Source organism: Lolium rigidum, chromosome 2 (assembly GCF_022539505.1).
Source record: "Lolium rigidum isolate FL_2022 chromosome 2, APGP_CSIRO_Lrig_0.1, whole genome shotgun sequence".
In the NCBI taxonomy this organism is placed as follows: Eukaryota; Viridiplantae; Streptophyta; class Magnoliopsida; order Poales; family Poaceae; genus Lolium; species Lolium rigidum.
The window spans coordinates 65,733,440-65,805,528 of NC_061509.1; the positions used below are offsets into that span (position 1 = coordinate 65,733,440).

Consider the following 72,089-nt stretch of genomic DNA (forward strand, 5'->3'; position numbering starts at 1 on the left):
AGCGAGACCCAACTGATCAAACTGGATACATTTAGTATCCAAAATGAGTCAAAGCGTTGAAGATGGCTTAGTTCAAATTTAAACTACAATCAGAACAGAATGGAGGCCGGAGGGAGTAGTTACCAACAAAGAACTGAAGAAGAATTAGCAATATTGCTTCCAAGAAAAAAGTGAGAAAGGAGACGAACATCTTAGATCGCGCGCATGTGGTCCAACTTAATAAGAGCATCTCCAGCTGCGTCCCCAAAGCGTCCCTCAAAGGAATTTGGGGCGCGCCGGACAGAAAATGCGTTCCAGCCGTGTCCCCCAAAGCCCTTTTTTGTCCGGCGCGCTCCTATACGGTGTCCGGCGCCCCGAGCCCGTCCCCGTCCCACAGGGGACGCACCGGGGACGCCGGACACAACGAAAAGCGAGGCGGGGAGTGGCGGGGCCGACCCGTCAACGGCACAATTAATTTAAACCTAACCGTCGCCTACCTCGCGGAAGTTATTGGCGCGCAGCGACGGTGCGGTTCCGCAGAGGGCGCGGCGAGCGCGTCCCGTCGCGCCTAGCTCGCGTGCCGGCGTTAATGAGCGCCACCGCTCCTCCGCCTCCCTCCGGCCTATAAAAGGGGCGCCTCTCATCGTCCCTCTCACACACAAACCCTAGCGCCTCTCTCCCAAACCCTAGCCACCACCATCTCTCAACAAGACTCGACGCTATGTCTGGTAGAGGCGGAGGCCGACCTCGCGGCTGCGGCCGTGGTCGTGGTCGTGGCCGCGGCATAGCTGAACGCTCGCCGTCGCCTCCACGCCGCCGTCGTCTTCATCGTCGGAGATGGACGTGGAGCCGGACGTCTGTTCGAGTTCGTCCACGTCCTCAAGGGCGACCCGCGCGGCATCCGCGAGGCTGCCGGGACACCTTCGCCGAGTACGTCGGCGGCGTACGCCCGCGCACGATGCATCCGCGGGAGCATTCGTGCGGCTATCGCCGGTGGATCGTCAACACGATCTACGACGCGCGCGGCAAGATGTACCTCAACATCGGGCCGGGAGAAGTTCGCGCGCCACCACAGCCCTCGAAGCCGGCTTCATCCTCGTGTTCTCCTACTTCGGCAACGGGGACATGAGCGTCAAGGTCTTCGACGAGAGGCGCCGCCTCCGGGACTACCACGGCGACAGGGACTCCCACGACGCCGGCACCGACGAGGAGGACGGCCGAGTGTTGTTTCTTCGCAGCGAATACGTGCACGGAGGTTTACGCTCGTTCGCCTCATCGGTAGAACCAACAAGGGCACCATCCTCCCGCTGGATTTTCCGAGTTTAGGTGATCTGGGTGTGCTCTCGAGTGTTCTTTCTTAGCAGCGAACACGGAAACCTTCGATGCACGGCCTAGTTAGGTTTAGTTTCTTTGCAATATTTTATATTTGTGTCCACCATGGTTCAAACTATGTATTAGTTTGTGGAAAACCATGTTCCAAACTGTGTCTTCGTGTAAACCACGTTCCCAATTATGTATTAGTTTGTGGAAATTGAAATAAAAATGCCAAGAAAAATTATTTTAAATGTTTGGGGGCGGCGTTTGGGGGACGCGGCTGGGGAGCGACGTCCCCCAAACACGGCACGAACGAAACATGTCCCTCAAACGCTCGATCCGGCGCGGTTTGGGGGATGGTTTGGGGAACGCGACTGGAGATGCTCTAACCCGGCTCATTTAGCAAGTCACATACAGCATGCATAAACATTGTGCTAAGAGAGAGGCCGCATGCATGTGCGCTATAAATCCCAAGTGGATGGTTGCAGGTACATGTACAGTATGATGTGATCCAGCCCACGATCAAAAGCTAAGAGCGACGCTATACGGACATTAATTGGGAACAGTCAGACATGGACACAAGCTCTTGCTTGGGCAAGGAGCAGCGCGCTGTGATCTAAACCTAGATCGGATCGTCCTTGCAAGTGTTAATGTTGCCGTATTCGTCCTGACCCCAGCAGCCCATCACGCATGCATGTTAGGTCCGTACTCGTATGTTCAAACACCGCAAGCTCTCGTCTAAACTGGATCATACATGTGACCGATCATCCAGCGAATTTATTTGGTGCAACGGATGCATGTTTAATTATCTTTTTCTACTACTCCCTCTGTTCAGATAAGGAGATCTTAATTTTATCAAGATATGCATGTATCTTGATGTATTTTTAGTGTGTAGATACCTACATATTTAGATAAATTTAAGATATCCTTTTATAGATGAAAGAAGTAATAACCCCTCCATCCATAAAAGGATATCGAAGATTGTGTAGTATTTATACATTTAAACTTAAATAAATTTACAAATTTCTTTTATGAACAAAGGTAGTACTGTAAATATGATCAATAAATTTACAAAATTCTTTTATGAACAAATTAGTTCTATCGAAGGAGAACTTACCGTGTCGTTTGGTTATTTGGACACACGCAAGTTAGGTGTCGTAACTGTGAGGTGTTTAATTACGTAGTCAGTGCACCTATAGCTAGCTCGCGTGGCGTGGCCCGGCCGGCCGACAAGAACCGACGGTAAACGTACGAGAAGCGCATGCAAGCGACGTTCTCTTTTTACAGTCATGCATGCATGCGAATTGTCAGTGTGGAGCTACTGCCTGGGAGTTGGAAACTTGGGATACACTATGAAATGATGGCGCTATTTTTCTCTGTTTTGGACATGTGCTATAAACTTCTTTTGCTAATATTGCAAAAACATTATAATGCTAATAAACTGCATTATATTGCAGTTTTGGCCATATCATGCTATGTGAAATCACATTATTAATTAGTCCTTCCTTGTCATTATAACGCATTTTTGTTTTCGCTAATGTCAAACTTCTTGTTGATTTTTTTGTGAAGTTTAGACGGTTTGACTTCTAAAAAGTTTTACACGCGCTATATTTTGGCATATGTAGAGGGAGTACTTGAAGGCAAACACGTCAAAATATTTAAAGCCGTAGTTCATCAGAAAACCATGCATGGTGGTAATCTGGCATTTTCAAAAAGCTTTAGGAATATTTTTGAGAACCCAGTTATTATACTGTACTTGCCTATAGTCCTTAACATAAGAGCATCTCCAGCCGCGTCCCCCAAACCGTCCCCCAAACCGCGCCGGATTGAGCGTTTGGGGGACGTATTTCGTTCGTGCCGCGTTTGGGGGACGTCGCGTCCCCCAAACAAAATTTCGCAAATTTTAAACTTAACTAGATTCGATTAGATTCGTCCAAACTTACATAGATTCGAACGAAATTTGACTAACTTTAAAACTAAACCTAATCTAGAACCACTTGCGGCGGCCGGAGGCGTCGTAGTACTGCTTGGAAGTTGTACATCTCGTCGGTGACGACCTCCCGCTTGACGCGCTCGTCGACGGGCTCGTCCACGGGCTCGTCCTTCACCAAGCCGCTTGGTCTCGCCTCGCCGTCGTCGGTGAGGTCCACCAGCGGCTTGCCGGAGTCGCGGATGGACATGGCGATCGCCGCGTCCAGGTCGCCCCTCCAGGCGTCCTTGTCGTCCATGGACGCCAAGAACCCCGCCCGCAGCCCTGGGCAGTCCTCGGGGTCGTCGCTGCTGGCGATGAGCCGCTCACTACACCACAGCACTTGATTCCCGACTGATGTTGGTCGGTAAAAGTCGACATGGCCAACAGAACGTTGGTCGGCATAGTTTATGTCGAACTGTTGGTCGGCAATGTCTTCAGATAACGTCTGACTTTCGGTCGGCAATGTGTCAAACTTTGGTGTCCGACAGTTGGTCGGCATTTCTGCCATACACGTCGGATCGTCGGTCGGCAAAGAATCCCGACCAACTGTCAGTCGTTAAGTGGGCCGGCCCGCGGGGGGTGAAAATATTAGCGCCAACATTTGGCCCAACGGCGCGAAAACTTTCATTGCCCCCACCACACCAAAATCTCCTCCGCGGCGGCCGCTTATAATGAACCCTAAATCCCCAAATCCATCCACGAGTGCGGCTCTGAGCTCCGGCCAGCCTCTCCGCCGCAACATCTTCCTGCCGCCCCCACACGCTCAAGCTCTCCTCAAGCTCTCCTGGCCGCTCGAAGTGTTGTCTCCGCTGCGGTGGCGCACCCATCCGGCGAGCACGACCTGCCCCACGCGCTCCCATCTGGTGGCCAACCGTGAGATCTCCGTTCCCAAGCCATCGCCATTACAGCCCTCACCCAGCTGCAACCCGTGGGGATTTTCGTATTCGAGTGAGGTGACCTCCTCCCCTCTCTCTCTCTCTCTCTCTGCGTGATGTATTGATGCTGACGGCCAGCGCTCTCCCGCCCTCGCGTGGCAGTATTGAGCCGCTTTTAGCAAACAGAGAGGACCTTGCCTAGCTAGCTAGTGGCCGCAGCACAACAAATTATTTTCGCCAGATCTGTTTCTAGTCCATTTGAGAGGAATACGTATATGCACAGGTGGGTCAGAGCGGTAGGTGAAGTTTAGAGGATTAGTTAACTTCTGTGATTGACCACTTTCAGTCGGAATGCTCATACAACATTGCAGCTGCTCAAATCAGATAACTTCTAAGTAGTACTAGAGACGATTAGCTACTTCTGTGTACATGGGTTTGATGAATCCATCGATTTCTATTTTGTAGCTGTTTATTTTGCTAGTTCATTAGCTTACGAGTTATACATGGAAGGGATGAAAGCTACAGGTTGTACTAAGTTTTCTTGTATTACTGCTAGATCCAAGATTGAGACACAACATTTTTGATGTTTGAGTAGTCGGTTGTACATGTGCTAGTACTAGTAAGTTGTGCTTAATTTATCCATCGGCTCTAGCTTGACTGCAATACAACTTTTGTTTCTATTTTGCCGGGAACACTTCTTGAACAGAAAAGTGTGAGAATGAAAGTATGGTTAGGTAGTTTCTCATCTCTCTAATTTATAAGCAGCCAGTAGTCTATTGTTGGTCGTTGCTTACTAGAATATTTTTGTTTGGCACTAATTTATTAATATTACTTGAGCCTAATTTATATTGTATAATTATTTATTATTAGGATTCTTGATCCCAGCGACTCACGACTTTGTGGCGGCGGCGCAACAATCCTTCTCCCTGGCTGTCAGTGTCCCACCACAGCAGTTGGTGAGTGAACTTACTAATTCTTTGTCCGTTCTCTTCAATCTTTTTTGTTTATGGGTGTGTATCAGTTTTATTATGTGTACACTGGGTGCATGCCGTCTCTTTTATGTCGCCTGATCTGATATTATTGTATTAGGAGTTTCTGTTTATCCGGTAGTAATTAAGTGGGTCGACCTATAATTGACATTATTTTCTTTGTGTCTCTGATATTATTCTGTCAGCCTTTTCTGCTGATCCGATAATAATCAAGTGTGCAACTAATATGGATAAAAGTTGGATGAATGCACCTAGGTACGACACACATTTTTCAATTTCTTAGGCTTTAGTACTTGTTGAAATCTGATGTAACTCGCAGCATATGTACGCTTGCATGTAGGCATACAGAGGAGTACATACAAGGGCTAGCTAGATTCTTGGGCTATGCATTTGCTAAATCATTGGTCGAGAACAAAATTTTATGTCCTTGCAAAATATCAACATGAGGGGAAAGTAGTGTTGCTAAAATGTGACAGGGTCGACAATCGTGTAGAAGATAAATGGGTAAAGACTGATCAGTTTGGAATCACTTCTGTGAATTTCAAGCATATATTCAATACCGGTGAGAAGATGTTAGACGAGCCTTTCATTTTAGCATCACAGGCAACTCAAGTTTACTATGTTGAAGATCCCATTGATGCTGAGTGGTCTACTGTTGTTATACCATCATATTATGACATAAATGAAGCAGAAAATATTGAGCCTGATAATGCTTTGCGTGCAACATTGCTTGATCCATGCACTTCTATACGTGTTAGTGTTGCCGATGGAGGTATTGGTTCTAGTAGGACAGATATTGATGGACTAGTTGTTAAGAAAAAGTAAGCCATGTGTACAAATTTTCTTTTATGCTTTCTAGTTTCAGCAATGTATTCATATATTGTTCCTTTTGCAGGAAAAATGGCAAGCGGAAGAGGAAAGACTAAAGATGTGATGGTCACCAATGAACAGCTAGCACAAGTTGAGTATGAACTAGCTAGAAACAGGATGGTGGAAGAAAATGAGGAAAGGATGGCACGCCTAGGTATACACCGGGCAAGTGTTGCATTTAAAGATGCCTGCGAAGGAAGCCGACCCCCAAAACAGAAAAAAAGAAAGGTATAATTATGACATATCTATCTGAGTTCATTTTCTTGCAAATGTAGCTTATAATTGTGACATATCTATGCAGACACCCTCCTCAACACTTGAAAATACAACTGAAAGACGTGTTTTGAGGTCCAGGGGAGCAAATGAAAGTGGTAATGCAAATCCTACAGACCAACCTTCCAAAGGTATAGTAGGTTATAATTGTTTCAGACTATAGCCTATTCTAACTAGCTAGAATATCTCAGTTATCTCAGTTAATTTTCTTAATGTGCAGAGATCACTACCAAGCTTGTTGATGGTGAGAAAGGTGGGCGAACGATAACTAAAAAGGCCAACATATATGCAAGGATGAATAAGACGAAAATCAAAATTCCATTCAATGAGTATGGCCAACCAATTGGGCCAGATGCAACTGAATTTGCCAATTTCATTGGCACTCTGGTCAGGAAGCATATACCACCAAAAGCTATAGATTGGAGAGATGTTGATGAAGAAACAAAGTTGCTAGTGTGGGATCACTTACAGGTATTACATAATTTACAACTTACATGTTCTACTTAAAGCCATCTAGCTGAGTGTCTTCTGAAACATGTCATTAACACTTCACTTGAACAGGGATTTTATGAGCTGGACTCAATCGCTCTCAAATATGTCATTAACACTTCACAGAGAAAATGGAAGGAATGGAAGGCAGATTTAAAGAAGACAAAGTTTGATCCTGAATTGACTGACGAAGAGCTTATGCCTAGATGTGATGATAGAATTAGCGAAGCTGATTGGAAGGACCTTCTTAAATATTGGAGATCTCCTGAATTCGAAGTAAGTTAGCCTTCCCATTTTCTTGCAGGATCAAATATAAATGCAAATAGCCGTACATTTGAATGCAAATGCAAATCCTTGCAGGCTCGCAGTTCTACAGCCAAAGAAAATCGCGCCAAGTCAACCGTGCCTCATACAGCTGGCAGCAAGAGTCATGCCCGTGTTGCCCAAGAAATGGTAAGAATATTGACCCAGTTAGAAAAGAAGGTGACGCTGTGTTTCAAAATCTAATAAATAGTGAGAAACAAAAAATGTTTGTAGGCTGATGAACTTGGGTATGCCCCTCGGAGAGACGAAGTGTTCATCAGAACACACACGCTCAAGAAAGGACCAAACAAAGGACAACACGTGCCAGAGGCAGCTCCAGTTATTGTATGTCTCTTTTGCCTTCTATATTTTCTATCATTTAGAAAATATGTTATAGTAAATGCAATTCACTATGCAGAGTGAACTCCTACGGGCAGCTAATGTCCACCCTGACTGGAAGGAAAAGAGTTTGAAAGAAGGTGATCTGTTTGCACGAGTTGTTGGAATGAAAGAGCCAAGGGGTCGTGTTCGTGTGTTAGGTCTAGGGCCAACACCTCAAGATGTGGGCACACCGGATACACGGGGTAAAGTGAGCACAAGGGTTCTAGTTGAAATGGTAGCACGTCGAGAAGCTGAACACCGCATGAGCACTTTGGAGGAGCAGATGCAACAAATGCAGCAACAAATGATCAAAATGCAAGAAATGATGGCAGCTTCAAAAGGAGGGCATAATTTGGAGGCTCCTAGCTTGCAACATGGTTCTAGTTCTCGACAAGTAATAAACAATTTTGCACATACCTAATTTGTTCATTGCCTTAAATATTCATCATGCATGCAGTAAGTTACATATTATTTTTGGCAGAACTCAATAGATGAAATTGAGGAAGAAATTGATGGCGAAGATGGCGATGAAGAGGACGGTGAAGATGACAATGTTCAGAGAAGGAAATTTGTTGCAAATCCAAGAAACTCTTCAACCCAGCAAGATGAAAGCCTTGTAAGCTTCACATGCATCCTTACTGCATATTTAAATTTCTTTGCTTCCATGTTTTTGTAATTTTCTCATGCATCCTTGTTGCATATATATATATCATTCTTTTCAGATTGGGATGGATGTGCTTCTCTATGCATGGACTGGTCCTGAAACTCCTGTTGCTAAGGCAACAGTTCTCTCAGTCGATCCAGACACAACTGTGGGTGGGGAGCCCCTTGGACCTGGTACTTATGAGGTTATTGTGAATGTTGCCATTAAAAGGGATACTATTCTTCCATATCAGTACGAGGACTTACTATACATTAGGGATGCTGTCACAAGGTCCATTGCATGGCCATCTAGCAAGGTAATCACCATGCATGCCTGTGTGTTTTATGCACATCCTTAGTTGTTTCTGTTATGCTCACTTGTGATAGTTTTGGTAGATGAAGCCCTACAAACCAGCTGTGTCTGGCTCATCTCGCCACTGAGATTTTTCAGTTCAAAATCAGTTTCGAAGACATCAACTGAAGATGATGTGAGTAAAACTTCTATACTTGTGTTCTTTATTCTCATCCTGCCTGTAGTATTAGTTTAACAACATAGCATTTTTAAAAATGAAGATACACTGCTGAAAACTGAAGTTGCAGCCTAAGCTGCCATCACATCTAATCTATACTGGTATTACTTTATTTTTCCATTCAACCTCTACCGTCACATATAATCTATACTGGTATTACTTTATTTTTCCATTCAACCGCTGCCATTACTAATGCATGAAGAAAATTAAGTCTCTGTACCAAGTAAAAGTACTACTTGGTAAACCCAATACCTGAATCTTAAACAGATATGTACTTTGAACAAAACTAATGCACAGGTGGGTGCAATAGTATTTTCATGCTGAGCCTTTCGTTTTTTATTTTCAATTCAAAGGAAGAAGAGACGAAGATTAAAGGAAACATACTACTATCCTTTTCTTTAATGTAAGAAAACATGCGTACAGTATTTCACCTCTTTGCTTTGTAACTGCAATTTATCATGTATCAAGTAGCGATGGGACCATTGTGAGTAGATCAGCCTCCTTATTCTTTAGAGAAAGCTGAGTCTCCGTTACTCGCCAGCGATTATACCTTGTAATGGATATTGTTTGGTGGTATTGCTGTATACCTGCTGAGAATGAGTCCCTGTTTTGCGTATACCTGATGAGAATGAGTCCCTGTTTTCCCCCGTAAACAAATTTCCTGCCTCCGCCGTTGGCCGCTGGCATGTAGATGTTCTGTGATGCCGTCCATCGTCTGTCTGTTTAGTGCCTGCTAATTTTGGGTCGAACATATGGCTAAGAGTTGGGTGCCTGCTTGTATTTGTTTTTTCACTCTATCTATTTGTACTAGTTCGTCCAAACTGAGAATGTATGTAACAACGTAATCTTATATGTTTGTACTTGTTTGTGCAGGTGTCCCCTCTAAATATGAATTATCATGCTAAACATTTCCCGCGAGCCACCAAGCCACCAAGTACCTGGATGTTTCCCATCAGTAGAATGAATTGTGTAATGGAGCAAACTTGGTCATATGGTAGTCATTGGTTTCCATTTTGTAAAACCTGCTTATATGCGGTGACAACTTATCTATGTTATGTTGACTATGTTGTAATCAGATGAGAACATATGAACAATTGGTATTGTAAGAGTTTAATCCATATCAGAGTCATGTGTGCTATTATTTATTTGGTATGCATTTATGATTGTGTCGAATATAAGAATATAGTGAATTTTGCCATTCATATATCTAAATTACTGAAGTGTTGGTCGGCAAAAGAAACACCGACCAACTGTTAGAAAGAACCATTCTCTGGTACGTGCCAACGGAAAGTTGGTCGGTAAAACTTACCTCGTCCGAAGTTTGGTTGGCAAAGAAATGTTGGTCGGGAAACAATTGACGGTCGGCAAAGAAAACGTCGGTCGGGAAAGCCTTAGGAATGGTGTCGAACCGTCGGTCGGCAAACTTATGTCGGTCGGGAAAGGCCTTTGCCGACCGGACTTACGGTGACCGACAACATCGGTCGGCAAAACTAATCCCCGACCGACTTTCTGTTGGCGTAAGCTGCTTTCCCGACCAACTTAACAGTTGGGGTTCTAGTGCTGTGGTGTAGTGGCTGCTGCCGCTCGTACTCCGCCAGCAGCGCCGCCTGCGACGCTTGCTCCGGCTCCTCCTTGACCTCCGGCTTCGGGATGAGGAGGGCGCCGCCGCGCCTCCCTTGCTGCCGCCCGCTGCCGCTACCGCCACGCCTCGTGTTGACGGGCGTCGCCGGCTCCTCCTTGACCTCCCGTTTGGGGACGGTGTAGGGCGCCGACCGGTACGACGAGGACGGCGTCGATCGCGCCGGTCCCGAGGAAGAAGAGTGCGAGGAGGACGAGTACGTCGTCCTCCTCGGCTGCCATTGAGGAGACGGCGGCGGCGACGACGGCATCTCCGGCCTTGGAGCGCCCGTTGCGAGGCCGCGGATGACGTTCTCGAGGGTGCGCCCGAACGCCCCGGAACAGGCGCGGCCTTCCCTGTTCCAGCCTGTTGGGGCCGCCGACGAGGTTGTCGGTGCTGTGCATCTCGACGTCGTACTTCGCCTGGAAGTACGTCGTCCACCAGGCGTCGTTGTCGTTGACCGCCCACGTCGGATCCAACCGCTCCTCGGCGGTGAGGTGAGCCCGACGGGCCTTGATGGCGTCGCTCCATTGTTCCGTCTTCGGCTTCGGCGGCGGCGGAACGCCAATGCCGTTCACGGCCATCTTCTAGCCGCCGGCCGCTGGCGGCCCGCATGTCCGGCGGGACCGGATACGGGCGTGGTACGGCGCCCACGCCTCCGCCACGGTGAGGCCGCCGCGTCCGGGCCGTTCGCCGCGGCGATCTTGCGGGAGGACGAGCTCGACATTTTTTGAGCGGTGAGGAGAGGATCTGGGAGGGGGGAGGCGGCGGCGATGAGAAGGATTATGAGCGGCGATAACTGCAGGGCGTCTTAAAACAGCGGCGGCAGCGGGTGGTTGCACGCAATAACTCCGGCGCGGACGGCCACGCGGCCATGCACGACGAGACGCGTCCCTCGCGTCGCTCGGGAAAACAGGGACGCCATTAACGTCGCTTGACCAAAGGTAGGCGACGGGGTTTTAGCCTTCCGTGCCGCTGACGGGTCGGGCCCGCGTCGGTTCGCCTCGCTTTTCATTGTGTCCGGCGTCCCCGGAGCGTCCCCTGTGGGACGGGGACGGGCTCGGGGCGCCGGACACCGTATCGGGCCGCGCCGGACAAAAATAGGCTTTGGGGGACGCGGCTGGAACTCTTTTTTTGTCCAGCGCCCCAAATCTCTTTGGGGGACGGTTTGGGGGACGCGACTGGAGATGCTCTAAGTAGTCCACAAACAGGAAAAAGATCAACCATACTATACGCATTAACTGATACAAGTACTAGTACACCAATCATCAACATACATATATAGATCTGTACATTTTAGTCTATCCGACTACCTTACGGCATCCACAATGTATAAATCGTCAAATCTGACCAAACACACGATTTGGCATCAAAGCGATATATGGCAACACCTCTACAATATTGCCTAGTTCCAAATATCTATATAGTGGGCCCCAGTAGACACAAACAATGTAAAGGAATTGTTTTTTCTTTCCAGCTATGCTCTCTGTCACCTCAACCATCTTCTCTTTCTTCCTTAGGCTAGCCATAGTGCTAGTATCATATAGCTAGTATCATGGACATTGGTCCCATAAAAATGCTGATGTGGCAGCTAATTAAGTAGGAGAGAGGAGATTAGAGTAACATAGGTAGATACTGTATCATAGCGCAAACAACGAGAAAAGTTAATGCTAAACAAATCTTGTACACAAATTTACATTGAGATTCTAAAAAATAATAAATATAGCATAACTATGATACTACTCAATGATACTACCCACTATATCATATGCATGATACTACTACATAATACTTACCACTATGACCAGTGGCGGAGCCGAACTTAAAGTCAGTGTTGTCATTTCAAATCTGTGATGTCAAATGCATATAATTTTTGTTTATTTTAAATACTTTTTACAAGATTAATACCAAAATACAAAGAACATGGCAAAAGGCTGTGTGGTCAATTGACCACACAGCTCTCAACGTGGCTCCGCCACTGACTATGACCAGCCTTAGATACTCCCTCCGTCCACAAATAAGTGTACATGCGGGTTTTCCAAGATAAATTATCAAGTGGAATAAAAAAATGCATTGGGAAGATGCATCTATCTTCTTTAATTCTTTCACCTCCAATGATCTAAGTGCATGTAGAAAATAAACAGAACATGTGCTCAATATTATTGGGTTTGAACTCCGTGCGATGAGAGAGAAGCAATTAAAATGCATTGGAAAGATAGGAGTACGCTCTTTTGTGGATAAAGTTTAGAGCTATATGTCCACTTATTTGAGGATGGAGGGAGTATGCATTTTTTTTATTCCATCAAGAATTTGTCCACGGACTTGGCATCGGAGCAACTTGCTCCGGTTCTCACTTTTGCTTCTTTTGGAACTACTTCACAATGTAGGGAACTAATTTCAAAAGCCAAAAAAGCAAATATAGAACCACATTTGGCTACACATTGTGGGTGCCCTTAGAGCATCTCCAGCCGCGTCCCTCAAAGGCTTTTGGGTGCTCAGCAATTTTTTTTGTTCCCAGTCGCGCGCCTCAAAGCCTCCTTCCGTCCAGCGGGGCCCAATACGGTGTCTGGCACCCCGAGCCCGTCCCCGGTCCACAGGGGACGCTCCGGGCATGCCGGACAGACCGAGAAGCGAGGCGGGGAGTGGCTGGCCCGACGCGTCATTGACACATTCAAATTTAACCTAACTGTTGCCTACCTCGCGATGGAAGTTATTAGCGCACAACGAAGGTGCAGTTTCCGCAGAGGCGCGGCGATGCACCTCATCGCGCCTAGCTCTACGTGCCAGCGTTAATGAGCGCCACCGCTCTCCTTCCGGCCTATAAAGAGGTGTGCTCTCGCATCGTCCCTCACACACAAACCCTAGCACATCTCTCCCCAACCCTAGCCACAACCATCTCAAGAGTCGAGTGCCATTCCATGGCTGGTAGAGCCCGAGGCCGAGGTCACGGCCATGGCCGTGGCTGCGGCCGTGCTGGAGCAGCAAGGCCTGCACGGTTGTCGTCGCATGCGACATCGTCGTCTTCCGAGGGGAGTGGGAGTTCAAGTTCATCGTTTTCCTCAATGGCGACCCACTCGCCATCCAGAGGCTGCCGGACAAGTTCGCAGAGTTCGTCGCCGGCAACGAGCCGGCCGCGCTGCAGCTGCGGGAGGCTGGCTACGGCTTCTGCCAATGGCCAGTGGACGTGCTCTTCGACGGGCGCGTCAAGATTTACACCACACCGACTGGGAGAAGTTCGCGCGCTTCCACGACCTCCAAGACGGCTGCGTCCACATTCTCCTACCAAGGCGACGAGAGATAAGCATGAAGGTGTTGGACGACACGTCCTGCCGCCTGCACTACCACGGCGACGATGAAGAGGACGACGATTGAACACGCCGAGTGTTCTTTCTTTGCAGCGAAAATGGTCACGGAGGTTTATGTATGTTCTTCCTGCATAGGACCAACATGGCTATCATTACCAGCTGGATTTTCTAGTTTGGGTGACTGAAAGTGTATGATAATGTTCTTTTTTGGCAGCAAACATACAAAATCTGTGAGGCCAACTGTAGTTATGTTTTCTCATTTTGCAATGTTTTAACTATGTATTTAGTTTGTGTAAACCATGTTCCAAACTATGTATTAATCTATTATATACTAAAAGCAAAATGCGGAACTAAAATAAAGACATTAGGTTGATCCACATCACTTAAATTATTTCAATAGTTAGATCTAAAATTTGTGGCTAGGATTTAACAAATGATAATAGTTACGTAACCGGAGAGCAGTTCAGTTGACACGATCAATTATGAGACTACAATTTTCTTTAAAATAAAGACATTAGGTTGATCCACATCACTTAAATTATTTCAATAGTTAGATCTAAAATTTGTGGCTAGGATTTAACAAATGATAATAGTTACGTAACCGGAGAGCAGTTCAGTTGACACGATCAATTATGAGACTACAATTTTCTTTACCAAAACGAATTGTCCCTTTTTCACACGATAGAATAGATAGAGCGCCGAAGGCTGGCTTAGCTAGCTGGCCGTACCACGCTAAAGCAAAGCTGATCGTCTCATTATTGGTCTCCTCATAGTACGTGTTTTTTTTTTCGCAACCGGTCAAGCTACGTCTCCAAAGCATCCTATCTTGATTTTTTACCAAAAAATAAGGTACCAAGTTGACTCGAACAACGTACATATGGCAGTTTGAGTATATATATTTTATGAGTGCATAGGAAAATACAAAAGTAATCTTAGGGCAACTAAATATTTATTCTAGATTTCTTTCCATGTTTTGAACCTAGCGTGATTTTATTAATAAAATTGGGAAATGATAATTTTTCAAAAAAATACTACTCCGTACATATTTTTCAAGAATCATCAACTTTAACGCATTCACGCTAGCTTTTGTGGAGCTTGAAGATCGGTGAGTTTACAAAGACGACTATATTCTGATAATTAATTTACTGCTATGAGCTAGGATTCTATACTAAAAAATAATGTAAGGGTATTTTTCAATGCACTAGATTAATTCATATATACTGAAAATATAAACCGGTGATATTAATCTGAAAGTCTAAGATTAAAAAATAAAATTCTGGCACGTAAGCGATGGTATGTAAATTTTTTTAGACTAAGAGTCTGGCGGATCGGTTTCATGCCAATTGTTGGTAAAACAACTAAACTGGTTCTTACGTCACACGTATGAGACGGACATAACTTTTCCCGCGTTTGAAGATCGGCGAGTATACAAAGATGACTATATTTTGATAATTAGTTTACTATTATGAGCTAGGATTCCATAATAAAAGACTATATAAGGATGTTTTTCAATGCACTAGATTAATCCATATATGCTGAAAATATAAACCGGCGATATTAGTCTGAACGTCTGAGATTAAAAAGTAAAGTTCTAGACGTAAACGATGGTACACACATGTTTTTAGATTAAGAGTCTGACGGATCGGTTTCTTGCCTTTTTTTGGTAAAACAACTGAAGTAAGTGTCATGTATTTTAAACGGGTAAAGCAAATGAGACTAAGAAAACTCCACACAGATCAATAAACTCATCATTTAGTTGTCTAACTATCAATATATAATAAGCTATTTTCTATTGGTTGCATCGCGAACAAATTATTTTGCTTCTATTCGAAAAATCATTACACATTAAAGATGATAAACATAACATAGACATATTTTTCACACAAGCACTACAATGATGCCCTCGCATTTGCGAGGGCCACCTTTCTAGTTTGTATAAAACCATGTTCCCAATTATGTAGTAGTTTATGTAATGTTCCTCCTCTCTATTGAAATGAAAATACAAAAAAATAAAAATAGTTTAATGTAAAAACTTGTTTGGGATGTCTCCCAAAAGGGGCACGAAGAAAAATCATACCCAAACTCGATCAAGCGCCGTTTGGATATGCTTTCACGAACGCGGCTCGAGATCCTCTTAAACCCTTCATCCATCATGTGCAGCATTTGGACAGGTATACCATGTACATACGTACATATATACGTGTTTGCCGGGCCTCACATGTCCTTGTCGATTTCGGGGAGCTGCACCGGGTAGCGGCTGATACACTCGGCCCATGGTCCGTCGGCGTCGCTGGCCGGCTTGATGCACTCCCACGCGACGCTGTTGCAGTCGAAGCCGGCGCCGAAGGAGATCATCCACACCCTGTCGCCCATGCCCATCCGGCCCTTGGCCTCCAGGTACGCCAGCTCGTAGAGCACGGAGCTGCTGGACGTGTTGCCGAACCTGTGCAGCGTCATCCGCGACGCCTCGACGTCGTCGTCGGAGAGGCCGAGGCCGTGCTGCACCTCGTCGATGACGCCGCGGCCGCCCGCGTGGATGCAGATGTGCTCGAAGGCGGTGCGGAAGTCAGGGCGGTAGAGCCTCACCTTGGCGCGGCCACTGAGGAGCTTCCGCTTAATGATGGTGAGCGCGACGAGGAGCTGCTCCCAGGCCGGCAGCACAAGCGGTCCAAAGGCTGCGATGTTGTTCTTGAGCGCGTAGCCGGCGGTGGTGGCGAGGTCCTTGGAGAGACGGATGCCCGTGTTCCCATTGTCGTCTTCCTCCTGGAAGACGCAGCGGTAGTCCGCGTCCCGCGCGGCGGTGACGGTGCGCACGACGCGGCGGAGGCGGAACCGCGCGTGGTCCGCGGAGTTGGATAGGATCATGGCCGCGGCGCCCATGCGGAAGAGGCAGTTGGGCAGCAGCATGGCGCGCTCCGTGCCCACGTAGTACTGAGACGACAGGATCTCCGTGGAGACGATGAGCACGCGCGTGCCCGGCGGCGACGTCTGGAGGACGTTCTTGGCGAGGCCGACGGAGACGAGGCCGGCGCTGCAACCCATCCCGGACAGGTTGACGATCTTGACGTCCGCGCGGAGCTTGTACCTGTTTACGACCATGTCAGCGAACACCGGGACGGGCGTGAAGATGCTGCAGTTGACGACGAGCACGTGGATGTCGGCAGGGTTGATGACGGGCGCCGTCTTGGCGAACACGTCGTCGACGGCGGCGAAGATGACCAACTCGGCCTCCTCCCGGGACGCCCTGAGGCTGCGGTCCGGGGGCATGTAGTGGTAGGCGTCTGGCACGCAGGTCTCCTCTCCGAGGCCGGACCGCTCGAGCAGCCGCATGGCGAAGGCCACGCTGTCCTCGTCGACGAGGTACGGCATCAGATGCGCGTGCTCCAAGCAGGTGGCGAACGGCGTGCGGTAGCAGGCCTTGGGGCGGAAGCAGCCGTACTCGACGAGGTACACGTCCCGTCCCCGTCGCATGCGCCGCATCTTCACTAGGACCGCTGCCAGGATCACCAGGATGAAGACGTGGGCAGGCGGCAAGGCGCGCATCCGGTTTACGATCTCATCGGGGCGGATGGGCCACGCCTTCCGGACCACGGTGGCAGCCACGGCCACCGCGACGACCGCCAAGAAGTTGTTCACGACAAGCCGGGCCACCGTCTTGAGGAAGCTGACGGAGCCCATCGCGTCGCGTGTGTATGTACTCTGAGCTAGCAAATGTGGTTTGTGGGAGTATGCATGGAGAGGCAGTGTGGCGTGGTTTAATAGGCGGCCGAGACGAGACGTGGGCATTTCCGGAAGCGGAAGCAGGCACAATTTCCGTGGGTAGATGAAGAGTAAAATGGGACCGGAGCAGTTGCGCAACTAGCAGCCGTGCCAGCGAGTAGTTTAAATGCGTTGCCAGAAATCAGATCCACAAAATTTACTTTCCCTCCAGGCCAACTAACTGGACAAGCGACGTACTGAGCGTTTCCACCGGCAGCTCTCAAATCGTGGCCACCAAAAACATCGGCACACCATACCCACTGTTTTAGGAGCGCTGATGCTCACACCGGCCCTTTTAATAAATTATACTAGATGATTCAAACGAATTCAAATTAGTAAAACAAAGACGGCGAATTTCATTCAAATTTTAGATCTATCTAAGAAATTTGAACTGATTTTGACAAAAGCAAAGCTAATATACTCGCTAGCATTGCCAATGTCCCACGATGCCGTACCAAGCTAGCACCGCGTAGAACAGGGTCGTTCCACTAACATGCTTTTAATGCCCTATAAATAAAAGGGATCTTATATGGAACTCGCCAAAATTATTCTAAACATGATTATAACACCTTATATGATTGAATATATATAGCACAATAAACTACAAAGTACATAGATGCATTTTACATGCATCAACAAGGAACGGGCGGATTTTCCGGCTTCATCCTCATCTCAACCAGGAACTTCGAAGTTGGCGGGCACAAGATCAAACTATCACATGCCTACAAATCACTCAATGAAAAGGATCTAGGGCCATCTAGGGTGGCTGAAGTCCGGAAAGATAGCGCGGGCCTATCACCTGGCGCCTTATCTTAAATCAACATACTTATAGCAAAAGCTCTCTACGTCCTCTGTGACAGGCCGGCTAGCCATTAAGTCGGACGATTGCCGTACTTCTAAGCAGAAAACACCGTCATGTGGCAAATCGCCAAGACGGTCCCTACCGGAGAAAATAGCCACAAGCACCGGTGACGAGATGATGAGTCCATAACCGGCCCATCTACAGAAACATGGTGGCGCAATGCTCTTCAAAAGCCACCTCCCCAACTCCCCGCAACAACAACCGGAGTATGCCGTCCCCTGGCAAGCGGTGTAATTCCCGCCGAGATGAGAATCTTCCATGCAATGGAAATCATGGCAGTTTCTGTAATGATTTACCCACGCCACCTCCCCCACCACCGCCAGGCAGCGGTAGTGGCAGTCGGGGAAATGAAGGACTTCATCCCCAAGGCCGCAGTGGGCCCCTCCCCCACCACCATCGAGTGGCGACGGAGGTGGTGGAGCTGGCGGACACTACACAGGTCATTCCCATAATAACGGGCGCCCTAGGTCAGCACGTCACTATGATGATCAAGTCGGCCAGGGAGACAGCAACGGAAATTAGGCGGCTCATCATGTAAACGAGCCCAATGATACGTTGCAAACGTATCTATAATTTTTGATGCTCCATGCTTGTTTTACACCAATTTCTATATGTTTTGTTTACACTTCGTGGAATTTTTATGCATTGTATGGAACTAACCTATTAACAAGTTGTCATAGTGCTAGTTCTGTTTTCTGCTGTTTTTGTATTTTAGAAAAGTTGTACAGGAAATATTCCCGGAATTGGACGAAGCAAAAGCCAAACCTCCTATTTCCCCGACACGAAGATAGAGTCAAAAGCAGAGACGTAGGGGGCACCAAGGTGGCCACACCTTGCCATGGCACGGGCCCACCTCTAGTCGCGCCTGGCTATGGTGTGGGCCTCTCGGGGGCCCATCGACCTCGCCCTTGCGCCTATATATTGTTTTCCCGAAACAGATTATGTGTTGCCACCAAAAAAATTAGTATTCTTAGCCAGAACGTCGGATTGATCTTAAAAATTTTTGAGCACTGTGTTGACACGTAAAGCACACGCCCGTTGGGAACCCCAAGTGGAAGGTGTGATGCGTACATCAGCAAGTTTCCCTCAGTAAGAAACCAAGGTTTATCGAACCAGTAGGAGTCAAGGAACACGTGAAGGTTGTTGGTGACGGAGTGTAGTGCGGCGCAACACCAGGGATTCCGGCGCCAACGTGGAACCTGCACAACACAATCCAAATATTTTGCCCCAACTTAACAGTGAGGTTGTCAATCTCACCGGCTTGCTGTAACAAAGGATTAAATGTATGGTGTGGAAAATGATGCTTGTTTGCGAAGAACAGTAAAGAACAATGTTTGCAGTAGATTGTATTTCGATGTAAAAGAATGGACCGGGGTCCACGGTTCACTAGTGGTGTCTCTCCAATAAGAAATAGCATGTTGGGTGAACAAATTACAGTTGGGCAATTGACAAATAAAGAGGGTATAACAATGCACATACATATCATGATGAGTAGTGTGAAATTCAATCGGGCATTACGACAAAGTACATATACCGCTATCCAGCATGCATCTATGCCTAAAAAGTCCACCTTCAGGTTAGCATCCGCACCCCTTCCAGTATTAAGTTGCAAACAACCGACAATTGCATTAAGTATGGTGCGTAATGTAATCAACACAAATATCCTTAGACAAAGCATTGATGTTTTATCCCTAGTGGCAACAAGCACATCCACAACCTTAGAACTTTCTCGTCACCGTCCCGCATTTAATGGAGGCATGAACCCACTATCGAGCATAAATACTCCCTCTTGGAGTTACAAGTATCAACTTGGCCGAGCCTCTACTAGCAACGGAGAGCATGCAAGATCATAAACAACACATATATGATAGATTGATAATCAACATAACATAGTATTCCATATTCATCGGATCCCAACAAACACAACATGTAGCATTACAAATAGATGATCTTGATCATGATAGGCAGCTCACAACATCGAACAATGATAGCACAATGAGGAGAAGACAACCATCTAGCTACTGCTATGGACCCATAGTCCAGGGGTGAACTACTCACACATCAATCCGGAGGCGATCATGGTGATGAAGAGTCCTCCGGGAGATGATTCCCCTCTCCGGCAGGGTGCCGGATGCGATCTCCTGAATCCCCCGAGATGGGATTGGCGGGGGCGGCGTCTCTGGAAGGTTTTCCGTATCGTGGCTCTCGGTACTGGGGTTTTCGCGACGAAGGCTTTAAGTAGGCGGAAGGGTAGGGTTGGAGGCGTCACGAGGGGCCCACACACTAGGGCGGCGAGGGCCCCTCCTTGGCCGCGCCGCCTTAGTGTGTCGCCACCTCGTGGCCTGATAACCCACAAGTATAGGGGATCGCAACAGTCTTCGAGGGAAGTGAAACCCAAATTTATTGATTCGACACAAGGGGAGGTAAAGAATACTTATAAGACTTAACAACTAAGTTGTCAATTCAGCTGCACCTGGAAAAGCACTAGTAACAGGGGTGATGTGAAAGCAGACGGTAATATGAGAGCAATAGTAACGAGTAACACGGCAGCGAGTAGCAATAACACGTAGGCGATGGCACCGGAAAATAGTTGATACTACTTCCAATGACATATAGAACGAGTATATGATGATGAGAGATGGACCGGGGTTCCCGACTATCTTCACTAGTGGTAACTCTCCAATAACAAGTGACAAGTGTTGGGTGAACAAATTACGCTTGGGCAATTGATAGGATTGAAAGCATTAAGACAGAACATCAAGATTATTAATCATGTAGGCATGTTTTCCATATATAGTCATACGTGCTCGCAATGAGAAACTTGCATAACATCTTTTGTCCTACCAGCTAGGTGGCAGCCGGGCCTCAAGGGAATCTACCGGCTATTAAGGTACTCCTTTTAATAGAGCACCGGAGCAAAGCATTAACACTTGGTGAAAACATGTGATCCTCATATCACAGCCTTCCCTCCGGTTGTCCCAATTTCTGTCACTTTGGGGCCTCGGGTTCCGGACAACAATATGTGCAAACAACTTGTAGATACAATCTAAGCAATATTTATAGAGCTTAAATCTAAGATCATGCCACTCGGGCCCTAGTGACAAGCATTAAGCATAACAAGATTGCAGCAACAATAACTTCACAAACTTTATAGATAGACTAATCATAATGTATCATCCATCGCATCCCAACAAACACAACACCGATTACATCAGATGGATCTCAATCATGTAAGGCAGCTCATGAGATCATTGTATTGAAGTACATGGGATAGAGAGTACCAACTAGCTACTTCTAGAACCCGTAGTCCATGGGGGAACTACTCACGGAGCATGATGGAGGTGGTGGCGTCGATGGAGATGGCTTCCGGGGGCACTTCCCCGTCCCGGCAGGGTGCCGGAACAGAGATTCTGTCCCCCAAAAGAATAATTTATGTAGTGACATGCTACTTACATAACCTTGATCATACTATTGTAAAGCATATGAGATGAATGAAATGACTCAAGGCAATGATCTATAGTTGCTAACAAATATATAACATATAGCAAAACTTTTCATGAATAGTACTTTCAAGACAAGCATCAAAAGTCTTGCATAAGAGTTAACTCATAAAGCAATAAATTCAAAGTAAATGCATCGAAGCAACACAAAGGAAGATATAAGTTCAGCGGTTGCTTTCAACTTTCAACATGCATATCTCATGGATAATTGTCAACACAAAGTAATATGATGAATGCAAATAAGCAAGCATGTAAGAATCAATGTACAGTTAACACAAGTGTTTGCTTCTAAGATGGAAGGAAGTAGGTAAACTGACTCAACATAAAGTAGAAGAAAGGCCCTTCGCAGAGGGAAGCAGGGATTAAATCATGTGCTAGAGATTTTCAAGTTTTGAAATCATATAAATAGCATAAAAGTAAAGTTTTGAGAGGTGTTTGTTGTTGTCAACGAATGGTAGTGGGCACTCTAACCCCCTTGCCAGACAGACCTTCAAAGAGCGGCTCCCATGATGTAGTTTATTTTTATTTTTGTGTGACACTCCTTCCAACCTTTGCTTTCACAAGCCATGGCTAACCGAATCCTCGGGTGCCTTCCAACAATCACATACCAAGAAGGAGTGTCTATTTATTTTAGTTTTATTTAGAGATGACACTCCTCCCCACCTTTGCTTTCTCAAGCCATGGCTAACCGAATCCTCGGGTGCCTTCCAACATTTCAAATACCATGGAGGAGTGTCTATTTGTGATTAATTGGGGCTGGGAACCCCGTTGCCAGCTCTTTTTGCAAAATTATTGGATAAGCGGATGAAGCCACTAGTCCATTGGTGAAAGCTGCCCAACAAGATTGAAAGATTAAACACCACATACTTCCTCATGAGCTATAAAACATTGACACAAATAAGAGATGATAAATTTTGAATTGTTTAAAGGTGGCACATGAAGTATTTACTTGGAATGGCAGAAAAATACCATGCAGTAGGTAGTTATGGTGGACACAAATGGCATAGGTTTTGGCTCAAGGTTTTGGATGCACGAGAAGCATTTCCTCTCAGTACAAGGCTTTGGCTAGCAAGGTTGTTTGAAGCAAACACAAGTATGAACCGGTACAACAAAACTTACATAAGAACATATTGCAAGCATTATAAGACTCTACACCTGTCTTCCTTGTTGCTCAAACACTTTTACCGTAAAATATCTAGACCTTAGAGAGACCAATCATGCAAACCAATTTCAACAAGCTCTACGGTAGTTCTCCACTAATAGGTTCAAACTACATGGTGCATGAAATTAAACATGATCTACTTGAGAGCTCAAAACAATTGCCAAGTATCAAATTATCCAAGACAATATGAGGCATTTTCTGTTTCCAACCAAATAACAATAAGTGCAATAGCTTCCAACTTTTGTCATTGAACATTAAAAGTAAATCGAAGAACACAAGTGTTCATATGAAAAAGCGGAGCGTGTCTCTCTCCCACACATGGATTGCTAGGATCCGATCTTATTCAAACACAAACAAAAATAAAAGCACACAGACGCTCCAAGTAAAGTACATAATATGTGACCGAATAAAAATATAGTTTCAATAGAAGAAACCTGATAAATTGTTGATGAAGAAGGGGATGCCTTGGGCATCCCCAAGCTTAGAAGCTTGAGTCTTCTTGAAATATGCAGGGATGAACCACGGGGGCATCCCCAAGCTTAGACTTTCCACTCTTCTGGATCATATATCATCCTCCTCTCTTGACCCTTGAAAACTTCCTTCACACCAAACTTCTCATAAACTTCATTAGAGGGTTTAGTACTCACAAAAAAAACTTTAATCCACTTTAGTCCTGTAGTGACACATTGCAAGAACTCAATAAAACATTAGCTACAGCTCTCCACGTCTAGAAAGCCTTGCTTAAAGTCCACAAGAGACAATGCAAAAAACAGAGACAGAATCTGTCAAAACAGAACAGCCAGTAAAGACGAATTTTTAAAAGGTACTTCCGCTGCTCAAATCAGAAAACTCAAAACTAATGAAAGTTGAGTACATATCTGAGGAACAAGCACGTAAATTGGCAGATTTTTCTGAGTTACCTACAGAGAGACCTGCCCAAATTCGTGACAGATAGAAATCTGTTTCTGCGCAGAAATCCAAATCTAGTATCAACCTTCTATTAGAGACTTCACTTGGCACAAAATTGCAATAAAATAAAGATAAGGATAAGTTGCTACAGCAGTAACAACTTCCAAGACACAACAAAACAGTAGCAAAATAAACACATGGGTTATCTTCCAAGAAGTGCTTTCTTTATAGCCATTAAGATGGGCTCAGTAATTTTATTGATGCTCGCATAAGAAATAAGAGTTGAAGCAAAAGAGAGCATCAAAAAGCAAGTTCAAAACACATTTAAGTCTAACCCACTTCCTATGCATAGGAATCTTGTACACAAATAAATTCATGAAGAACAAAGTGGTAGGCATAGGAAGATAAAACAAGAGTAACCTCAAAATTTTCAGCGTATAGAGAGGTATTTTAGTACCATGCAAATTTCTACAACCATATTTTCCTCTCTCATAATAATTTTCAGTAGCTTCATGGACAAACTCAACAATATAACTATCACATAAAGCATGTTTCTCATGATCCATAAACACATAATTTTTATCAAGCTCAAAAATAGTGGGATTAAAACTTCCAAATCCACTTTTATCAATAATATAGCAGGATGATTGATCATTCTCAAGAGATATGGGACTCCTAGATAAAGTCAAGAACTCTCCAATCCAATTTTCATTAGTAGTACAATTAATATTATCAAGTAACATAGGACCATCATCTAGAGCTTTATCATAAACATTTGCTACGCAAAATTCTTTAGTATCATGCATTTCGACATCAGGCACAAACAAAGCATTATCATAAGATTTATCAAAATAGCATGGATTATCATAGATAACAGTAGCATAATTATTCTCACAAGTTTTACTCATAGGTACTATTTCAAGAGAATCCATAGGAACATAACATTCAACCTCCTTTGGTAAGCATGGAGGACAATCAAATAGTGTAAGAGATAAAGAGTTACTCTCATTAGAAGGTTGGCATGGGTAGCTAATCCATTCTTCCTCCTTTTGTTCATCACTCTCCTCTTTTTTTCATCCAATGAGCTTTCAGGTTCATCAATTTCCTCCTCTTTTTCATCCAATGAGCTTCCGGGTTCATCAATTTCTTCTTCCACAGAGTTCCTGCAAATTGTGAGTGCATTCTTGTGCATTAATGAGTCTCTCTTTATAATCAATGATATAAGGATTATCACTGTAACTTTCTATGCAAAAATTAAGGATAGAAGAGACATAATCTTTAAGGTCCTTACAAACAACACAAGTTTCATAATTTTTAGACATGAAGGATTCTATCTCAGAAGCTCCCATAAATATGACAAATTGTTTTACCTCTTCGAACCCAAGATGAATATAGTTATTCCAATTATAGTTCTTAATTAAAACTTCTTCACTAAAGCCACACTGATATTTAAGATGTTTAGTATCCCGTTGAGAGCAACAGTTTATATCATGGCGTTTAAGCAAGATTTTAGCAATTGTATTCAATTTTTCTATCACAACACTCATCACTTCACCCGCTCTTGATTCTCTATAATTATTATATATTTCAATAAGATCCAACATGGTTATGCGTTCGTCCATAACAACAGTTTTTAATTTTTCGTTTTTTCAATTTTTTATGGATTTTTGGGTATATGAGAAAAATAAAACAAAACAAAAATAAACTAGACAAAAATAAACTAAGCAAAATAATACTAGACAGAAATAAACTAAGCAAAAATAAACTAAACAAAAGTAAACTAAGCAAAACAAAATAAAATAAAATAAAAACAGAGAGAGAGGTAGAGTGTACTCCCCAAGTGAACTTATGAGTAGAGCTATGCCTCCCCGGCAACAGCGCCAGAAAATAGTCTTGATAACCCACAAGTATAGGGGATCGCAACAGTCTTCGAGGAAGTAAAACCCAAATTTATTGATTCGACACAAGGGGAGGTAAAGAATACTTATAAGCCTTAACAACTGAGTTGTCAATTCAGCTGCACCTGGAAAAGCACTAGTAACAGGGGTGATGTGAAAGCAGCAGTAATATGAGAGCAATAGTAACAGTAACACGGTAGCAGTAGCAATAACACAGAGGCGATGCCACCAGAAAATAGTTGATACTACTTCCAATGACATATAGAACGAGTATATTATGATGAGAGATGGACCGGGGTTCCCAGCTATCTTCACTAGTGGTAACTCTCCAATAACAAGTGACAAGTGTTGGGTGAACAAATTACAGTTGGGCAATTGATAGGATTGAAAGCATTAAGACAGAACATCAAGATTATTAATCATGTAGGCATGTTTTCCATATATAGTCATACGTGCTCGCAATGAGAAACTTGCATAACATCTTTTGTCCTACCAGCCGATGGCAGCCGGGCCTCAAGGGAATCTACTGGCTATTAAGGTACTCCTTTTAATAGAGCACCGGAGCAAAGCATTAACACTTGGTGAAAACATGTGATCCTCATATCACAGCCTTCCCCTCCGGTTGTCCCAATTTCTATCACTTTGGGGCCTCGGGTTCCGGACAGTATTATGTGCAAACAACTTGTAGATACAATCTAAGCAATAATTATAGAGCTTAAATCTAAGATCATGCCACTCGGGCCCTAGTGACAAGCATTAAGCATAACAAGATTGCAGCAACAATAACTTCACAAACTTTATAGATAGACTAATCATAATGTATCATCCATCGGATCCCAACAAACACAACACCGATTACATCGGATGGATCTCAATCATGTAAGGCAGCTCATGAGATCATTGTATTGAAGTACATGGGATAGAGAGTACCAACTAGCTACTTGCTAGAACCCGTAGTCCATGGGGGAACTACTCACGGAGCATGATGGAGGCGGTGGCGTCGATGGAGATGGCTTCCGGGGACACTTCCCCGTCCCGGCAGGGTGCCGGAACAGAGATTCTGTCCCCCGAATTGGAGTTTTGCGATGGCGGTGACACCCTGGAGTCTTTCTGGAGTTTCGTCAATCCGTCTCGCGTTTTTAGGTCGAAAGGGGTCTTATAGGCGAAGAGGCGGCGCAGGGAGGTGCCTGGGGCCTCCTCACCATAGGCCGGCGCGGCCAAGCCTGGGGCCGCGCTGCCTTGTGGTGTGGTGGCCCTCTAGCCCGCCTCCGACTCTCCTTCGGTGTTCTGGGGTCTACCGAGAAAAATAAGATACTGAGTCTTTGTTTCGTCGAATTCCGAGAATATTGCCCGAACAGCCTTTCTGGAACCAAAAACAACAGAAAACGGAACGCGGCACGCACTGTGGCATCTTGTTAATAGGTTAGTTCCAGAAAACGCATAAAAACATTATAAAGTGTGAGCAAAACATGTAGGTATTGTCATAAAACAAGCATGGAACATCAGAAATTATAGATACGTTGGAGACGTATCATGGCCCCACTTCGTATCCTCTTCGGTCTTCTGGAAGCTTTGTGGAAAAATAAGACCATGGGCGTTGATTTCGTCCAATTCCGAGAATATTTCCTTTGTAGGATTTCTGAAACCAAAAACAACAGAAAACAGCAACTGACTCTTCGGCATCTTGTCAATAGGTTAGTGCCGGAAAATGCATAAATATGACATAAGAAATTATAGATACGTTTGAGACGTATCAAGCATCCCCAAGCTCAGTTCCTACTCGCCCTCGAGTAGGTAAACGATAACAAAGATAATTTCTGAAGTGACATGCTACCATAATCTTGATCAATACTATTCTAAAGCATATGTAATGAATGAAGTGATTCGAAGCAATGGTAAACACAATGATTAAACAACTGAATCATATAACAAAGACTTTTCACGAATAGTACTTTCAAGACAAGCATCAATAAGAATTGCATAGGAGTTAACTCATAAAGCAATAGATTCTTAGTAGAAAGTTTTGAAGCAACACAAAGGAAGATATAAGTTTCAGCAGTTGCTTTCAACTTCAACTTGTTTATCTCATGGATAATTGTCAACACAAAGTAATATGATGAATGCAAATAAGCAAGTATGTAGGAATCAATGCACACAGTTGACACAAGTGTTCGCTTCTAAGATAGAAAGAAGTAGGTAAACTGACTCAACATAAAAGTAAAAGAATGGCCCTTCGCAGAGGGAAGCAGGGATAAAATCATGTGCTAGAGCTTTTCAAGTTTTGAAATCATATAGAGAGCATAAAGTAAAGTTTTGAGAGGTATTTTTTGTTGTCAACGAATGGTAGTGGGCACTCTAACCCCCTCACCAAACAGACTTTCAAAGAGCGGCTCCCATGAAGGACGTTATCTCTACCAGCAAGGTAGATCATCCCTCTTTTCTTTTGTTTACACATGTACTTTAGTTTAGTTTTTTTTATTTATGGATGACAATCCTCCCAACCTTTTCTTTCTCAAGCCATGGCTAACCGAATCCTCGGGTGCCTTCCAACAATCTCATATCATGGAGGAGTGTCTATTTGCAAAATTAAGTTGCTTACTGATGAATCAGAGCAAAACATGTGAAGAGAATTATTAATGAAAGTTAATTAATTGGGGGCTGGGAACCCCGCTGCCAGCTCTTTTTGCAAAATTATTGGATAAGCGGGTGAAGCCACTAGTCCATGGGTGAAAGTCTGCCCAACAAGATTGAAAGATGAAACACCACATACTTCCTCATGAGCTATAAAACATTGACACAAATAAGAGATGATAAATTTTGAATTGTTTAAAGGTAGCACATGAAGTATTTACTTGGAATGGCAGAACAATACCATGTAGTAGGTAGGTATGGTGGACACAAATGGCATAGTTTTTGGCTCAAGGTTTTGGATGCACGAGAAGCATTTCCTCTCAGTACAAGGCTTTGGCTAGCAAGGTTGTTTGAAGCAAACACAAGTATGAACCGGTACAGCAAAACTTACATAAGAACATATTGCAAGCATTATAAGACTCTACACTGTCTTCCTTGTTGTTCGAACCCTCACCAGAAAATATCTAGACTTTAGAGAGACCAATCATGCAAACCAAATGTCAACAAGCTCTACGGTATTTCTTCATTAATAGGTGCAAAGTACATGATGCAAGAGCTTAAACATGATGAATTTGAGCACAACAATTGCCAAGTATCAAATTATTCAAGACATTATATCAATTACCACATGCAGCATTTTCTGTTTCCGACCATATAACAATGAACGAAGCAGTTTCAACCTTCGCCATGAACATTAAGAGTAAAGCTAAGAACATATGTGTTCATATGCAACAGCGGAGCGTGTCTCTCTCCCAAACAAAGAATGCTAGGATCCGATTTTATTCAAACACAAACAAAAATAAAAACATAAAGACGCTCCAAGTAAAGCACATAAGATGTGACGGAATAAAAATATAGTTTCACTAGAGGTGACCTGATAAGTTGTCGATGAAGAAGGGGATGCCTTGGGCATCCCCAAGCTTAGATGCTTGAGTCTTCTTGAAATATGCAGGGATGAACCATGGGGGCATCCCCAAGCTTAGAGTTTTCACTCTCCTTGATCATATTGTATCATCCTCCTCTCTTGATCCTTGAAAACTTCCTCCACACCAAACTCAAAACAAACTCATTAGAGGGTTAGTGCATAATCAAAAATTCACATATTCAGAGGTGACATAATCATTCTTAACACTTCTGGACATTGCACAAAGCTACTGAAAGTTAATGGAACAAAGAAATCCATCAAACATAGCAAAACAGACAATGCGAAATAAAAGGCAGAATCTGTCAAAACAGAACAGTCTGTAAAGACGAATTTTTCTGGGGCACTAAACTTGCTCAGATAAAAATGCTCAAATTGAATTAAATTTGCGTACATATCTGAGGATCACGCACGTAAATTGGCAGATTTTTCTGAGTTACCTACAGAGAATCCTACTCAAATTTGTGACAGCAAGAAATTCGTTTCTGCGCAGTAATCCAAATCTAGTATCATCTTTACTATCAAAGACTTTACTTGGCACAACAATGCAATAAAATAAAGATAAGGAGAGGTTGCTACAGTAGTAACAACTTCCAAGACTCAAATATAAAACAAAAGTGCTGTAGTAAAATAATGGGTTGTCTCCCATAAGCGCTTTTCTTTAACGCCTTTCAGCTACGCGCAGAAAGTGTGTATCAAGTATTATCAAGAGACGAAGCATCAACATCATAATTTGTTCTAATAATAGAATCAAAAGGTAACTTCATTCTCTTTCTAGGGAAGTGTTCCATACCTTTCTTGAGAGGAAATTGATATTTAATATTACCTTCCTTCATATCAATAATAGCACCAACAGTTCGAAGAAAAGGTCTTCCCAAAATAATGGGACAAGATGCATTGCATTCAATATCCAAGACAACAAAATCAATGGGGAAAAGGTTATTGTTAACCGTAATGCGAACATTATCAATCCTCCCCAAAGGTTTCTTTGTAGAATTATCAGCAAGATTAACATCCAAATAACAATTTTTCAATGGTGGCAAGTCAAGCATATTATAGATTTTCTTAGGTATAACAGAAATACTTGCACCAAGATCACATAAAGCATTACAATCAAAATCATTGACCTTCATCTTAATGATGGGCTCCCAACCATCTTCTAACTTCCTAGGAATAGAAGTCTCAAGTTTTAGTTTCTCTTCTCTAGCTTTTATGAGAGCATTTGTAATATGTTTTGTAAAGGCCAAATTTATAGCACTAGCATTAGGACTTCTAGCAAGTTTTGTAAGAACTTTATAACTTCAGAGATGTGACAATCATCAAAATCTAAACCATTATGATCTAAAGCAATGGGATCATTGTCCCCAATATTTTTAAAAATTTCAGCAGTTTTATCACAAGCAGTTTCAACAGTTTTAGCAGTTTCAGGCAGTTTTGCACGCTTTGCATTAGGAGTAGAAACATTTCCAACACCAATTATTTTACCATTGATAGTAGGAGGTGTAGCAACATGTGAAGCATTAGCATTACTAGTGGTGGTAATAGTCCAAACTTTAGCTACATTATTCTCTTTAGCAATTTTTTCTTCTTTTTCCCACCTAGCACGCAATTCAGCCATCAATCTAATATTTTCATTAATTTGAACTTGGATAGCGTTTTCTGTAGCAAATGACTTAATATCTTTAGTTTCATTAGGCATAATTTTCAATTTCAAAAGATCAACATCAGCAGCAAGACTATCAACTTTAGAAGCAAGAATATCAATTTTACCAAGCTTTTCTTCAACAGATTTGTTAAAAGCAGTTTGTGTACTAATAAATTCTTTAAGCATGGCCTCAAGACCAGGGGGTACACTCCTATTATTGTTGTAAGAATTACCATAACCATTATTAGAAGGATATGGCCTATAGTTGTTACCAGAATTATTCCTATAAGCATTGTTGTTGAAATTATTATTTTTAATGAAGTTCACATCAACATGCTCTTCTTGAGCGACCAATGAAGCTAACGGAACATTATTAGGATCAACATTAGATCTTCCATTCACAAGCATAGACATAATAGCATCAATCTTATCACTCAAGGAGGAGGTTTCTTCAACAGAATTTACCTTCTTACCTTGTGAAGCTCTTTCCGTGTGCCATTCAGAGTAATTAATCATCATATCATCAAGAAGCTTTGTTGCGGCGCCTAGAGTGATGGACATAAAAGTACCTCCAGCAGCTGAATCCAATAGGTTCCGCGAAGAAAAGTTCAATCCTGCATCACAAAGTTCAACAAAATTATTAAGATGGGCAGCAGCATCATCAGAACTAACACCGGAAAATTGCTCTCTCATAACAAGATTCAGTAAAGCAGGTTTAATTTCAAAAAATTCTGCTGTAGTAGCAGGTGGAGCAATAGGTGTGCATAAGAAATCATTATTATTTGTGCTAGTGAAGTCACACAACTTAGTATTCTCAGGAGTATCCTTTTTAGCAGTAGTAAATAAAGCAAACTAAATAAAGTAAATGCAAGTAACTAATTTTTTTGTGCTTTTAATATGGAGAACGCAAACAAGACAGTAAATAAGGTAAAGCAAGTAACTAATTTTTTTGTATTTTGATATAAGAAAGCAAACAAAGCAGTAAATAAAATAAAGTAAAGCAAGACAAAAACAAAGTAAAGAGATTGGAAGTGGGAGACTCCCCTTGCAGCGTGTCTTGATCTCCCCGGCAACGGCGCCAGAAATTTAGCTGTTGGCGTGCAGTTGACGTGCGAGTTAGAAATCTTTGTGGTGTAACTTTTCTTCAGGTCCCCGGCAACGGCGCCAGAAATTTAGCTTGTTGACGCGTAAAGCACACGCCCGTTGGGAATCCCAAGTGGAAGGTGTGATGCGTACAGCAGCAAGTTTCCCTCAGTAAGAAACCAAGGTTTATCGAACCATTAGGAGTCAAGGAACACGTGAAGGTTGTTGGTGACGGAGTGTAGTGCGGCGCAACACCAGGGATTCCGGTGCCAACGTGGAACCTGCACAACACAATCCAAATACTTTGCCCCAACTTAACAGTGAGGTTGTCAATCTCACCAGCTTGCTGTAACAAAGGATTAAATGTATGATGTGGAAAATGATGTTTGTTTGCGAAGAACAGTAAAGAACAATGTTTGCAGTAGATTGTATTTCGATGTAAAAGAATGGACCGGGGTCCACAGTTCACTAGTGGTGTCTCTCCAATAAGAAATAGCATGTTGGGTGAACAAATTACAGTTGGGCAATTGACAAATAAAGAGGGCATAACAATGCACATACATATCATGATGAGTAGTGTGAAATTCAATCGGGCATTACGACAAAGTACATAGACCGCTATCCGAAGCATGCATCTATGCCTAAAAAGTCCACCTTCGAGGTTAGCATCCGCACCCCTTCCAGTATTAAGTTGCAAACAACAGACAATTGCATTAAGCATGGTGCGTAATGTAATCAACACAAATATCCTTAGACAAAGCATTGATGTTTTATCTGTAGTGGCAACAGCACATCCACAACCTTAGAACTTTCGGTCACTGTCCCAGATTTAATGGAGGCATGAACCCACTATCGAGCATAAATACTCCCTCTTGGAGTTACAAGTATCAACTTGGACAGAGCCTCTACTAGCAACGAAGAGCATGCAAGATCATAAACAACACATATATGATAGATTGATAATCAACATAACATAGTATTCCATATTCATCGGATCCCAACAAACACAACATGTAGTATTACAAATAGATTATCTTGATCATGATAGGCAGCTCACAAGATCGAACAATGATAGCACAATGAGGAGAAGACAACCATCTAGCTACTGCTATGGACCCATAGTCCAGGGGTGAACTACTCACACATCAATCCGGAGGCGATCATGGTGATGAAGAGTCCTCCGGGAGATGATTCCCCTCTCCGGCGGAGTGCCGAGGCGATCTCCTGAATCCCCCGAGATGGGATTGGCGGCGGCGGCGTCTCTGGAAGGTTTTCCGTATCGTGGCTCTCGGTACTGAGGTTTTCGCGACGAAGGCTTTAAGTAGACGGAAGGGTAGGGTTGGAGGCGTCACGAGGGGCCCACACACTAGGGCGGCGCGGGCCCCTCCTTGGCTGCACCGCCTTAGTGTGTCGCCACCTCGTGGCCCCACTTCGTATCCTCTTCGGTCTTCTGGAAGCTTCGTGGAAAAATAAGACCCTGGGCGTTGATTAAGTCAAATTCCGAGAATATTTCCTTTGTAGGATTTCTGAAACCAAAAACAACAACTGGCTCTTCGGCATCTTGTCAATAGGTTAGTGCCGGAAAATGCATAAATATGATATAAAGTGTGTATAAAACATGTGAGTATCATCATAAAAGTAGCATGGAACATAGTAAATTCTAGATACGTTTGAGACGTATCACACTGCTTGTGACGGTAAAGCACACATCCGTTGGGAAACCCAAGAGGAAGGTATGATGAGTACAACATCGAGTTTTCCCTCAGTAAGAAACCAAGGTTATCGAACCAGTAGGAGATGAAGATCACGTGAAGGTTGTTGGTGAAGGAGTGTAGTGCGGCGCAACACCAGGGATTCCGGTGCCAACGTGGAACTTGCACAACACAATCAAACTACTTTGCCCCAACTTAACGGTGAGGTTGTGAATCTCACCGGCTTGCTGAAAACAAAGGATTAAACGTATGGTGTGGAAAATGATGTTTGCTTGCGAGAAAACAAAAGAGAACAATGATTGCAGTAGGTTGTATTTCAGATGTAAAAGAATGGACCGGGGTCCACAGTTCACTAGTGGTGTCTCTTCAATAAGATAAATAACATGTTGGGTAAACAAATTACAGTTGGGCAATTGACAAATAGATAGGGCATAACAATGCACATACATATCATGATGACTACTATGAGATTTACTTAGGGCATTACGACAAAGAACATAGACCGCCATCCATCATGCATCTATGCCTAAAAAGTCCACCTTCGGGTTAGCATCCGCACCCCTTACAGTATTAAGTTGCAAGCAACAGACAATTGCATTAAGTACTGTGCGTAATGTAAACAATACAAATATCCTTAGACAAAGTATTGATATTTTATCCCTAGTGGCAACAGCACATCCACAACCTTAGAACTTTCTGTCACTGTCCCAGATTTAGTGGAGGCATGAACCCACTATCTAGCATAAATACCCCCTCTTGGAGTTACAAGTATCAACTTTGCCAGAGCCTCTACTAGCAACGGAGAGCATGCAAGATCATAAACAACATATATGATAGATCAATAATCAACTTGACACAGTATTCCATATTCATCGGATCCCAACAAACACAACATGTAGCATTACAAATAGATGATCTTGATCATGATAGGCAGCTCACAAGATCTAAACATGATGGCATAATAGGAGAAGACAACTATCTAGCTACTGCTATGGACCCATAGTCCAAGGATGAACTACTCACACATCAGTCCGGAGGCGGGCATGGTGATGTAGAGCCCTCCGGTGATGATTCCCCTCTCCAGCAGGGTGCCGGAGGAGATCTTCTGAACCCCCGAGTTAGGGTTGACGGCGGCGGCGTCTCTGGAACTGTTCTCGTATATTGGCTCTTGGTGCTAGGGTTTTTGGAGACGAAGGAATAAATAGGCGAAGGGGCAGCGTTGGGGGAGCCAGGGGCTCCCTCACCACATGTCGGCGTGGCAGTGGGCCCCCCGCGCCGCCCTATGGTGTGGGCCCCCTGCTGGCTTTCCTCGACTCTTCTTCGGTCTTCTGGAACACTCCGTGGAAAATAGGGCCGTGTGGGCTTTTGTTTCGTCCAATTCCGAGAATATTTGTAAACCAACTTTTCTGAAATCAAAAACAGCAGAAAACAGGAACTGGCAATGTGGCATCTTGTTAATAGGTTAGTCCCAGAAAATGCATAAAAACATTGTAGATATTGTCATAAAACTAGCATGGAACATAAGAAATTGTAGATACGTTGGAGACGTATCAAGCATCCCCAAGCTTAGTTCCTACTCGCCCTCGAGTAGGTAAACGATAAAAAGAATAATTTCTGAAGTGACATGCTACCAACATAATCTTGATCAATACTATTGTAAAGCATATGAGATGAATGAAGTGACTCAAAGCAATGGTCTATAGTTTGCTAACAAAAAGATAATGACTAAACAACTGAATCATATAGCAAAAACTTTTCATGAATAGTACTTTCAAGACAAGCATCAAAAAGTCTTGCATAAGAGTTAACTCATAAATCAATATATTCTTAATAAAAGGTTTTGAAGCAACACAAAGGAAGATTTAAGTTTCAGCAATTGCCTTCAACTTTCAACATGTATATCTCATCGATAATTATCAACACAAAGTAATATGATGAGTGCAATAAGCAAGCATGTAAGAATAAATGCACACAGTTGACACAAGTGTTTGCTTCTAAGATAGAAAGAAGTAGGTAAAGTGACTCAACATAAAGTAAAAGAAAGGCCCTTCGCAGAGGGAAGCAGGGATTAAATCATGTGCTAGAGCTTTTCAAGTTTTGAAATCATAAAGAGAGCATAAAAATAAAGTTTTGAGAGGTGTTTGTTGTTGTCAACGAATGGTAGTGGGCACTCTAACCCCCTTGTCAAACAGACTTTCAAAGAGCGGCTCCCATGAAGGACATTATCTCTACCAGCAAGGTAGATCATCCCTCTTCTCTTTTGTTTACACATGTATTTTAGTTTTATTTATAGATGACACTCCTCCCAACCTTTTGCTTTCACAAGCCATGGCTAACCGAATCCTCGGGTGCCTTCCAACATTTCACATACCATGGAGGAGTGTCTATTGCAAAATTAAGTTGCTTACTGATAAATCAGGGCAAAACATGTGAAGAGAATTATTAATGAAAGTTAATTAATTAGGGCTGGGCACCCCGTTGCCAGCTCTTTTTGCAAAATTATTGGATAAGCGGATGTATATGCCACTAGTCTATTGGTGAAAGTCTACCCAACAAGATTGAAAGATAAAACACCACATACTTCCTCATGAGCTATGAAACATTGACACAAATAAGGAGTAATAAAGTTTTGAATTGTTTAAAGGTAGCACATGAAGTATTTACTTGGAATGGCAGAAAAATACCACATAATAGGTAGTTATGGTGGACACAAATAGCATAGGTTTTGGCTCAAGGTTTTGGATGCACGAGAAGCATTCCCTCTCAGTACAAGGCTTTGGCTAGCAAGGTTGTTTGAAGCAAACACAAGTATAAACCGGTACAGACAAAACTTACATAAGAACATATTGCAAGCATTATAAGACTCTACTCTGTCTTCCTTGTTGCTCAAATACTTTTACCGGAAAATATCTAGACCTTAGAGAGACCAATCATGCAAACCAAATTTCAACAAGCTCTACGGTAGTTCTCCACTAATAGGTTTAAACTACATGATGCAAGAGCTTAAACATGATCTACTTGAGAGCTCAAAAAAATTGCCAAGTATCAAATTATTGAAGACAATATACCAAGTACCACATGAAGCATTTTCTGTTTCCAACCAAATAGCAATAAGTGCAGCGGCTTTCAGCTTTTGCCATGAACATTAAAAGTAAAACGAAGAACACCATTGTTCAAATGAAAAAGCGGAGCGTGTCTCTCTCCGACACTAGCATGTTAGGATTCGATTTATTCAGAAAACTAAAATAACAAACGAGAATAAAAGCACACGGACGCTACAAGTAAAGCACATAAGATGTGATGGAATTAAAATATAGTTTCACTAGAGGTGACCTGATAAGTTGTTGATGAAGAAGGGGATGCCTTGGGCATCCCCAAGCTTAGACGCTTGAGTCTTCTCGAAATATGCGGGGATGAACCACGGGGGCATCCCCAAGCTTAGACTTTTCACTCTTCTTGATCATATTATATCATCCTCCTCTCTTGATCCTTGAAAACTTCCTTCACACCAAACTCAAAGCAATCTCATTAGAGGGTTAGTGCATAATCAAAAATTCACATGTGCAGCAAGGACACAATCATTCCCAACCCTTCTGGACATTACCAAAGTTTAGTGAAATTTAATGGACCAAAGAAACCCACTCAAACACAGTAAAAGAGGCAATGCGAAATAAAAGGCAGAATCTGTCAAAACAGAACAGTCCGTAAAGACGAATTTTTTCGAGGCACTTAACATCCTCAGATGGAAAAGATCCAGTTGAATGAAAGTTGCGTACATATCTGAGTATTACTCATGAATTTTTTCAGGATTTTTAGATTTTTCTACAGAGAGAAAAACTCAAAACCGTGACAGCTAAAAATCTGTTTCTGCGTAGAAATCCAAATGTAGTATCAACTTTCTATCAAAGACTTTACTTGGCACAACGATGCAAGAAAATAAAGATACAAAGGTATTGCTACAGTAGTAACAAGCACCTTGACTCAAATATAAAACAAAAATTGCAGAAATAAAATAATGGGTTGTCTCCCATAAGCGCTTTTATTTAACGCCATTCAGCTAGGCGCAGAAAGTGAAAATAAAGTAAGATCAAGAGAAGAAGCATCAACATAGGAGTTGGGAGTTTTCTCAATGATGCATTGTATCTTATCTATGTAAGTTTCAGAAGCTCCTCTTTCATTACTTTTAGGCTCACTATCCTCCTCAAATAAATTTTCAGGAACAGTTCAATCAAAATTATTTTCTAGTGCCTCATGCATTCCTATGAGCTTATAAGGTATTGGTACTTTAGTATCCCCCTCACAATTGGCTTCATTAGTGTACTTTAGCCTATATTTTTCCATCCTTTCAAGGGTATTTGCAACATTGATATAAAAGACAAGCATCTTATGTTGAATAAAGACTTTTCTAGCTTCACTAGCTACATCACCAAATTCTTTAAGAAGGGTTTCTAAAACAAAATCTTTCTTCTCTCCTTCTTCCCTATCACGGAGTGTAAGAAACATATGTTGCATTATAGGATTAAGATTAACAAATATAGCTTCCAACATGTGCACTAAAGAGGCGGTAGCAATTTCATAATTAGGAGCAAGTTCTACCAAGGATCTATCTTCAAAATCTTCAACCTTACTAACATGATTGAAAAATTCTTCTATATTATCTCTTCCAATGATAGACCCGCTCCCTACCGATATATCTTTCAAAGTGAACTTAGGGAGAAGCATGATGAAATAAACAAGGGTAAACCGATAAAGTAAATGCGAGTAACTAATTTTTTTGTGTTTTTGATATAAAGAAAGCAAACAAGACGGAAAATAAAATAAAGAAAGACAATAAACAAAGTAAAGAGATTGGGTGTGAGAGACTCCCCTTGCGGCGTGTCTTGATCTCCCCGGCAACGGCGCCGAGAAAAGTAGCTGCTTGTGACGGTAAAGCACACGTCCGTTGGGAACCCCAAGAGGAAGGTATGATGAGTACAGCAGCGAGTTTTCCCTCAGTAAGAAACCAAGGTTCTCGAACCAGTAGGAGATGAAGATCACGTGAAGGTTGTTGGTGAAGAAGTGTAGTGCGGCGCAACACCAGGGATTCCGGCGCCAACGTGGAACCTGCATAACACAATCAAACTACTTTGCCCCAACTTAACAGTGAGGTTGTCAATCTCACCCGCTTGCTGGAAACAAATGATTAAACGTATGATGTGGAAAATGATGTTTGCTTGCAGAAAACAAAAGAGAACAATGATTGCAGTAGGTTGTATTTCAGATATAAAAGAATGGACCGGGGTCCACAGTTCACTAGTGGTCTCTCTCCAATAAGATAAATAACATGTTGGGTAAACAAATTACAGTTGGGCAATTGACAAATAGAGAGGGCATAACAATGCACATACATATCATGATGAATACTATGAGATTTACTTAGGGCATTACGACAAAGAACATAGACCTCCATCCAGCATGCATCTATGCCTAAAAAGTCCACCTTCGGGTTAGCATCCGCACCCCTTCCAGTATTAAGTTGCAAGCAACAGACAATTGCATTAAGTACTGTGCGTAATGTAAACAGTACAAATTAATATCCTTAGACAAAGCATTGATGTTTTATCCCTAGTGGCAGCAGCACATCCACAACCTTAGAACTTTCTGTCACTGTCCCAGATTCAATGGAGGCATGAACCCACTATCTAGCATAAATACCCCCTCTTGGAGTTACAAGTATCAACTTGGCCAGAGCCTCTACTAGCAACGGAGAGCATGCAAGATCATAAACAACATATATGATAGATCAATAATCAACTTGACATAGTATTCCATATTCATCGGATCCCAACAAACACAACATGTAGCATTAAAAATAGATGATCTTGGTCATGATAGGCAGCTCACAAGATCTAAACATGATGGCATAATAGGAGAAGACAACCATCTAGCTACTGCTATGGACCCATAGTCCAAGGATGAACTACTCACGCATCAGTCCGGAGGCGGGCATGGTGATGTAGAGCCCTCCGGTGATGATTCCCCTCTACGGCAGGGTGCCGGAGGAGATCTTCTGAACCCCCGAGTTAGGGTTGACGGCGGCGGCGTCTCTGGAACTGTTCTCGTATATTGGATTTCGGTGCTAGGGTTTTCGGAGAAAAATGAATAAATAGGCGAAGGGGCAGCGTCGGGGGAGCCAGGGGCTCCCTCACCAAATGTCGACGCGGCAGTGGGGCCCCCGCGCTGCCCTATGGTGTGAGCCCCCTGCTGGCCTTCGTCGACTCTTCTTCGGTCTTCTGGAACACTCCGTGGAAAATAGGGCCGTGGGCTTTTGTTCCGTCCAATTCCGAGAATATTTGTAAACCAACTTTTCTGAAATCAAAAACAGCAGAAAATAGGAACTGGCACTGTGGCATCTTGTTAATAGGTTAGTCCTAGAAAATGCATAAAAACATTATAAAGTGTGAATAAAACATGTAGGTATTGTCATAAAACTAGGATGGAACATAAGAAATTGTAGATACGTTGGAGGCGTATCAAGCACCTGCCCCGGTTTATTATCTAACTTTCATTAGTTTTGCACTTTTTTGATTTGAGCAACAGAAGATTTTCAAAAAATTAATATTTACCTTCTGTTCTGTTTCGACAGATTTCTGCCACTACTTGCATTTGCCTCTTAATCTTTTTCTTTTGAGTTCTTTTGAGAGAAAGAGCTTTTAAAAGAAGTTGCTACAATAGCTAATGTTTTAATGGATATTTGACTTGTGTTGAAACTGGACCAAAGTGGATTTATTATCTTGAATACACTAATGTTGCTAATGAAAACTGTGTGAAGTTTTGTATGAAGGAAGTTTTCAAGTGTGGGGAGAGAAGAATGATGTGATGAGATGAAGTATGGACAAAAGCTCAAGCTTGGGGATGCTCATGTCACCCCAAAAAATATACAAGAGGTACAAGCGTCAAATCTTAGGGATGCCTAAGGCATTCCCTTCTTCGTCAACAAAAATATCAGATCATCTTTCAAGACACTATATTTTTATTGCTTCATATGCTATGTGTTATTCTTGGAGCGTATTTATTTTTGTTTTTACTTTTCTTTTGTATTATTCTGTATTATATGGTTGGATCCCAGCATACTTGTTTTGGAGAATGACACACTCTGTTTTCATAGAACACTCTAGTTTTCACTCTTATTGTTCTGTGAGTGTTTTCTTTTGCTTGTACTGCGTTTAGCTTGTGTTTTCCACTTGTATTTTGTTCAGGGCTTGTTAGTTTTCTTTAGTTAGGTATGATTAGATCTCTGGTCTTTATTGATTATTATCTATGAGAGTTGCTTCAAATAAATTGATTAGTGTTGGAGACGAGTAAAATATTTCATGCTTATAGTGGTGCAAAAGCAAGCTTGTTTAGACTGTGGCTTAGACTTAAGCATGTCATGTTTGATGTTATTTTAATTATATGCTTAGTAGTTATTGTTGTAGCATGACTTGTCTCAAATAGCTGAGAGTGCTTAATGTGACATTGAAAGAATCATGTGTTGTTTCTATCATACAAAAGCATAATATTGTGGTATTCTTCTTTGATGCTTTAATTGGGTTGACATGGCACATGCTTACACCATGTTATGACTACAAACCAGTCACCTAAAGCCTCTATGATCATTTCCACTTTATGATTTGATTAATAATGTTTTGTCGCTATATATGCATGATTATGGCCATTATTGCTCTCTTAGTTGGTCGCTCCCAGTTGTTTGCTAGCCTTCACTTGTACTGAATTTGAGCTCTACTCGTGCATCCAACTCCCAAAAAGCAAAGTTTTCCAATTGTGTCCATCGTACCTACCTATATGTGGTATTTCACCGCCACTCCAAAGTAAATTGCTTGTGTGCTACCTTTAAAACCTTCAAAAACTATTACCTATTTTGTGTTCCTGTTTTAGCTCATGAGGAAGTATTGAATACTTTATTGTCTTTTCATGACTTCAGACCTTGACTAGCATGAATAATGTGCTAGTCCTTAACATTGCAAAAAGAGCAAGGCAACTAGGTGCCCAGCCCAAGAAAAATATAAAATAAACAAATAAAGCTTCACACACTATTAATGGAGAGATCCTAAATAATGGTGTGCAAATGGAAAAATATATGGGAGCCACTCTTGAAGTCATTATATGAAAGGATGATAAACCGTTTGACACCAGTCGTTGACATAGACATACATACCTCTCAAAATACATTTTCAACACCTCTGTTTTATTCAAAATAAAAAGTTCTAGCACATGAGTAATCTTGTTTCCCTCTGCGAAGGGCCTTTCTTTTACTTATATGTTGAGTCTTCATATTCTAACTTTATGCACCAATTAACAGAGCATAGTTGTCATTCTGAGTATAATGTCCATAGTACCAAGATTTATTATTGATTGATTCATAATTATGTTATTGCTCGTTCTGAAATTATTTGTACCTAGTCACCCTTTTGAACTTTAAAGGTGTCCTATGCATTTATGTTTTGCTATTCCATGAAGGACAAGCTGAATATCACTTTGCTATGTTTTCTCTATGCTAAAAAACAAACGGTTTCTTTCAGTGCACTATTATTCATGATCTTTTGTTTGAGTTACTTTTCATGTTGTAACATAGTTACTAAGTTCTATTGTTAGAATTATATCTATAATGTCTATGTTTAGAGTACTTTGATCTCAGCTCATGATGCTTTTACAATAACTTGATCAAGATTGTGTTGGCTGCATGTCACCTCAAAAATTATTTTTGTTATCACTTACCTACTCGAGGACGAGCAGGAGTTCAGCTTGGAGATGCTGATACGTTCCAAATGTATCTATAATTTTTTATGCTCCACGATTGTTTTACACCAATTTTTATATATTTTGTTTACACTTCATGGCATTTTTATGCATTTTCTGGAACTAACCTATCAACAAGATGCCACAGTGTCACTTCATGTTTTCTACTATTTTTGTAGTTTAGAAAATTTGTACAGGAAGTATTCTCAGAATTGGACGAAACAAAAGCCAAACCTCCTATTTTTCCCGACACGAAGATGGAGTCCAAAGTAGAGACGGAGGGGGCACCGAGGTGGCCACACCATGCCATGGTGCGCGCCCACCTCTAGCCGCCCCTGACTATGGTGTGGGCCCCTCAGGCGCCCACCGACCTCGCCCTTCTGCCTATATATTGCCTTCCTCACGAAAACACTAAACATCAGAGCCATATTCCCCGAAAAGTTCCGCAGCTCCGCCGCCACCGAAGACAAGTTTCGGGGGTCAGAAGTTCCTATTCTGGCACCCTGCCGGGTCGGGGATTGACCCCCGGAGCCATCTCGATCGACTCCAACGCCTCCACTTCGACTCCATGATGGTTTGTGAGTAGTTCCCCCATGGACTATGGGTTCTTGGCTGTAGCTATTTGGTACTCTCTCTCCCATGTACTTCAATACAATGATCTCATGAGCTGCCTTACATGATTGAGATCCATTTGATGTTATTGGTGTTGTGTTTGTTGGGATCCTATAAATTGTGGAATTGTGATCAGATTGTTCATCATGTTATCGTACTATTGTTTATTTAAGATCTTGCATGTTCTCCGGTACTTGTGGTTACCCTGATCAAGTAATCTGTATCTCCAAGAGGGAGTATTTATGCTAGATAGTGGGTTCAGTCTGCATTTAATCTGTGGGAGTGACAACAACCTCTAAGGTTGTAGATGTGCTGTTGCCGGCCACTAGGGGTAAAACAACAATGCTTTTTCCATGGACAATTGTGTTGTTTATGTTATGCACTTTACTTAATGCAATAATCTGTTGCTTGCAACTTAATACTGAAAGGGGTGCGGATGCTAACCTTAATTAAGGTGGATTATTTAGGCACAGATGCATGCTGGATAGCGGTATGTGTATCATGTTGTAATGCCCAATTAAATACTACAGTAAACTTTATCTTTCATATCATGCATTGTCATGCCCTCACATTTATCAATTGTCCAACTGTAATTTGTTCACCCAACACATGTTATTTGTTTGGAGAGTTACCACTAGTGTAGATAGCTGGGAACCCCGATCCTTCTATCATCATCATTGCTCTACAGTCAACTATGCACTGGAATATTTTCTGCTGCCATTGTCTCTGTGTTACTGCTACTGCTTCTGTGTTACTATTACTATTTCTCTCATATTACTGATGCTTTCACATCACCCCTGTTACTAGTGCTTTTCCAGGTGCAACTGAATTGACAACTTCGATGTTAAGGCATATAATTATTCTTTGTCTCCTCTTGTGTTGAATCAATAAATTTGGGTTTTACTTCCCTTGAAGACTGTTGCGATCCCCTATACTTGTGGGGGTACCATGGAAATGCCCATAAGTTATGGACTTGGGCTTTAGGGAAGAGTATGCGCTGGTGGATTTATCAGCATGCAAACAAACAACACACGGGACACGATATCCTTAACTTCAAGCCCCAGACCGAAAATCCTATGTGCTGCTTGTGTTGGGAATTCGTAGCGGAAAATAAAAAATTTAACTAACGCAATCCGGTTGCCTAGATCTATCTAGGAATAATGCAGTAATGGAGATAGTTTCGGTGATGTACCCTCGTAAATCGAAATCGGTTAACATTCCGCTAGAACATGGTTGATGTAGTCATACTTTGTTGCCGACCTAGGGTCAAGTAGAATTCCTCTTGTACCACCATGAGTACCGCTAGTGCATAAACTCGTAGTTTCGCACACATACGGTGCTCAATGACGCTCCAGCCTCAGATCCAGCTAAGGTTGTGGAAGAAGATCTTCTAGATCCGAATCCCGACAATGCTCATGTGTGCATTATGACTTTCTCATTATGAATTTTTGTTTTGTCTCGTGGACTTTCACTTACTTTGTCATGCACATCGGAAAAAACACGCTCTTATGAAAGTCGAACTTTCTAACCAAACCATCAATGTAGATATTTAATGACAATGCATCCAATGCCACTTCAATGTCAAACCATGTTTCCCTCAACTTATAGCTTTCCATTAGTGCGAGATTTCCAATCTTCTAGGCTAGTACAACTTTCACTAGTTCAAAAACTTATTGTCAAGTTTACCGTCCTTCACAGATTTCAGAAAATATTCTCGGTTCTCACCAGACACTAAAAATACAAACTTTAAAACTATGTTCAATGATTGACTCAGAAATCACTTCGGAATATGTTCTTCAAGCTAAGAACTTGGGTCACATTATGTCATATACACAACACGGTTTAATGATAGAACCTTAGCTCTGAGGCATAAGGGAATGTAGCACATTACTTTTTATCACATGTAACCATTGTCGTAGCATCGAGCTCAACTCAACGCTCCACCTAGATATAAGAGTAAGAACTCTTTTTGGCTTGTTCTATTCTGAAATCCTTCAGAATCCTCTCTAGGAAAATATTTCGACTTGATGTCTATTTACACATATTGGTCTATCTCGATAGACCTTTTAATGTTCTTGATTTTCAACTTCATTCATAGAATATTTACTATCTTAATTAATCATAATTACCACTTATGGCTGATGTCTACACACTCTTCTATTCTTGTAGATAGTGTTGGCCTCAAAGTGCAGAGGTTTGTAGAACAACAGCAAGTTTCCCTTAAGTGGATCACCCAAGGTTTATCAAACTCAGGGAGGTAGAGGTCAAAGATATCCCTCTCAAGCACCCCTGCAATTATGATACAAGAAGTCTCTTCTGTCCGCAACACACCCAATACACTTGTCACGTGTATAGGTGCACTAGTTCGGAGAAGAGATAGTGAGATACAAGTAATATGGATGATTATGAGTGGTAATTGCAATCTGAAATAAAAATGGCAGCAGGCAAACATGTAGCAGAACTGGTTGTAAATGGTGTTTCAACGCTTCGAAACAAAGCCTAGGGATCATACTTTCACTAGTGGACACTCTCAACAATGACACCATAATTGAATACATAGATATTATCCCTTCACTACGCTACTCTGAACAACTCTCCGGTTTGATAACAAACACAAATTCACTGCGTAGGACGGCACAAGCATTCCTTAAAGTTCGCATTCGTAATCTATGGACGCCCCACGCTATTACTTTGAGCGTACAAAGATGGTACTAACTAGACACCACAATTCATAAGTATTTATGTAAATTAAGCTTAAGAAACAAACACGGTGTGCACACTGTCACCTTCACACCGCTAGACAAGGTGTCCCCAGATATCACATAATAAAACCACTTGAGTAGCACAATAGTTGCAGAATAACATCTACTTATTCAACTAGATTACAAAGCTCGTGATCACATAAAGATCATACATGGAGAGATAGATAGAGCACATAGCTACCGGTAAAGTCCTCAACCTCGTGGAATAACTACTCACTCCTCATCATGGGAGTCAGCAATGGCGATGGAGATGGCGGTGTAGTCGATGGAGATGGCTCCGAGGGAAATTCCCCATCTCGGCAGGGTGCCGAAGTAGAGACTTTTGTCCCCCGAATATTGTCTTCGGCGGTGGCGGAGCTACAGAACTTTTCGTGGACGGAGGCTGGTGTTTTAGGGTTTTTGCGTCGGGGGCATTTATAGGCGGAAGGGCGAGGTCGGTGGAGGCCAGGGGGCCCCACACCACCCCTAGGCACGGCCAGGGCCTGGGCCACGCCTAGGGCCTGTGTGGCCGCCTCGTGGCTCCCCTTCATCTCTCCTCTGGACTCCGTTTTTTCTCCGGGAAAATAGGAACTTTGGCTTTTGTTTCGTCCAATTCCGAGAATATTTTTTGTACAACTTTTCCGAAATACAAAACAGCAGAAAATAGGGAACTGGCACTGTGGCATCTTGTCAATAGGTTAGTTCCGGAAAAAGCATAAAGTGCCAGGAAGTGTAAACAAAATATATATTAATTGGTGTAAAACAAGCATGGAGCATACCACATGAAGCATTTTCTGTTTCCAAATGGCGACCAAAACCCTAGGAGAGCTCTGGCGACTAACCCTAGCCGCCGGTGATTCTTGCCGTCAGTGACCACTTTCTGCCGGCGTCCAGGGGTGCCTCCTCTCTGGCATCCTCCCTCTCTCTAGGTAATTCCTTTCCTCTTCGTCTCTCCTCTCTTGATCATCTCCATGACGACCCCTGCATGGAAATGGAGTGTCTCCTATGTGAAGACACAAGATCTGGCATCTGGATCATCAGATCGCATGATGGGGGAGTTGCATCTTTGGATCTCCACCGATTGGCTTGGTCTTATGACCACGAAGGGTACTCCCATTGTTGGCAAATTTTTACGTAAGGGTGATGTAGTTGACGTGGGATCTACTCTGGATTTCTCTGGTTATAGTGTTAAAGTGATCCAATGTGTGCACTCTCCTCACGTTGGCCGAGCTGCTACTGTTAATGAACTCATGCAGATGTCTGGATCAGATCTAAACCCTAAGGACCAAGGTTGGCATGTTACGTATTCAACTCATAGGGATCTATGGTGTGGCCGCATGAAATCATACGATGGTTCTCTTTTTCTTGATGCCAAGCACCAATGGCTTCTGCTAAAGGATGCCAAGGGGGCAATGGTGGGTCGGCGTAGCCTCCGCACTGCTGATACTTTTAGCCTGGGCGCAAAGTTTTCTTTTCCTAATCATGAGATCAGAATGGGTAAGCCTTGGTCAGTCCTGCAAGAGCGATCTGCTGAGGTCCCTCTAGTTAATTCTATACCTGAAGTTGCTGAGTGCAGTAGCAAGGAGACATTTTTATCCTCTTTGGCAGGGGGTGCTGATCTGTCCAAGAAACTGGATTTTTCTTATGGACATAAATTCAAATCTGAGGTCAAGAAAAGGTTGGCTTCTACAGTTCATCCTCTGGGAAAGTCAAATCATTTCCTACTTGTGGTATCTTTTGGCAGAGCAAATTTTAAGTTGACTGAGGACATGGCAGGTATTGCCTTAGAGTCTTGTATTGGTGGTTCTGCTGAGGATCTGGCTGTGCAGTGCTTAAATGACAGAGTATTTCGTTTCTCTGTTGCTTCTAAGGCAGTGGGATTCATGATTCATGCATTAAGGTCCTTCTCTTGCTTGTCTTTTAAGTGCTTTTTTCACCTTTGGAGTAATGGGGGTCTACCTTGGTACAAGGAGTTCCTCAAGTGGCAGGTTGAATGTGATAAGGAATGGGTCTTAGTTAGCCCTAATAAGAATAGAACAGATAAGGCTATGGCTGCTTTGCGTTCTACGCCACAAAAATCTGCTTTGTCTGCCAAGAAGAATGTTTCAGTGAAAAAACGGTTGTCTTTTGCTACAGAAATGGTTTATCCTGCTTGTTCTGGCTATACTTCAAGCTCACCTCAAAGAGTTGTTATTGCTGAGAATATAATTAAAGCAGGACAGGATTTTTCTATTTCTTTTGGCTCAGCACAACCTTTGCCTTCAGATAAGCAGTATGCTCAGAAACATCCTGAAGTTTTTGATCCTCTCATAAATCAAGTGGCTGCTTGTCATGTGACTGATCATGGTCAAAGCTCTTCCTCTTTAACAAGTGATGCTGAAGTGACTGGTCCAAAATCTGTTCATGCTGCACGGGATCTTGATGGGCTTGAAGAAGTAATCGATGACATTGCTTACCGTTTTTGCGAGTGTGGCCGTTGTTTGTCCATGGGCCATACAGTGGTGGGCTGCACAAGAGACATCAGGTGTAGGACCTGTTTTAACTACGGACATAAAGAGAAGAGTTGTCTTATTTGGTTAGCTAAAAAAGGGAAAAAATGGGTTCCAAAACTGGTAAGTGCGGTGGGCCAGGATGGCTCAAGTTCCCAACCGAGTTGTACTCAAGTACTTCCTGGCAAGTCGGCTGTTTTGTCCAAAACAGAGCAGGCGCAGTGCCTTGTTACATCGTCTCGAGAAGCCCAACCATCGCACGCGCCATCGTCCCCTTACTTGCGCAATCCATCGAGATTTTCGACATCACCGCCCTGCGCATCGTCGACCCCTTCGCCACCGCCCTGCTCGCCGTCGACTTCTTCGCCGCCTGCAATGGCCAACTTTGAGGTGGATCCAGCGCGTTGGCTGCCGTTGGGGCACCATATCATCGACGGCGGTCCTACGCGGCTGCCAAGAACCTTCTACAACCCCTCGGTACTCCCTCCTGTTCGCCATGGACATTATTTAGTTGCGGTGCTTGAGCCTGCACCCCCGGCGGCGGAAGAGGGTGCCTGGCGTGATCATGTCCGCGATTTTATTCAACAGCACCATCAGCGAGCAGTGGAAACCTTTCAGCCGTGTTTATTTGGCATTGGTTTATATGAACTTCGAAGTGCCGCGGCTGTCAATGCTCGCTTCGGCAAGCACCGTTTGAGATAGGTCCCGATGTGTTTGTCCGTTTTGTCCCCCATAATGATCGTCAAAATCATAGAGCTGTGCAAGGAACTAGATCGGGGTGGCTCATGGTTCTTGCTGTGCCTTTGGATTTTCGTAATGATTATGACATTGCCAATGCTGTGGCTACTTTTGGCAAATTTCATAGTTGGCATCAGGATGATATTATCAAGGAGAGGACTCTTATCCATGCTACTTTTGATTCTCCTGCTTTAGTTCCTCGTGATATTGTTTTTGGCAATTATTCTGCTCTTGGAGGAATCAAAGAGACTTGGACTGCCCCTGTCTATATCCTTGGTGCTGATTTTGCTGAGCAATTGCCTGCTGATGAGGATCAAATGCCATTGGATGGCAATCCCCACCCTCTTCCTGGAAATTTGATGCCACAGAATGATTTCTTTGCTCTGCCTCAGTACCCAGAGTTGGGCTGGAATAATGCACCTCTTCATGGCCAGGAACAGCAACGTAATCCCAATGAAGCACATGAGGAAGTTCAAGACAATGACATGCAGGATCAGCTGCCAGAAGAGATTATTTTTGATGATTCTATTGTGCTTAATCCTTCGGGCTGGCTTCACCTTTAGTTGATCATGGAATGGAAGTAGACCAACCAGCTCCCAATAATGTTATTCACATTGGTATGGTCAGAGTTTTTGGGCCTGTCATACCTCCTTCTATGCAGTGTCAGCAGCTGCTTGATGTTCTTCTGCCTCCTCTCTTTACTTCCTTGCTGCCTAAATCTCCAAAGATGTGGACACTTCAAGCAAGTTTGCTGTCAGAATGTCTGTGGCCCAATGTCTCTGATATGCAGAAGTTTCTCATGTGTTCAGTGCAGGGGGCAGTAGTGGCCTCAAGGTCCAAGCAGAGAAGCAGGTTTCTTTCCTTGGAATATAGTGAACATAATACAGAAACTGTGGAGTTGTCTGATCCTTCTTTCTCTGTTACTACACCCCCAGTAGTTGGAAAAAAGAGAAAGGCTAGGGTGTCAAGGTCTGCTCAGGCCCCTGCTATTGTAGATTCTGTTTATAGAAGGAGCACACGCAGCTGCACCAAAAGAGATGGACATAAGCCAGTCTCTATGAGTGATACTGTGCCCAGACCAAGAAAGAAGTCCAAGCTGCAGAAAAAATCACTGGAAAATGAGGAGGAAGTGCAGGAGAAGGCAACTGTCAATGATGAAGCTGATAGCTCAGTTGCTTGTTCCACTCGAAACTCCTTTGCATGTAATGCGAGAATGTAGGCATTGCACTGGGGATTGAGCCTACTTTGCTGACAGAGGAGAAGCTTAAGGCAACTCCTAGGGGTAAGAAGAAGAAGAATTCTTCCAATGATAAATAAGCAGTCTAAGATGCAAAGGGAGGGGCACCTTGATCATACTGCTCCAGTTCTTGGTTTCTCTATCATGAGCACAGGATTTTTCTTTCAGTTGGTTGTGGAGATCTTTCTCTGGTTGGTGATTGTCCTTTTGGCAAGATTTGAGCTTCATGCTATTTTATGTACTGAACCTGTCATATTTGTGTACTTCTTAAGTGACTATAAGTGTACTGGGAAATTTATCTCTATGAACTATTTCAGTTATTATAAGTGTCCTGTGTTTTACATGAGGCTTATTGCCTGTGTGTTTGTCACTTCCTCTCAAACAGTTATCAATGTGTGCAAAACTGACTAGAAAATGGAGAATTCTGTGTTGGAATGTTAGAGGGTTGAACTCTGACAAGCATCAAAGGGCCTTAAGATCAAAAATTGAAGAAAGTCAATGCTCCATTATTTGTATTCAAGAAACTAAATGTGAAGTGATTGATCATAAGTTAATAAGAAATTGCTGCCCAAAAAGATTTGACAGTTTTGTGTATTCACCTTCTGTTGGTGCCTCTGGAGGTATTTTGGTGCTATGGAGTTCTGCGGTGTTTATCGTGCAGTTTAATTGAATTGCAAAGATATGGAGTAATTGTGAATTTTACTTCGTTCATAGTGGTGAATCTTGGAATTTGGTTTCAGTATATGGGCCTTGTCGGGGTGAATTAAGGGATGATTTTGTGAACTGGTTATATAACTCTGCACATTCCAACCGGCGATGATCGGCTGCTTACGGGTGATTTTAATTTTATTAGATCAAGTGACAATAGAAATAAACCAGGGGGTAATGTTAATGACATGTTCTTGTTTAATGAAATCATTGGTCGAGTTGGGTTTGCTTGAATTGCCACTTAAGGGGAGAAAATATACTTGGTCCAATATGCAAAATCAACCCCTGTTGGAGCAGCTTGATTGGTTCTTTACCGGTGCTGAATGGATATCTACATATCCCAATACCGTGGTATTGCCTCTAGCTAATATCGCTTCGGATCATATCCCATGTGTGGTGAACATTGATACGGTTATTCCAAAAGCAAATATCTTTCGATTTGAGAATTTTTGGACTGAGCAGCCAGGGTTTTTGGATTGTGTCAAGAAGGTTTGGAATAGCGAGGTCAAATAAAGCTTATAGCTCGCAGTGTTGGCTGACAAATTCAAATCTTTAAGATATGCTCTTAAGAAATGGCACACAAGCTTGTCAAAGCTTAAAATCAATATTCAGAATTGTAATAAAGTCATTTCTCTGTTGGATACCCTGGAGGAGCAGAGACCTTTGTTCCTGACTGGAGTTGAATTTTAGACAAATTGTGAAACTTCATTTGGAAAATCTCCTCTTGGTGGAGTGTAATTATTGGAGGAAGAGATGCACAATTAGATGGGTTAAGGTTGGGGAAGACAATACTAAGTTCTTTCATGCCATGGCCACACAGAGGCATAGAAGGAATGCAATTTCCATGCTCACTGCTGCTGATGGTAGGCAAGTATCTGATCATGAGGAGATGGCTGGTCTGTTGTGGTCCAGTTATAAGGAGAGGATGGGAATGACTCGAAGGAATTTGCATGCAATTTGATCTTGCTAGACTGTTGACAAAGGTTCGGGGCCTAGAGGAAATTTCTATGCCTTTTTTGGAAGAAGAGATGGAGTTGGTAATTAAACGGATGCCTCCGATAAGGCACCTGGGCCGGATGGTTTTACTTGGACACTTTCTTAAAAAATGTTGGCCGAGTAATTAAGCAGCAATTCTTTGATTTGGTGACAGAGTTTCATGAGGGTACTCTTAATTTGCAGAACATTAATGGGTCTTATATAACTTTGGTTCCAAAAGTGCAATCACCGAGAGACAGTGAATGATTTTAGGCCCATATCTTTAACAAATGTGTGTATTAAATTCTTGACAAAGTTGGTGGCCAATAGGTTTCAGTGAGAAAATTATGCAATGCATTCATAAAAATCAGTATGGTTTTATCAAGTCAAGAACAATTCATGATTGTGTGGCATGGGCTTTTGAATATCTTTATCAATGTCATGTGTCTAAGAAACCCATAATTGTCCTTAAGCTTGACGTTGCAAAGGCTTTTGATACAATTGAGCATGAGGTCATTTTGCAAGTTATGAAGCACAAAGGTTTTGATGAGAAGACTATTGGCTGGGTTAAGAGTATTCTTTCTTCTGGTTCTTCATCTGTTCTGTTGAATGGAGTGCCTGGGAAGAAGTTTATTTGTAAAAGGGGTGTGAGACAAGGGGATCCTTTATCTCCAATCTTGTATGTCCTGGGGTCTGATCTACTTCAATTTGTGGTTAATGATATGCTGCAGGATGGAAGAATCTCATTGCCAATACAGAATAATGATCCAGACTTCCCAATTGTTCAATATGCTGATGATACTTTGCTAATCATGCCTGCTGAGTTGCCCCAGATTTTGGCTTTGAAAGAGGTGCTGCATAGATTTACATTATCTACCGGCTTGAAGATTAATTACCACAAGTCTAGTATGGTGCCTATAAATGTTCCAATGCATGATCCGAAGGAGTTATCCGAGGCTTTTGGTTGTCAGATAGCATCTCTGCCTTTTACATATCTAGGCTTGCCATTGGGGACAACAAAACCAAAGATAAATGATCTTGCTCCTATTGTTACTAGATTGGAGAGAAGGTTGACTTCTATATCTAGTTTCTTGTCCCAAGGGGCAAGGTTGCAACTAGTGGATTCTGCTCTGTCATCCATGTCTACCTTCTTCTTATGTTCTTTGGAGCTACCACCTGGTATCATTAAACAGCTAGACAGAATCCCGAGACAATGTTTATGGAGGGACAATATTGATACTCCTAAACAATCTCTGCTGCTTGGGATATGTTGTGTAAGCCAAAGCATAGAGGAGGAGTGGGGATAGTAAATTTTCATAAGCATAATGAGGCCCTTTTGATGAAGCATCTTGATAAGTTTTATAATCATGCTGATGTGCCATGGGTAGGTTTGATTTGGCAAGCTTATTATGAAGATTCTGTGCCTCAGTCTGAAAAGCTTTGTGGCTCTTTTTGGTGGAGGGATGTCTGTAAGTTGTTGGGCAAATACAGAGAGGTCTCAACTATTCTGCCCGGTAGGGGTAATACTTTTCTCTTTTGGAGGGATTCTTGGTTGTTTGATGGATCAGTGCAGCCTCTTGAGCAAAGATTTTCAAGATTACACTCTTATGCTAAAGACCCAAATTTAACAGCCAAGCAAGTGTATGACGCTCCAACCTTTGCAGATCTGTTCCATTTACCTTTATCTGTCCAGGCATATGAGGAGTTTCAAATAGTGGCTGAGGTAATGAGAGTGTCCCCTTTGTCGGTGGCTCAGGATGTTTGGCAATATAAATGGGGAACATCTTTTACGGCTGTCAGATATTATCAGCATTTGTTCTCAGATATAACTGTTATCCCAGTCTTTCAATGGATTTGGAAATCCTCCTGTGTAATGAAGCATAAGTTCTTTGCATGGTTGCTTCTTAATGATAGAATAAACACTAGAGATATGTTGAAGAGAAGGAATTGGAAAGTTACAGAAGATACACATTGTGTGCTGTGTCCAGGGAGGCAGTATGAGCACGAGAATACACTTATTCTTTGAGTGTAACTTTAGCCAAAGGGTCTGGAATTATTTGCAGATTGAATGGACTAGTGGTCAGGAGGTGCAAGTGATTTTTTCAGAGGCTAAACAAAGTTTTGGTAAACCTTTCTTCATGGAGGTAGTTATTTTAGCTTGCTGGAACATTTGGAAGCAAAGGAATGGCCTAATTTTCCAGGGGGAGAGGCCTAGTTTCTTCGGATGGAGAAGAAATTTCATGCATGATATATCCTTGCTTGAGCATAGGATAAAGAAGAAGCATCTCAAAATCTTTTTAGCCTGGATAGGCAGCTTACAGTAATGTTTAAGAACTTGTGTTTAGTTTGTACAGGTAGGGTTTTTTCTGTCTTTTTCTTTTTGATCATGTTTGTACATATGTTCTTTTTGTGGTAATAAATTGCTGTGGGGCTTTTTGCCTCACAGTCTTCTCCTTCAAAAAAAAAATTATAGATACATTTGCAACGTATCAGCATCCCCAAGCTTAACTCCTCCTCGTCCTCGAGTAGGTAAGTGATAACAAAAATAATTTTTGAGGTGACATGCAGCCAACACAATCTTGATCAAGTTATTGTAAAAGCATTGTGAGCTGGAATCAAAGTACTCTAAACATAGGCATGGTAGATATAACTCTAACAATAGAACTTAGCAACTATGTTATAACATGAGAAGTAACTCAAACAAAGGATCATGAATAATTATGCATTGAAAGCAATTGTTTGTTTATGAGCATAGAGAAAACATAGGAAAGTGGTACTCAACTTGTCATTTATGAAGTAGCAAAACATAAATGCCAGGACACCTTTAAAGTTCAAAGCATGACTAGATACAAGTAATTTAAGAACAAGCAATATCATAATCATGAATCAATCAATAATAAATTTTGGGACTATGCACATTACACTACAAAGGAAAACATTTTTTTTGACAAATCACTTTCGTCATGTTAAGGCCAATTTTCGTCAAGGATTACTTCGCGGTGACAAAATTTGATCGTCATGGGGTTCGTCAAGGAAGCTCCGTCATAAAATATCGGGGGTGACGGTATGCATTTTTTCGTCAACGTCAAATGTTTGATGGTGACGACCTGCAAATTCGTCAACATCAAAGGTTCATTGTTGACAGACAGGTTTGTCACGAAAAATTGCAACTTTCGTCAATATCTAAATCTTGGGAAGCTTCGATTGGTCCAAAAAAGCATACGTGGCCTTACATGTGGGTCCATTTGGCTTCGACAACATGGGTCCGACCGGCGCCGACATGGATATCCGGTGGGACCCACAAAATATTATGACAAGCTGGACCCACAATATTCGACCGGTGGGATCCACAAAATTCAGACAAGTGGGACCAGGTTGTTGCCGACATATGGGTCCCAATAATGCTGACCGGTGGGACCCACAAATTCAGACAAGTGGGACCAGAAATTGGTGCCACGTGGTTTCATTTAATAGTGACGTTGTGACATTTTCCGTCACCTTTTGAATTTGACAAAATTTGAGAGCATTTGAATTATTTGCGAAATTTGGGAAACAAAAAAGCGGCGAAATATCAAAAAGTAGACAATAAATATCATACTTAAATGGTGGCACAAGAAGTATATATGTCTCTCACGAGACCGAAAGATTCATAAGAAAATTACAATTGGAACACAAAGAAATTAAAAGACCTATGATTAATAATGTTGTAGGACGGTGGTGCAATAGATTAGTTGCCCCGGGATTGAGACATGGATGGTGGCTGGGATGTCCTCAAGAGCAAATTAAGCACGGCATCCATTTCCGTCAGCCTCTTTTCATAAGCCGTAGTCTTTTCTTCTTGGGCTTTCTTCACGAGCCTTCAAGTTCTTCCTCCTGCTTCTTCCCGATCTCTTCAAATTTTTCATCTTGTTCTTGCAGTCTTGCCCGCATGTCACCGTGGTACGTTTCAGCTGCTCGTATGGAGTTCTCGCTCTTGATCCGCCGGTCTTTGTTGTAGCTCTCGGATGCGTGTAGGCTGAGACGAGAAGACTTCCTGGAACTTGTTGCGACGCCCAATCTTGGTAGGAATGTGCTCGTTGCGGGTGGTGGATGGGCTTTTCTCGCTCGGAACTAGCTGAACAATTTGCAAATCAGTCAAATCAGGTTCATCTTCATTGCGTGGCGCCGCTTTTTTGCCACCATTTGATCCCGCATAAAGATTACAATCATTGCATGGACAACATACAAAACTGGATTATATTATATTGTGCTAATAAGAAATATTTCTTACATATGCACTTTTTGCTTCAGCACTCATAATGTTATCCTTGTTAGTGTGTGTGATTCTAAAAAATTCAATTGGAGAGGTTTCTTCTTCCTGCTGCTTAGCCTTCTGCTTGAAAAAATGTAGAATGCACATTACCATTGTACACTGTGTATGACAGAAGTATGAACTGTATTGGGAAATTCAGAACACTTACTAGATGTTCCCAGTGAGCAACATAGCTTCGAGATTTCGTCACCTCGATCTTTGATTTCGTCACCTATTAACAGACACGATGGAAGCCCTTCCCGCTTGGGTAATGGGTGACGATTTTTTCTTGACGAGAAATCATACCGTCAAGCATTACCTTAAATGCTTGACGAAAGATGAATTCGTCACCTATAAGGACACATCCATGACGGTATGCATTTTTGTCACCAGGGTTATCGTCAACAAATCCCCCATCTCTTGTAGTGTTATACTCGGAATAACAACTATGCTCTCTTAATTGGTGCATAAAGCAAGAAGGTGACGACTCTACGTAAAAGTAAAAGAAATGCCCTTCGCAGAAGGAAGCAAGATCAACAAGTTTTATAACCCTTCCAAAAAGTATGGTACTCATTAGATTTGAGCTCTCATTACCCCTATCATAAGCATCTTGAATGGTTAAAGTTAATGTGAGGGCAAATATGAGTTATATGCTTGACAAATCACAAGTTAAAAATCTCGTGCCCCTTGAATACGAGTACCTAAACCTCATGTTACTCAACTTAGGTCCCAAGTAAGTTCTTGTCATTGTAAGTATAAATGTATCATTGAGAACGCCAACGGGTACCTCCTGCCCCATGATATAGGAGCGTTCCCATACCAAAATGACAAGACAAGCAGACAATGAGCATCTTAGAAATCACTAGAAGAAAAGTTGCCATGGCCGACGAAGTTGAAGTCGCGCCGTGGTTGCTGGTGCACAGTGGCCGACGATTTTTGGTCTCTCCGTGGTGCATGTCAAAACTTTTTTTTTCTCGTTTTTGAGGCCACCTAGCCCGACGAAAACGGCCAAAACGTCACGTATGGTGGCCCGGGACGTGGTGCATCTCGAATTCTCGGGTTCCCCGGCCGAGTCAACGCAAACCCGCACCGCCTAGGGATGTAGGGCCCAGATGGCAACCTCTCTGGCATTGTTTTTTCTCTCGATCGCGCCATCTCGTTCAACGCTCTCTGATCGAGCCGTTTACGATGCAGGATCATGGGTCCCGCATGTCATCCTCTATGAACCAAAATTCTTTCTATTCTTGGATTTTTTGACCCCCGATTTCCGGCTACTTCCTTTTTCTTTTGATCCCGTGCCGCCTTGGAAACGTTGAGACCGCCTGCTGCTAAATGGGACCCGCATGTCATCCTCTATGAGCAATCAACTTTCTTTTCTTGGAGTTTTTTTGGCACCTCATATTTGGTCACTTGCCTTTTTTCTTTCGATCCCCTGCCGCCTCTCAAACGGTGATACCGCTACTGCTACATGGGACCCGCATGTCATCCTCTATGTACTATAAAACTTTCTTTTCTAGGATTTTTTTGGCACCTCATATTTGGTCACTTGACTTTTTATTTCGATCCCGTGCCGCCTCTCAAACAGTGAGACCTCTGCTGCTAATTGGGACTCGCATGTCATCCTCTATGAGCAATCAACTTTCTTTTCTTGGAGTTTTTTTTGGCACCTCATATTTGGTCACTTTCCTTTTTCTTTCGATCCCCTGCCGCCTCTCAAACGGTGATACCGCTGCTGCTACATGGGACCCGCATGTCATCCTCTATGTAGTATAAACTTTCTTTTCTAGGATTTTTTTGGCACCTCATATTTGGTCACTTGCCTTTTTCTTTCGATCCCGTGCCGCCTCTCAAACAGTGAGACCGCTGCTGCTAAATGGGACCCGCATGTCATCCTCTATGTACTATAAAACTTTCTTTTCTTGAATTATATTTGACTCTAATATTTGGTCAATTGCCTTTTTCTTTCGATCCCGTGCAGCCTCTCAAACGGTGATACCACTGCTGCTAAATGGGACCCGCATGTCATCCTCAATGTACAATCAATTTTCTTTTCTTGAATTATTTTGGCTCCTGATATTTGGTCACTTGCCTTTTTCTTTCGATCTCATGCCACGTTTGAAACGTTGAGGAACTCCGGAGCTCATGGGACCCGCATGTCGTCCTCTATGTGCTATAAAAGTTTATTTTCTTGGATTTTTTTTCACCCTCTGATTTTTGGCTATTTCCTTTTTCTTTTGATCCCCTGCCGCCTTGGAAACGTTGAGTAAGCTCCTGACTCATGGGACCCGCATGTCATCCTCTATGTACAATCAAGTTTCTTTTCTTGAATTATTTTTGGATCCTGATATTTGGTCACTTGCCTTTTTCTTTCGATCTCATGCCACGTTGGCCAGGCCCACTTTCTTGTTGAGCCAGCCCACTTGCTATATGGTGGACCGCACATACTAAATGGGCCGGCCCTTTAACAGGAAAGTGGGACCCACCTGTTTTTTTGGCCCGGCCCACTATCTTGTTGGGCCGGCCCACTTGCTATATGGTGGACCCCACATACTAAATGGGCCTTTAACAGGAAAGTGGGACCCACCTGTGTTTTTGGCTCGGCCCACTGGCTTGTTGGGCCAGCCCATTTGATCTATTGTGGACCCCACGTACTAAATGGGCCGGCCCGGTAGCAGGAAAGTGGGACCCACATGCTAATTGGGCCGACCCAATAACTTCTTGGGCCGGCCCACTTGCTTTGAGGTGGACCCCACTTGTTAAATGGGCCAACCCGATAATAGGAAAGTGGGTCCCACATGTCTTGTGGGCTGGCCCTTTTGCCTGTTGACCGGTCAAACGAGTGCATTCGGCCCGGCCCACATGCTTAGTGGGCCGGCCCATTAAAGTTTTGACCAGTCAACCTTAGAGGTTAGGCCCGGCCCACGTAACTAATGGACCAGCCCAGCTATATAGTTGACCGGTCAAACTAAGTCAGCTGGCCCGGCCCGCTTAAGACGTGGCAGGCCTCGTGTGGGCCTACCATCTACCACGGGGTTTCAGCCGGTTAACGCCGTTAACTGCCAGTTAACGGCGTCTGCCACGTGTCAGTTTGCATGACGTCAGCGAGTCAACGGGCTCCCGGAAACACTTCTGCAACGGTCCGATTTTCCATGGCGGAAGGGCGCCCAAGCGCGACGGACCGAAAAAAACGTCGTAGGACTTTGCCTGACGCAGTTTCGACAACAGAACCCATATCGTCGGGTTAGGCTCATAGGCGACGAAAAATGGCCCTTAGCGGACGATTTTGGGACGTTGTCTATCAGAACTTTTCTTGTAGTGAATCCTTTTATTTACTATGTGCATAGCTTTTTATTGAAGATGCGTCACACAATGCTCACTGTTGTTCGCTGTAAATTTCCACCATGAATGTGCATGGCTTAAGTTGGCCGCCTAGGCGTTTTTCTAACATATATACAAACTCCGCGGACTTCAAGTTTCCATTTTATTTCACACTGCTAGGCATCCATAAATAAAAGAACATGATTTCAACTAAATAGGAATACGTGCAATGTTGAAAGCGTTCCCCATGAAAACATGGTTGTGATAACTTCCAACTCGTAATTTGCAAGCATATAATATTCATAAGATAGTCACAATGGTTCAGATTTTATTAAGCGCAAGAAAGTAAATGTGCCATTAAGTTCGTGAGAGCTTTACTAACTAATTTTCTCATGACAAGATTTAATTTGGAAGATAGATAAAAAAATGATGAATATACTTGGAATAGCAATGATGCTAGTAGGTAGATATGGTGGATACTTTTGGAAAACTTTGGTTTTTGGTAGTTGGATGCACAAGTAGAGCTCATACTCAGTACAGGCGAAGGCTAGCAAAAAGCTGGGAGCGGCCAACTAAGAGAGCAATAATGGTCATAATCATGCATAGTGGTAAAACATTATTAATCAAAGCATAAAGTGATATTACAAGTCAAAAACTAAATGATCATAGAGGCTTTAGTTGACTGGTTTGTAGTCATAACATGATATAAACAAGTGCCAAATCAACCCAATAAAGCATCAAAGGAGAATACCACAATATTATGCTTTTTATGATGGAAACACAACATGATTCTTTCAATGGCACAGTAAGCACTCTCAGCTATTTGAGACAAGTCATGCTACAACAATAAATACTAAGCATATAATAATAATAACATCCAACATGACATGCCAAAGTCTATGCCACAGTCTAAACAAGCATCCTTTTGCATCACTATAAGCATGAAACATTTATTCGTCTCCAACACCAATCAACTTATTTGAAACAACTCTCATAGATAATAATCAATAAAGACTAGAGAGCTAATCATACATCAATAAAGAAAATGAACAAGCTCTAAACAAAATACGAGTGGAAGAATAAGAGCTAAACGCGGTACTAGCAAACTAGAACACTCGCAAAACAATAAGAGTGAAAACTAGAGTGTTCTATGCAATGAAAATAGAGTGTGTCTCTCCAAAATAAATATGCTGGGATCCAAACATATGCTACAGCAAACAAAGCAAAAAAAAATAAAAAGAATAAAGATGCTTCAAGAACAAAACATAGTATATGAAGCAATAAAAATATAGCGCATAGAAAGATGACCTTATGCTTTGTTGCTGAAGAGGGGATGCCTCGGGCATCCGCAAGCTTTGACGCTTGTACCTCTTGGATATTTCTTGGGGTGACATGGGCATAACCAACCTTGAGCTTTTGTCCATACTTCATCTCATTACATCATTCTTCTCTGTCCACACTTGAAAACTTCCTTCATACAAAACTTCACACAATTCTTATTAGCAACATTGGTACAATCAAAATAAAAAATCCACTTAGATTCAGTTCTAACATATATCAAACATCCATTAAAACATTAGCTACTGTATCAAATTCTTCGAAAAGCTCTTTCTCTCAAAATAACTCAAAAAGAAAAAGATTAAGAGGCAAATGCAAATAGTGGCAGAAATCTATCAAAACAGAACATCAGGTAAAGATCTTTTTTTCTAAACTCTTCTGTTGCTCAAATTTAAAAGTGCAAAACTAATGAAAGTTAGATAATAACCTGGTACATATCCTCAAAAAATGTCAGCTCAAAATTACGTCCTGGCTTGGAATACGATATTTTTTTGTGACAACAGAAAATCTGTTTTAGGACAACAACTTTCCCAAATCTCACTTTCTTTCTATTAGAGGCTATTCTTAGCCAAAAAATGAAATTAAAATGATAAGGAGAGGTCATTAAAGAGGTAAGAACTTCCAAGACTCAACAAAAGAAAAAATTACAGAAATAAACATGGGTTATCTCCCAAGAGTGCTTTTCTTTAACGCCTTTCAGCTAGGCGCTGTAGTTTGAGAAGGTGCTCACATGAAAATAGAAAATGAAGAAAAAAGATGTGACTACCTTTTACCTTACCTCCCCGGCAAAGGCGCCAGAAAAGAGCTTGATGTCTACACACGCTTCTATTCTTGTAGACAGTGTTGGGCCTCCAAGTGCAGAGGTTTGTAAAACAACAACAAGTTTCCCTTAAATGGATCACCCAAGGTTTATCGAACTCAAGGAAGTAGAGGTCAAAGATATTCCTCTCAAGAAACCCTGCAATTACGCTACAAGAAGTCTCTTGTGTCCCCAACGCACCCAATACACTTGTCAGGTGTATATGTGCACTAGTTCGGCAAAGAGATAGTGAAATGAAAGTAATTTGGATGATTATGAGTGGTAATTGCAATCAGAAATAAAAGTGGCAGCATGCAAACATGTAGCGGAACTGGTTGTAAATGGTGTTTCAATGCTTGGAAACAAGGCCTAGGGATCATACTTTCACTAGTGGACACTCTCAACAATGATACCATAACTGAATACATAGATATTATCTCTTCACTACGCTACTCTGAACAACTCTCCGGTTTGATAACAAACACAAATTCACTGCGTAGGATGGCATAAGCATTCCTTAAAGTTCGCATTCGTAATCTATGGACGCCCAACGCTATTACTTTGAGCGTACAAAGATGGTACTAACTAGACACCACAATTCATAAGTATTTATGTAAATTAAGCTTAAGAAACAAACACGGTGTGCACACTGTCACCTTCACACCGCTGTACAAGGTGTCCCCGAAGATCACATAATAAAACCACTTGAGTAGCACAATAGTTAAAGAATAACATCTACTTATTCAACTGGATTAAAAAGCTCACGATCACATAAAGCTCATACATGTAGAGATAGATAGACCACATAGCTACCGGTAAAGTCCTCAGCCTCGGGGGAGAACTACTCACTCCTCATTATGGGAGTCAGCAACGGCGATGGAGATGGCAATGTAGTCTATGGAGATGGCTCCGGGGGCAATTCCCCATCTCAGCAGGGTGCTGGAATAGAGACTTTTGTCCCCCCGGATCTTGTCTTCGGCGGTGGCGGAGCAACAGAAATTTTCGTGGATGGAGGCTAGTGTTTTAGGGTTTTTGTGTTGGGAGGCATTTATAGGCGGAAGGGCGAGGTCGGTGGAGGCTAGGGGGCCCCACACTACCCCTAGGCATGGCCAGGGCATGGGCCGCACCTAGGGCCTGTGTGGCCGCCTCGTGACTCCCCTTCATCTCTCCTCTGGATTCCATCTTCACTCCATGGAAAATAGGAACTTTGGCTTTTGTTTCGTCCAATTCCGAGAATATATCCTGTGTAACTTTTCTGAACTGCAAAACAACGGAAAACAGGGAACTTGCACTGTGGAATCTTGTAAATATGTTAGTTCTGGAAAATGCATAAAAGTGCCACGAAGTGTAAATAAAACATATATAAATTGGTATAAAACAAGCATGGAGAATCAAAAATTATAGATGTGTTTGCAGCGTATCAATGGCATTCATAATATGTTATCTACATATATTAATGTCGTTAAGCTCCCACTCAAATATGTCAATCACATATATAAGGGAAAAACGATCTCAACTCCCATTCAAAATATGCCAGTCACATATGAGTCTAGGAAACTCATTTAGCTCCCAATCAACTTGTGTCATCTCCATATAATGATCGGGAAAGGCTACATAGCTCCCACTCAACATGTGTCATCTACACATAGATTAGGAAGGTTATTCAGCTCTCACTCAAATGTGTCATCTACACATAAGATCAAGAGGGTTGTATTAGCTCCCAATCAATTTCTTGCAAAGGCAAGTCTTCTCGATATCTTGGGTAATCCCAAAATCCTTTGATCGTCTATGAAACAGAGAATTCTATCTACGATATATTAGCATCCATATGACTGGCAAATTCTGTTGTTGTACCAATTACAACTCTTCTCCAATACATGCATTGAAGGAGATGCAAGTTTTTGACAAACTTTTGTCAATTCACGAATTCAAGTAATTGCTAGTTGAAATCCAAATGACTCAAGCATCGCTACACTTTTGTAGTCAACCTTTTGAATTTGTCAAAACTTTCTTTGTGGCAAATTGAGCTTTATGTCTTTCTTAAAGTTCCATTTCTTCATAGGAAGATCAAGTAACATCATTACTTAATAAGATCAAGTATCAAAACACCTTGGTAATCTTAAATGTAAATTTAATATAGGATTTCATGACTTTCAAGTATTTTATCGCATTTAGGTCCACCATCGCTTCTTTGTAGCTCGTAGGTATGTATTATTCCAAGACAAGTGAATCGTGAATATTATTCCGCGACGAGGAAGAATGAATTCTTGAATCCTAATTACTTTTGTAAAACTTTAATTGAGGCGATATGATCATCATCATTTTGTCTCTCCTCTATTCGCAGAGCTTTGGTTCCGGAACAACTTCCGTTGCACCACTGTGACACTTTGAGGTAAGGTCAATCACCTTTTGGGCCAGTTTTACTTTCTTCCATTAACACCCTTAATGAGAGCCTATTTCTCGAGAAGGTGCCATGTTTGGCAATACAAGCTTTGCCACTATGGTTTTATGAAAGATTATTTGTAATTTATAATTATTTGAGAATTCTTTACAAATACTTTGTTCATCTTAATTCTGAATTATCCCATAACTCAAAAATTTCATGAATTTTAGAAGGATCCCTATTTCAAATGAGTCTTAGGTTAGCCCCCCGAGAACCATATCAAGTGACTCGTGTACTGGTTGAATGGGTATACAATGTATGTATGTATCGATTTTTTTGGGCCAACGTCCTAGATCTCGTTAGGAATTGGCACGTCGTCGGTTGTCAACGCCATTCTCACGTACCCAAAGATCGCGATCAGATCGTTGCAGCAGCCGGTGATGGTGGCCATCTCTGATCTAGATCTGCTATGGTGGATACTTGTCCGCCCGATTGTGGCAAGGATATGGCGCGCAACATTGGCCCGACTCCACCCTACCACGGCCACCATTCATGAATGGGGTTTTAATCCCTCTGTCTTCTTGCAAGTGGGTCGATCCCTCACCACCGCCATTTCCATGTGCCCCTATCCATCATAATAAGCAGGCCTTGTCGGTTACCTCGGCAATCTCCTATCCTTCCTGAATCCGGTGGATCGTTGGCCGTCCCCGCACAACAAGGATACAACGGTGATATTCTGAGTCATCCACCCTCCGCCTGCCCATGGTCACCATACAGGTCCCTCCACTGCAAGGAAGAGCGAGAGGTTGTGCGTACCGCCGCCGAGCCCAACTTCCCGTGGCTGCCCAGATTGCCACCGACGCGCAAAAGGTAAGCCTCCGTGCCACACTATTATTTACTTCTTATTCCATGTCTTTTCTAAGATGTATTGTCGCATGTGTGCTTAGGGTTTAATTTGTTGTTCAACTTTTTATCAATTTTTGGGACATTATTGTTGATGTGCACTACACAATGAATTCCAAGACAAGTTTTTTTGTTGATGCATGAACACATGTTCTATTACAGCTCCATTGATTAGGTCCATGATGTTTGTTTTATTTGGACAGAAGGACGGTTCTATGGCTTCTTTGATTGATAATGTCATCTTCAGAAGATGAAGTATCGTCTGATGATGATAATATCATTTTTGGGGATCCTGGAGCTGAGTCTGATAATGTGAGTCACTCATATTTTCATATTTTATTCAGACTATATGCTAATATATTGTCCTTGAATTTTGCCTCCTTGTTGAAAATTGTGTAGATGGACATCGATGATGAAAACAGCAACAATGATACAGATGATGAACCAACCTCGGACAAAATGAGTGATGTATGTTTTCTGTTTTCTTACTTGCCTTCTTCCGGTTGAATATACAAGTAATTTGCTATTTTGCTACAAATTGCGTAGGTTGTTTTAGCCAAACACGGTGAGCTTACCTACAACGGGGATTCTGATTTGAAAGACTTTGATGATGAATAAGAGGATGTTCCTGAGCAGTCAAAATCATTAGAAGGGGAGGTTTCAGAGTGTAAGGGTATTTTACCCTTATCCATTATTTTGGTAACAATGACACCGTAGCTAGAGTATTAGACTAATACTTGCCCAGATTATTCCTAGGTTTTAGTCCATCAAGCATATTGGTGTATCAATGGAACTGGAAGGTGAAGGGAGACCCCTCATTTCGATGTAAAGAGGGGAGACTTTGTTTTACATGTGCAAGTTGGAGATGACCCCGGTGGACCGACCGTCCCACCGGCCAGCCCGGCACCTAGCCCGGTGATGTCTACTCACGCTTCTATTCCTGTAGACAGTGTTGGGCCTCCAAGAGCAGAGGTTTGTAGAACAGCAGCAAGTTTTCCCTTAAGTGGATCACCCAAGGTTTATCGAACTCAGGGAGGAAGAGGTCAAAGATATCCCTCTCAAGCAACCCTGCAATCACGATACAAGAAGTCTCTTGTGTCCCCAACACACCTAATACACTTGTCAGATGTATAGGTGCACTAGTTCGGCGAAGAGATAGCGAAATACAAGTGGTATGAATGAATATGAGCAGTAGTAATGGCGCCAGAAAATATCTTGCTGGCGTGCAGTTGATGGTGGTAATATTGCAGGAAGTAAAGATGCAGTAGAACAGTAAATAAGCGATGATTGCAGTATTTGAAAACAAGGCCTAGGGATCATACTTTCACTAGTGGACACTCTCAACATTGATCACATAATAAAACCACTCTACACTCTCTTGTTGGATGATGAACACCACTAATTGTGTAGGGCTACAAGAGCACCTCAATGCCGGAGTTAACAAGCTCCACAACATTCGATATTCATATTTAAATAACCTTAGAGTGCATGATAGATCAACGCAATTATACCAAGTACTAACATAGCATGCACACTTGTCACCATCATACTATGAAAGGAGGAATAGATCACATCAAAACCATCATAGTAATAGTTAACTTCATAATCTACAAGAGATCACAATCATAAACTACGCCAAGTACTACATGATGCACACACTGTCACCATTACATCATGGAGGAGGAATTGACTACTTTAATAACATCACTTGAGTAGCACATAGATTAATAGTGATACAAAGCTCATTGCAATCATAAAGGAATATAAATAAGCACTTCACTATGCTATTCTGAATTACTCTCTGGCAAGATAACATCCAACTCAAATCATAACTCGTGAATAAGTATTCTGTGAAATATAGACTAAGAGACCCACACGGTGCACACATTGTCACCTTTACACACGTGGGACAAGGAGTCTTCGGAGATCACATAAGTAAAATCCACTTGAATAGCATAACGACATCTAGATTACAAGCTCATCATATGGATCTCAATCATGTAAGGCAGCTCATGAGATCATTGTATTGAAGTACATGGAGAGAGAGATTAACCACATAGCTACCGGTACAGCCCTTAGCCTCGATGGAGAACTACTCCCTCCTCATGGGAGACAGCAGCGGTGATGAAGATGGCGGTGGTGTCGATGGAGATGCCTTCGGGGGCACTTCCCCGTCCCGGCGGCGTGCCGGAACAGAGACTCCTGTCCCCCAGATCTTGGCTTCACGATGGCGGCGGCTCTGGAAGGTTTCTCGTACCGTGGCTTTTCCGTATCGAAGATTTAGGTCAGGGACCTTTAGATAGGCGAAGAGGCGGAGTCGGAAGGGTTACGGGGGCGCCACACAATAGGGGGCGCCCCCCCCCCCCTTGGGCCGCACCGGCCACATGTGTGGGCCCCCCGGGGCTCCCCTCTGGTGGCTCTCGGGTGTTCTGGAAGCTTCGTGGAATTATAAGATGCTGGGCGTTGATTTCGTCCAATTCCGAGAATATTTCCTTACTAAGATTTCTGAAACCAAAAACAGCAGAAAACAGGAACTGGCACTTCAGCATCTCGTCAATAGGTTAGTTCCGGAAAATGCATATAAATGACATAAAGTGTGTATAAAACATGTGAGTATCATCATAAAAGTAGCATGGAACATAAGAAATTATAGATACGTTTGAGACATATCACCCGGCGCACCATCTATGGCACCGGCTGGCCCGACGTCGACCAACTGTGGTGCTCGTGCCAACCAGAAGTGCCCCGGTGCCGGCCCGGCACCTCGCCCGGTCCCTGCTGGACGGCCCGGCATAGGCCGGCTCCCACGCCGGTGCACACCGGACACTCTCCAGTAAGCATTCGATGCTCGCATGGTGCCTCGCCCGGCTGCTGCTGCCGGCCAGCCCGGTTTGTAACCCGGCAGGACCGGGTGCCTCACCGGCTGGTCCGACGCCACGCCCGGCAGACCGGCCACCTTGACCAGATGTTGAGCTGGACACTCCCCGACGGCTGGATTTCGACCTAGACTATTGATACGCGTACAGCACGCGTCCGTTGGGAACCCCAAGAGGAAGGTGTGATGCGTACAGCAGCAAGTTTTCCCTCAGTAAGAAACCAAGGTTTATCGAACCAGTAGGAGCCAAGAAGCACGTTGAAGGTTGATGGCGGTGGAGTGTAGTGCGGCGCAACACCGGGATTCCGGCGCCAACGTGGAACCTGCACAACACAACCAAATTACTTTGCCCCAACGTGACAGTGAGGTTGTCAATCTCACCGGCTTGCTGTAACAAAGGATTAGATGTATAGTGTGGATGATGATGTTTGCAGAAAACAGTAGAACAAGTATTGCAGTAGATTGTATTCGATGTAAAAGAATGGACCGGGGTCCACAGTTCACTAGTGGTGTCTCTCCGATAAGAATAAGCATGTTGGGTGAACAAATTACAGTTGGGAAATTGACAAATAAAGATGGCATGACAATGCACATACATGTTATGATGAGTAGTGTGAGATTTAATTGGGCATTACGACAAAGTACATAGACCGCTATCCAGCATGCATCTATGCCTAAAAAGTCCACCTTCAGGTTATCATCCGAACCCCTTCCAGTATTAACTTGCAAACAACAGACAATTGCATTAAGTATGGTGCGTAATGTATTCAACAAATACATCCTTAGACATAGCATTGATGTTTTATCCCTAGTGGCAACAGCACATCCACAACCTTAGAACTTTCTGTTACTTCGTCCCAGATTTAATGGAGGCATGAACCCACTATCGAGCATAAATACTCCCTCTTGGAGTTACAAGTAACGACTTGGCCAGAGCCTCTACTAATAACGGAGAGCATGCGAGATCATAAACAACACATAGATGATAGATTGATAATCAACATAACATAGCATTCAATATTCATCGGATCCCAACAAACGCAACATGTAGCATTATAGATAGATGATCTTGATCATGTTAGGCAGCTCACAAGATCCAACAATGATAGCACAATGAGGAGAAGACGACCATCTAGCTAATTCTATGGACCCATAGTCCAGGGGTGAACTACTCACACATCACTCCGGAGGCGACCATGGCGGTGTAGAGTCCTCCGGGAGATGATTCCCCTCTCCGGCAGGGTGCCGAAGGCGATCTCCTGAATCCCCCAAGATGGGATTGGCGGCGGCGGCGTCTCTGGAAGGTTTTCCGTATCGTGGCTCTCGGTACTGGAGTTATTATCGACGAAGGCTTCTTATAGACAGAGAGGTAGGTTTAGGGGAGACACGAGGGGCCCACACGCTAGGGCCGCGCGGCCAGGGCCTGGGCCGCGCCGCCCTAGTGTGGCGTCGCCTCGTCGCCCCACTTCGTATCTCCTCCGGACTTCTGGAAGCTTCGTGGAAAAATAAGATCTTGGGCGTTGATTTCGTCCAATTCCGAGAATATTTCCTTACTAGGATTTCTGAAACCAAAAACAGCAGAAAACAGCAACTGGCTCCTCGGCATCTTGTTAATAGGTTAGTGCCGGAAAATGCATAAATATGACATAAAGTATGTATAAAACATGTAGGTATTTTCATAAAACAAGCATGGAACATAAGAAATTATCGATACGTTGGATACGTATCAACTATACATTCCCCTTCCCCTACCTTAGGATAGTTAGGCATTACACTATACTCTGTTCTTGAGCTCTCTCTTATACTCCATTGTTGCAAGCACTAAAAGCGTCAGATCTCCCTCCTCCTCCGCCCAAACTCAAATCCCTCCGGGGAAAAGCTAGAGGAGGTCTTGATATACAGTCTCATCGAGCCAAATATTGTTCCCCCTTGAATTCTTCAAGATACCTGTTCTCTAGGGTTTCTTGGAAACCCTAGGTGGCGAGAATCGTCCGGAAGCGTCCGGGCTGTGGATTTTCTCCTGACAAAGATTGTGAAGGTTTGGTGGCTGCCGCAAAGTCTACCACAAGTGAAAGGGCTATTCCTTCATGTGATAAACTCGAAGAAGAAGGTGAGTCTTCGTGGCGTTGGGAAATCTTCGTGGGATCCCACACCTCTCCAACGTGACGTACTTTCCTCTTGAGAAAAGGAACACGGGAATACATCTTCGTCTCTGCGTGCTTTCGGTTATCTGTAACTTAACTCTTTACTTGTGTTATCTAACATGTGAGAGCCTTCATACTTGAGCTACTTGCATTCAACTAGGTTGCCTCACCTAGTTTGTATTAGGCTCACATTTATATTCCGCAAAACCCAATACTGCAAAGTAAGAATTAAAATGCAGAAACATATATTCACCCCCCTCTAGATTTACCATCTCCGATCTTTCACAGAGCAGTCAAAATCTGTATGTAAAAGCGATGTAAGTTGTTTTTTTTCTTTTTTCTCTATTGCAATGAATAATAATGTATAACAAATCAGAGTGATAGTAACAATTAAACCATGTTTGTCATATTTGTTTAGGTGATATGAAGTGCCCATCAGGACCATTGTAAGCATGAAAATGATATGGCGCCACATGATATTGATGTCGATATGGATAAACAAGAAACGTATGCGACTGTAAAGGCCAAGACTTTTGCTTCCCAAGTGGCTTCCTATTCGTTCTACAACAAGTATTCCAAAGAACATGGTTTTAGCATTCAACGCGAGAAGATTAAGAAAGATACTGATAAATCGGGGATAACAACCATTCGGTATAGGCGGTTTCTTTGCTCCAGGGATGGTACACGTGAAAGCAAGTACTTGACCATGGAAGGCCGCATGTATAGGCACCAACCCGAGTCTCTTAGCGACTGTGGTGCTCATTTAAGTGTGTCGTGTGTCGTGCAACAGAAAAAAGCCTTTGGACTGTTCTGAGATTTAACGACACTCAAAACCATCCACCAGCTACAGCTGATCAAGTCCCTTTTCTTCGGTATCATAGAAAGATCAAGGCTCATTAGAAATCTCAGATCATGTCACCAGCGGCTGCTGGGATGAGATTATTCAACATTATGAGGACGTTCATCAGCGAGACTGCAAAGTACATCATGGTAGGATTCGTAAGGAAGGATATTTACAACATGTTTTACCGTGAAAATAGGTAGATCACAAAGGGTGACACCAACACAACCATTGGCATTATGGAGAAGAGGAAGAAAGATGATCCTAAATTCTATTTTGATTGAAAGGTTAATAAACAAGGCAATTTGGAACACATGTTCTGGTGTGATTCTCAGTACGTCTCGCTCGGACTATGCCAACTTCTGTGGCGTGCTGGTGTTTGATAGCACGTACAAAACCAATCGGTATGCTATGTCATTCATACCTTTTGTGGGATTGAACAATCACCGCCAAACTATTGTTTTCGCATATTCCATTGTCTCGAACGAGATGGAAAGAACATATAAGTGGTTGCTGAAAAATTCCTGAATGTCATCTGTTAGCAGAAGCCTAAAGGGGTTATCACTGATGGGGACGTTGCAATGATCAATGCTATTGCTGAAGTCTTTGCAGGTGTGTGTCACCGTGTTTGTACGTGGCACATTGAGAATACCATGAAGAGGCACCTCGACCCCCTGGCTCACAATGAATTCCGGATGATTCTATACTACACCACTTCGGAACAAACATACAAGGAGAGATGGAGGGCATTCATCTAGAGGCACCAGACGACATTAAACAAAGACTGGATGAAGAGGATGTATAATAGAAAGAGGTTGTGGTCCGCCGCGTATCTAGCGAATGGATATTTCTCCAAATGAAAAGCAACTAGAGGAGCGAGAGTTTGAACTCCACCCTACACACTCACCTTGACTTTGGACTGACAATGGTGAATATGGTTGTGCACCATGAGAATAACGGTAGCCGTGTCCGGGAGGAAAAAGCCAGCCGGGACATCATAGACTCTCAGACATTACCGGTTGAAGTTACCAAGTACAAGGATATAGAGATGTCTTCTGCGCGTAAATTCACTGCTACAACTTCTACCTCGTTCAAGAGGAGCTAAAAAAGATTGGATGGCTAGAGATTGTACAGGTTGGATGTGTCGCTGGCAAAATAAACTTTGTTGTGGCAAGGATGAATAACCGTCGGTATTTGTTTTCGGTGGACTACACACCTGAAAACAAAGAGGAGACCATAAAGTGTAGCTGTCGAAGGATGTATCGGAAAGGGAGATCTTGCAAGCACATCATGTTC

The 72,089-nt window shown here is 42.8% G+C and overlaps 2 protein-coding genes and 1 long non-coding RNA gene across 3 annotated transcripts; 2 read left to right on the forward strand and 1 right to left on the reverse strand.

Annotated features, from left to right (window-relative positions):
- The first annotated feature begins 4,776 nt into the window (after positions 1 to 4,776).
- LOC124689820 lies at positions 4,777 to 8,528 on the forward strand. Its single transcript, XM_047223289.1, has 12 exons — positions 4,777 to 4,874; positions 5,011 to 5,096; positions 6,025 to 6,227; positions 6,301 to 6,403; positions 6,493 to 6,743; positions 6,834 to 7,037; positions 7,122 to 7,214; positions 7,299 to 7,409; positions 7,483 to 7,839; positions 7,927 to 8,061; positions 8,168 to 8,404; positions 8,484 to 8,528. The coding sequence occupies exons 1-12, from the start codon at positions 4,867 to 4,869 to the stop codon at positions 8,526 to 8,528; spliced, it is 1,833 nt and encodes a 610-aa protein (XP_047079245.1). The 5' UTR covers positions 4,777 to 4,866.
- On the forward strand, positions 7,773 to 9,559 carry LOC124686606. The gene is made up of 5 exons (XR_006997880.1): positions 7,773 to 7,839; positions 7,927 to 8,061; positions 8,168 to 8,404; positions 8,484 to 8,575; positions 9,491 to 9,559. It is a non-coding gene; the product is annotated as an uncharacterized LOC124686606 (long non-coding RNA).
- Positions 9,560 to 15,754: 6,195 nt separating this feature from the next.
- On the reverse strand, positions 15,755 to 17,218 carry LOC124686607 (3-ketoacyl-CoA synthase 6-like). Its single transcript, XM_047220527.1, has one exon. The coding sequence runs from the start codon at positions 17,216 to 17,218 to the stop codon at positions 15,755 to 15,757; it is 1,464 nt and encodes a 487-aa protein (XP_047076483.1).
- Positions 17,219 to 72,089: the final 54,871 nt, after the last annotated feature.

Coding starts and splice junctions, on each gene's coding strand:
- LOC124689820 (XM_047223289.1), top strand. Junction 5,097..6,024: donor GTGTCCCACCACAGCAGTTG/GTGAGTGAACTT, acceptor TTCCTTTTGCAG/GAAAAATGGCAAGCGGAAGA. Junction 7,038..7,121: donor GGAGATCTCCTGAATTCGAA/GTAAGTTAGCCT, acceptor AAATCCTTGCAG/GCTCGCAGTTCTACAGCCAA.
- LOC124686607 (XM_047220527.1), bottom strand. CDS start 17,218: ATGGGCTCCGTCAGCTTCCTCAAGACGGTGGCCCGGCTTGTCGTGAAC.